Source organism: Passer montanus, unplaced genomic scaffold (assembly GCF_014805655.1).
Source record: "Passer montanus isolate IOZ18808 unplaced genomic scaffold, ASM1480565v1 scaffold5, whole genome shotgun sequence".
Taxonomy (NCBI): domain Eukaryota; kingdom Metazoa; phylum Chordata; class Aves; order Passeriformes; family Passeridae; genus Passer; species Passer montanus.
In genome coordinates this window covers 10,694,673-10,764,058 of record NW_024369929.1, presented here as the reverse complement: position 1 = coordinate 10,764,058, position 69,386 = coordinate 10,694,673, and the positions used below count along the sequence as shown (strand labels likewise).

General features: G+C 51.4%; 3 protein-coding genes across 6 annotated transcripts; 1 reads left to right on the top strand and 2 right to left on the bottom strand.

The window, feature by feature from the left end:
• Positions 1–31,962: 31,962 nt before the first annotated feature.
• Positions 31,963–34,546, bottom strand: MRPL46 (mitochondrial ribosomal protein L46). Its single transcript, XM_039722949.1, has 4 exons — positions 34,314–34,546; positions 33,801–33,993; positions 32,929–33,105; positions 31,963–32,400 (listed from the first exon to the last, which is right to left on the bottom strand). The coding sequence occupies exons 1-4, from the start codon at positions 34,524–34,526 to the stop codon at positions 32,153–32,155; spliced, it is 831 nt and encodes a 276-aa protein (XP_039578883.1). The 5' UTR covers positions 34,527–34,546; the 3' UTR covers positions 31,963–32,152.
• Positions 34,480–38,333, top strand: MRPS11 (mitochondrial ribosomal protein S11). The gene is made up of 6 exons (XM_039722950.1): positions 34,480–34,638; positions 34,802–34,912; positions 35,150–35,239; positions 35,923–36,052; positions 37,474–37,539; positions 37,972–38,333. Exons 1-6 carry the CDS (start codon positions 34,592–34,594, stop codon positions 38,077–38,079), a joined length of 552 nt encoding a protein of 183 aa, XP_039578884.1. The 5' UTR covers positions 34,480–34,591; the 3' UTR covers positions 38,080–38,333.
• A 7,690-nt stretch (positions 38,334–46,023) lies between these two features.
• On the bottom strand, positions 46,024–59,552 carry DET1 (DET1 partner of COP1 E3 ubiquitin ligase). 4 transcript variants are annotated; one of them, XM_039722947.1, is made up of 5 exons: positions 59,478–59,552; positions 57,693–58,801; positions 54,465–54,655; positions 52,538–52,729; positions 46,024–48,758 (listed from the first exon to the last, which is right to left on the bottom strand). In XM_039722947.1, the coding sequence occupies exons 2-5, from the start codon at positions 58,773–58,775 to the stop codon at positions 48,569–48,571; spliced, it is 1,656 nt and encodes a 551-aa protein (XP_039578881.1). In that variant the 5' UTR covers positions 58,776–58,801; positions 59,478–59,552; the 3' UTR covers positions 46,024–48,568. The 4 variants fall into 4 exon arrangements, with proteins under 4 accessions (XP_039578881.1, XP_039578880.1, XP_039578879.1 ...); XM_039722946.1 differs by having other exon boundaries at positions 57,693–58,823; positions 59,478–59,503; XM_039722945.1 differs by having other exon boundaries at positions 46,025–48,758; positions 57,693–58,823; positions 59,263–59,551.
• Between the last annotated feature and the right edge of the window lie 9,834 nt (positions 59,553–69,386).

Genomic DNA, 69,386 nt, shown 5'->3' with positions numbered 1-69,386 from the left:
CAGAGCCTACAGGGCGCTCTGAAGCCCATTTCATTCATGAATTAAGTCCCTGACAGGCCATATCTCTATGATCAATATGTTTGTTTATTAGCAGCAGCTGCTGTGTTTTAGCAAAACTGGAGGACTCCAGCAGGAGCAGCGCGCTCTAACCGCAGAGCAGGGCTTGGGATGGGGAGGAGAAGGACCTCCTGCTGGCAAATGGGAGCTGGGCTGGATAAGATTTCACACTAATGACCCTTTAATTGAAATCAGTACTCAGGACAGATTGCTCGGCTCAGGGATAGCTGCACTGATGGCTCCTGGTTTGGCCACTCCCAAGATGAGTCCATTAACTCGGCAGTGGTGAACAAAAGCAAGAGAAAGGGACAGCGAGGGGTCATCCATCCCCAGCAGAGCTGATCTGCACATCCAAGGAAGCCCAAATCAGCAGCTGGTGCAAATGGAGACCTGCACAAAGGGAGGAGAGGGTGTGCACTCATTAGACCCTGTGCTTCTGCTGCTCTGTGTCTGCTGACCCCAGGTGGATAGGGCCCCATGTCCTCCACTGGACAGGATTGTCCCTATATGTTGGTCTGGTGCCTAGCAAGGGAAATCAGAACATTAAGGTGCCATCTTCAGCTCATGGTGTGACCTCAGCCCTCACTTGGCATCCACTCCACCTTCTCTCTCAGTCTCACTGCGTGGATGTTGCAAGGCAATAATATCTGCTTGCCTGCCCCAACACACAGTAGGCAGGAAGACAGACACAGCAGAGCAGAACAGGAGCTGGAGAAAAAGGAAAATCCTGATCTCCTGTCTCCCTGTGCAAGCAGCAAAGTACCCTGAGATTCCTTTTCATTTTGCCTTCCCCTGTCATAGCCTCAAGGCCAGCACTGCCCAGGAGCACAGGCACAGGTGGGGCTGGCAGCACAATCCAGCAGCTCAGGACAAGGTGAGCTGTCCCCATGTTCACCCCACCCATCTGAGCATAGATCTGTGAAGCTGGAGACCCTTCCCCACATCCAGGAAAGGGCAGAGCACTGCTTTCCTCCCCACGGATCCTGGGGAGCCGTGATATAAAACTCAGGATTGGCAGAAAGTCCTGGAGAGACACAGAGATGCTGCACAGGCACAGCTCCTGCTCTCTACATCAGCCTCCTCACTCAGGAGGGAACATCCCTGTCCATGGGGAACCTCTGTATCACAAGGTTTATCACGGGACAGAGAGTGCTAATGAAGCCCAGGCTCGTTAGACGTAGGCAGATCTTTTGGGCCTGTTTTGTAAGTGGAAATGTTGATGTGTGTCTCTTGCAATGTGAAGAGATGTCTGAGTGCACAGAAAGGAGGGTTATGAACCTGCTTTGAATGCATTTATTATTCCCATTAATTACTATGCCTGCTAAAGAGGACCAGCTGTTCTAGGAGGCTGTGGTACCAATTTATCAGGAGAAGATTCCAACAGAAGTCGTAGAGAGTTTTCCTCTGAACTTGGGAGGATGGAAGATGGAGGGTTTTTAATTAGAACTTGTTATTAATGGGAACGTAGCAAATTAAAAATAGTCTCCCTCCCCCCATTCCTATTATACGAAGCTCTGATCTCAATTAGAAAGATCAGGGACTAACCATTGAATGGGAATTACTGAGATGAAAACTGATTGAAAGACAAAAAGTCACAGACAGACACATCACAGGGAGAGAATGGAGATGGGGAGAGGAGCAGGGAACAATGAGCAGAGGCTGGCGGAGGCTGCCTGCAGCTGCCGGGCACCAGGACAAGAGCTGCGGGCTGTCTGCCTTCCCCTGCAGCGAGGACACCCTGCCAGGGCTGCTGCCAGCAGGGCTGTCCCTGCTAGAGCCATGGCAGCTCATCTCTGCTCGAGCTGAGCCTTGCATGCTGGGCATCAATGGTACCTGGTTTTGAGGGCTTGGCAGAGTGGGACCACAGGGTCTCTCCTATATGGCAGCTCTATAGGGAGGGCACCTGGGGCCATCTGGGCTGTTTCTGGTGGCTGCAGGCTCCTGCCTGCTTGTCACTTCACCTGCAAAAGTTTCCCATCTCATCTTGCCTCGTTTCCTTACCCCTCATCCTCTCTCACCCCACCATCCCCACACATCCCCAGCACACGGTTCTTGGCCACAGGCTCTGCCCTCATGCAGGCTGTGAACAAGGCTGCATCCCAGCCGCAGCTCTCTGGTCTTCTCCTGCTGGTCCCCAAATCCAGCAGCGCTGAGGATGCCCTGAAGCTACTGAGTTCTCAGCAAGGAATGATTGAATTGGCCCGAGGGCTCCCCATGCCAGGAGCTGTAGCCCCACTATGGAGTGCAGGCTCAGCCCCTGCCACCTCTGGGTGGGCAAAACCAGGTGGGTTAGGATGAGGCTTTGTGCTCCATTTTGGCTTTACCAATCAGGTTGGGGAACAGGAGATCAGGACTAAAACCTGGGGTGATGCAAAGGGACGTCTGGGTCTGACCAAACCCATCTCCTGCACCCCAGTGTTGATAAAACTTGGTTCATGACTACTTAATGAGATTCTCATCTGCTCCTTTCTCTGGTCACCTGTGGATCAGAGCCCTTGTCTTCCTTCCAGTAGATAATCCATGCCATATTCCAGGGTAGACAGGGACCTTAGGCTGAAATTACAGCCTTGCTTACTAATTGCTGCATGTTCTCTCTCCGTAGGTATATCATTGCCAGCAATTAGCACAAAATCCTTTCCCACTCTTGTTAAGTTCCTGTGCTGCAGTTAAATACTCCCAGATCCCATTTAAATGATTTCAAATGCAATTCATTCTGGCTCGTTAAATAATTCCACAGCAGTGTTTGTCGTTTTCTCTCTCTGTTTTCCAACAGACACTTTCTCCCAAGAAGAATACAACGACTGAAGAAGGGAGAAGGAGGGAGAAGGGGAAGTGATATGAAAGCTGAGAAATTTGGGGTCCATCATCTATGCCCATATTTTCTCTTCTTTTTTTGCCTTCTTCTTAGGCTGAGACTCCTCCTGGTAGCTGGATTTTGAGATCCAATGGCCCAGGGAGAGCAGGGCTCTGCCCTTGGCATGCTGCACCATGTAACAAACCACAGGGAGCTGCCTTGTTTTTCCTGCTGCACTTCCCTGAGTCCAGGACAGCAGATCAGCAGGAATGAGGGCCAGTGAGACAACAAGCAGGTGCTCCGGCCCAACTCAGGCTGTCTTGGGGACAACCTGCCTGTTCCACGTACGTTTCTCCCACTTCCAAGCCTTATCCCTTCTTCCCTCATCTTCTTTTCCTTCCTGCACCATCCACCTTCTGTCCTACATCTCCTTGCTGCTGGTCCAGCACCCTGCAGCACTGCCCATCTCTCCTATGAGATGTGATCTGTACCTTCACTCCTGTGGTACGAGCAGGGGTAGTGGAGGGGAGAGGCCAGCATGGGCTGAACCTACACCCCAAACACAATCCCCATGTTGTCCTTCCCACCGTGGCTGGATGACATCATCTTGGGCTTTTGTCTCCTGGTGGCATTGCTAAGTTTCCCTGCACACTTCCCAGTACTGGATACTTCCCTTCAAGCCCCAGTTCATGGAGACAAGTGATTCAGCAAGACTCTCAGCTTTTGGCTTACACTGAGAAAAAAAAAACATTTAAAAGGAAAAGTCCTAGTTCTTGTGGTTGGGGAAAAATAAATAAAAGCTGTGAGTGCTATTTGAGTGCAACCTAATGGTTACAGAGCCAGAAGGCAAGTGAAAAGAAAACAGCACTTAATATCTTTGTTTGAATTCGGAGACTGGACTGGCAAACTCTGAGTGTCTGGGGTCAGCAGTGCAGCATCTCTTGTGCCTCTGTGCTGGAGAGCAGGTGAAGGCTCAGGCTCATCTCCTCAGGCAGATCTTCATGTCTCCCAGCCAGGACTCTGCTCACTAGGAGGATGGACACTGTAGCATCACAGAGTCCATCAGGAATATCCAAAGTCCCACTGCCATTTTAGTAGCTTTCTTATTCCCTCCTGTATCTGCATGAAATGCTGCTGCCTGCTGAATTTGATGGCTAGCCCATTCCCACCTGGAGACATTACCTGATGTGAACTCCATGTGCTGCCTGGTAAGTCAGAGGCTTTCAATCCATGATCCTTGAGACCCAGAGGTCCAGTGACTGCAGGGATTTGTGAAAAGGTTGCAAAGAAAAGTAATTTCCTCTCTGACATTCAACAGTCCACGTCTGTGTTGCTGCCAGAAAACTTGTAGTGGCCCTTAAGCTAACGAAGCTGAAAGCCACGGTGCTAAATGCATTAGGGATCCTGTGGGATGGAAGGTGGAAGAACAAGAGAGAGCCCTGTCAACAGGCTGGGAGCTGCCAGACTGCCTGTCAGGGAAGGAGGAGAGGGATACGTGAAGCACGGATCCACAGGGTTCAAAACTTGACTTTGTGTTTATTCCTGTGGGCTTTTGTTTGTTTATGCCAGAATGAGTTTCAAGCGAGGTGCGTGGATGATCTCAAGCCTTTCCAGGGTGGGAGCAGGAAACAAGGAGTGCTCACAGTTAACAGTCCTCCTGAAAGGCTTGGATGGAAAATGTGAGCTTGGTCAGAAGGGAATTACACTGAAAGGGGTGAAAGCAAACCAAAAATGTCACAGCAGTGTTCATGCAGTAAAGTTTCCTCCTGAAAATCAATTTGGCTAGCCACAAGCCTCGGACTGGGATGCCAGCTTATTCCCAGGCAGGCATGGCAATGCAAGGATGGTACTGAAAAAACACCCTCTGAAATAAATGGGGCAATGTAAGGGAAATCTCTGCTTGAAAAATGTGTGTCCCCATCTGTTAAACAATATTCAGGTGCTCCTGCATTTACGCTTCCTCCAGATTTATGCAGCGATGGCTTTAAAGGCAGATTGTCAATGAGAAGAACAGATGGAGGGAACAATCCTCCCATCCAAGCTTTGCACCAGAACTGAAGAAGTTTGTAATCTGGTTCTTGTTTACAGAGCCAAAGCTTCAAACTAAGCCCCCTCTGGTCTGACTGAGTAGCTCAGGGAGCCGTGGAGCTGAGATACTCCTGGTTTTACTTACTTTTTTCTGCTGGTTTCCCATTTAGGGATATTTTATAAAAGCAGCAATGGTGGCAGGGATTTTTTCTTCATAGGTATGCACTGAACATGGGCCAAAGATTATAGGGCAGCAGACCCAAAATTTCCTTCTTTCCCATAGATATGGCAGGAAATTTACCAGATGTCTGAGCCAGCTTCCCCAGCTTCAAGGCCAACTGGTGAGCAAAGTCTCTCCACTACCCTGAATCTTTCATCAGCACAAAATTTGCTGTAAAATGAGAAAAGCTATTTCATGGAAGCAAAATAATACTCAGTCATATCGGCACCTCAGCTCCAAATCTCTGCTTTCTGTATCTCCATCGATATTCAAAGGAAAACAATGTGATTGTTAATTACAAACTGTTTTGAATGCATGAAAGAAACTGTTTCAGAGCCAGAGCCTGCCGGAGGCAGGAAAGCTGAGAATATGATGTGTGCTGAGCTGTTTTAAAGGGCAGAAAGTCCCTTTGTAATTAAAGCTGATGCAATCATTGTAACAGACACAAGGTGGAAACATTACCTTGCTCAGCTTTCCACTTGTCTCCTCTCTGCCTGTTGGGTTTTGCTTTGGACTAGGTGGAAAATGCTGAAATATCAAGGGAGTGCTTTGCATTTCAAAGAAGTTAATGCATACGTGATGTTGTGATTCTTTAGTCATCTATGAATGTATTGGTGTTCCAGGGTCCTCAGCCCTTATTGAAAGCCAGTGTTGCCCTCTGTTCATCTGTCCTGGCAAGCTGGAGGTGCTCAGGAAGAAAAAGGCCAGCTGGAACCTGGCAACTAAATCCTGGTGGGAAATAAAACAGAGCTGGAGTCTGGTGCAACAGCTAATCCTCAAAACAAAAGTTTCTTTCCCCCACTCTAGATGATCTTTTTAATCCTACCATGATCCAGCCCACCACGGGGAAAGTAATCCCAACAACCTGATGATGTATAGGATGAAAGCAAAGCTCACAGCTGTAAGCAGAGAAGTCCAGATGACTAAGGTAAAATATAAATAGGCACAGAGCAAGGTGTGCAGAGTGTCCCAGTGAACAGTGGGCAAGGCAGGAACAGGCTCTGATGCAGACACAGACACACAGGATTCTCAGACCCCTACAACTGCCTTGCTTTGCCCCTGCCCTGCTTTCTCACCCACATCACTAAGCCAAACCCTGCTGGGATGCTCTGCTTTTCCCTTTCCCGTGCATCTTCTCCGGTTTTATCCATCTATCCTCATGATCACTCAAACCTAGCTCCCCCTCCCCAAAAAGGAATGCCCAGAAATGTGTTGGTGCCATTGCAGGCAAACACTTGTGTCAATCTACCCCTCTCTGGACCTAATTCCAGACACACATCAGCAACTCCATGCACGACCTAGCCCTTCCCTCCTGGCCAGCTGCAGTGCTCCCAGGGTGCTTTTTCTACTCCACAGGAGCCGTGTCAGCATCGGTGCCCACTCAGAGTCCCCAGCCAGGCAGCTCCCGTCCCCTCGGCTCCGACACGAGGACAGCCAGCAGGGGCAGGTGCCGAGCCAGCGGCTGTCGCAAGGACCGCGGTGCCGCTGCTCACTGTGGGTCCCTGCTCCTCCTGCCGTGCCCGCAGCCTCCTCCCACGGGCGGTGAGTATCGCCGGCAGCGCCGCGGCCGTGGGAGGGCCGGGGGGCAGAGCGCTCCGGGAGGGGGAGCCGCGCTGAGACACGGGCTGCAGGAGCTGCCTGTGGCACTGGGAGGCAGGGACAGCCCGGGCACCTTCCGGGCAGCCGGGTGGCCTCTCCCGGCGCAGTAGGAGCTGGGGATGCGAAGGGATGTGCGGGCGGGACGTTGCTCATCCAGAGCCAGTGAGGGCGCAGACCGGGAGGAGCTGGAAGCACCAGGCACACTGGGAAGATGGGGAGTCTCTTACACGAGGAAACAGCAGCAGGCCGGGCAGAACAGCTGAGACACTTCTGGGATCTGCTCTCCCCTCGGGCTGGTACCTGGTATCATTTCTGGCAGCCATGAACTGGTCCCGGGGATCCGTGCCACATCTGCCCGCTTTTGCCCACCCTGCCGTGCTCCTGCCACCCGCACGTGGCCAGGACAGTCCTTGTCCCCTCCTGTCACTCCCATGCACCTCCTTGTCTCCGGGAGGCTGTCCCGAGGGGGCAGGCAGTCCCTTAACCAGCCCGGTGAAGCATTCCTCTGTTTTCCAGGCAGATTTTTACAAACCCACTAAAGAGCGGAGGAAGGGGCGAGCTGCCGGCCGCCGTGCCGGTCCCGGGGGCTCCGGCTCCCCGCGCTGCCAGCCGCATCCCGGGCATCCCTCGGGAATGGGCTGGGAGCGGCGGGGAGAGCCGGGGCAGCCCGGCAAGGCGAGCCGAGCAGGCTGCAGTGCCTCGCCAGAGCCAAACCCACACCGGGAGCCCGGAGAGTCTGGTTTTGTCTCTTCCCCAAGGAACCACACTCCCTGAGAGCCCGATGGGGACGGAGGATCAGGATCAGGCCAGGGAAAGCCCATCCCACCCTGGATGCCGCCGGTGGTTGCTCCAGCAGAGCTGTTCCCTTCCCTGCGCTTGCCCTGCTGGCTGCACCCAGTCACGCTCAGGGACACAATGTCCCGCAGCAGTGAGGAGAGCAGCAGGATCAGGCCTCCTCAGCCAGCCTGTAGGCTGGGAGCCACTTAATTGGCTGAGGATTTTAATTACCTGTGCACTGGATAGAGCCCATGGGTGATAGGGTGATAGGCAGGTGGCTGGACCGGCGGTACAGAACAGGGAAGGTCATTGCTGACAGTTTTGGGAGCAATATTACAGAGCAAGTGTCACTGAAAGGCATCTAACACGGGCCATGCTGCACACTGTGCATCCACAGGCAGGTATGAGCCATCCAGTGGGACCCTCTCGCCCCTTTCCTTCTGCAAACCTCACCAGGCAGACCCTACAAGGGGCTGGAAGCACCACCTCATCCTGGCATGCTTCCTGAGCCTGTAAAGACTGAATGGGGATGCTGGAAGGCACAGTTCACTGACAGGTAACCTGGGCTGGAGAGGAGGAACCACTTCTGGTTGTTTGGAAGAGAATGAGAGTGGCAGCTGCTGGCAGCTGAGGGCAGGAAGAGGTGTAGGTGTAGTGTTTAGGGACATGCTTTACTGGTGGGCTTGGCAGTTGGACTTGAAGGTCTTGGAGGCCTTTTTCAACCTAATCAGTTCTATAATTCAAGTTTATGATACCAGGAAGGTCGCTTCAGTGGTAGCAGTCCTCCCATTTATTAGAGAAGCCTTGTCTCCATAGGGAATGTGGATGGGGAGGGATCCAGAGCACAGAGGGTAGAGACAAAGATCCCTCAGCCAAATCCTGCCCAGATCTCACCAGAAACGTGTTATGGGACAACAGGGACAAATTTAAGGATGCTGAAGGTGTTCAAGCCTTTGTTTGCAAAGATTCAAGGTGTGACAGTCAGCAAATGTCAAGGCTGCAGAGCAGCACCCGTGTTGACTAAGAGGATTTCTTGAGGCCTAAGGAATCACCCCAAAAGCCCCCAGACCTCAAACCCCATCACTGACACCATGACCAGCAGTGGCAGGTGTCACTACCTAGCAGCAGTGGTGATTTGTCACATAAACCTTGTCCATTAGCAGCAGGATGGAGACCCAAACAGGAGTTTTTACAGAGGGATCTAAGCAGATTTTGGCACTTACTTTCTGTATCAGAAACATATTCCTCACAGGCAGCTCCAACCATAAAAATGGATGGGAGAAGCAATCAGTGTTGCTCAGTCTTTGCCATAAAAGCACAGATAGAGGCAGAATCCAGAGGAAGAATCCCCCAGCCCAGCTGGCAAGGACAGAGCATCCCCTGAACCCTCCAGCACAGGTCCCTGGCTCAACCCGTGCCCTGAGCCTCATCCCCCACCCCACACACCCACCCATCTCAGCAGGGACACATTCCCCAGGCAGCCCTCATCTGCAGGGACCTCCAGCTGCTTTTTGGCAGCTGCTGCACCACGGAGCATTCTCGTTCCCTGTGAAGTCTCCATTCCAGGAGAGCCCACAAAGAGCAGCAGTGGTTTCGGCAGCGGGGCAGACACGCGCTGGAAGGCGCTGCCTGCCAGTGCAGCAGTGTGAGAGCCTCAGAGGGGGCTGCTGCAGGCACAGGGCTGGCCAAGTCCTGCTTCTCTGATGGGATCTACCAACACCCCTGCTCGCAGCAGTACGACTTCAGGTTTTTTTGTCAGCTGACGATATGAGGCTGAAATGAAGATAAATGAGAGTAAAAGAAGAAGAGAAATCCCTCCTCGAGAAACATTTGAATGCAAGATAAAAAGCAATCCAGTGACAAGGACTTCTTTTTTTCTTTTCCCCAAACTTTGGGAACTCGGATGTGGGTGTGAATATCACTTTAAGGATTTATAAAATGACACATGGCCTCACCTGTCAGCATGCCAAAATCTGAATGTCGGTTTTAATTACACCGAATATTTTACTTTCTTATGCAGAGGCATAATCAATTATCTTATTTAAAGGCATTACGATAATGTGTGTGTAAAATGGAGCCATTCCCTGTATTGCATTAGATTCTCTAATTATAGGAGAATGTTTGGAGCTAAAATGTCAGCCTGTCATCTGGCGGGTGTGTAATTCATGATCTGCATTTGCCGGCACGGATGGAGCTGACAAAAAATTGTATTCATTCTCTTCCACTGCTTTGGCCTCAAATTTGCCTGGCCTGGAGGTGACAAATCCCACCCTGTCTCCCTTCTGGAGCACAGCAAGTCCGTCCCACCCTGTGCCGGGGGGATGATGCTGTGAGGAGCTGAGTTTGACAAAGTGTTTTCTGTCGGTGGGTGTTCCTTAGTTAGACCTTGCTGAGCCTGGAGAGCCAGTGTGGGGTTACATACCGAGCTCTTGGGCAGTGGGGAGCTGTTTGGATGTGATCATGAGCTCAGCAAATGCTTCCTCATGTCCCACATGGCAGGAGGAGAGCGAGGCGTGAGCAGAGCTGGAGGCAGAAGACAGAACCCACCAGGGACTTTTCAAAACAGCCTCATCTGAATTACGAATAATGAAAGCCCTCCAACTCTCAGTTATTAAAGCAGAGGGATTAGATAAAAATAGTGTGCTTGTTTCTTGGGATCTTAGTCCTTTCTCTAAGCATTACCCAAGTGAAAGCAGCCTGGATGATTTCAGTGCCTCTTTTGCAGGACAGTTCCTGATCACATCCATGATGTCACTTCTAGGTGGGCAACCACACAGAGGGAAGAGAGAAACCTCTTTGTCTCGGGGCAGGGGCAAGGAGGAGATTGTGGTTTGGGAAATTATGAAACTTTACCAGTAAATGAGAAACACTGCAGTGAGATTGCTGTAAGAGCACTGAAACAGAGACCACGATCCCCAGAGGTGAGAGGCAGCAAGAAACACCACCTGGAGGTGACAGCCTAGCAGCGGCATCCCAAAAGGAAGGGCCTGATGAAGGAAATGCAGCTGGTGGCTGTGGCATCAGCCAAAGGGACAAATCACAGAGGCAGTGCCATTGCTGTGTCCAGCTCCAGGCAATGCTGCTTGACCTCCCAGTCACCCAAAAGCAGATGCTGTAGGACCAGACACTCCACCCTGTGCTGTGCCAGGGGCTGTGGGCACTGCAATCCCCTGGCCTGTCCCTGTGCCCCAGATTTCAGACCAGATCCACCCTCTGGATTTCCTGAAGTGGCCTGGATTGATGCAGCAGAGCAGGACGTGGGTCACCCCAGTGCTGCCCACGTCACTCACTCCTCCCCAGCCCTCAGCTCCCAGCACTGCCTTCCCTGCATGCAGGTGTTTTAACACAGCCTCATCCCCAGGCTGCCAAGGATGTGCACGATGCCATTAAGAGGCTTATTAAAAAGTGATGCTCCAATTTAACACCTATTAGCCAGCACGGTGCCCTTTAACGGCACGGGGGAACCTGCAAATGGAAGCCCCAGCTCCCAGCAGAACCCTAAGAGGCTGAGTTTAACTTTATGGCTCCAATTAGAGCAACACTAAAGCAGCACCGACGCTGTGGATTTATTAACACGGAGCCCATCCCAGAGGGCTGCTGGCCAATGCCACCAGCAGGCACGAGTGCTGCTTTGCCAGCTGTGTCCAGGCCACCACAATGCCCCATCCCCGCAAAAGGGGAGATTTTGGGGAGCTTCTAGGGAAGGGATGGTGTCAAACAAAGGCAGATGAGGGAGAGAACAGGCTAACCCATCCCTGGTCATTGCTGCAATTTGAGTTTCCTATTTCAGGGGATGTCACCAGCTGGTAGGATGCTAAGGCAAAGCAGGGGAATGTCTCTGGGTGTCAAATCTGCCTTTGGTCTGGCTGAGCAGGGCCAGAGTGGGAGGGAGAGCAGCTGCCTGCACACACGGGCTGAAGATGTTTGAAGCACTTGGTTGTTCCGGGAGGTTTACAGGCTGCCTTTGCCTAATAAAGTCATTTTTTAGCATCTTGCATCACCCTAATTACTTGTCACAATAACGAGACACAGCCCTCGTGTGGTGTGCTCCCTGGGCCAGGCAGGGGCAGCAGAGCAGGCGGGACAGACAGCGGGACAGACAGCGGGACACACGATCCTGCAGGGAGGATGGAGACTCGTCACACATCCCCACCCCTCAGCCCTTGAGGTCATTTCCCCACGCACCTGCTGGTTCCCATTTCCTCATCCTGCTCCCCAAAACACCTCGGGAGGGCCCCTCTTGCCAGGGTTGTGTTGCTGGTGGGAGCCTTTGGAAGCTGCAGGATGGGAGCAGTGTTTCAGCAGTGCTTCAGGGTCATAAATATCCCCTCCCTGGGACAGAGAGATGTCCCCAGCCCTGAGCCACTGGTGCTTATTAAGGACAGCTGGGGAAGGCAGGACAGCAGGAGCAGGTCCTATTTTTGATCCTCCAGCAGGATTTTTCTCTATACAAGCCACCCATGGAGCTGCAGTCATGCCACAGCAGCTAGCACATGTCCCAGGGAGCAGCCACTGCCCACATCCCTGCCTGCACTGGCAGAGGAGGCAGCACAGCTCTCTGAAACTTTCTCCCACCCTACTCAGGCTGCTGTGACAGCCCAGGAAGGATCTCATTGCTGCAGTTTTCTCCCCGTGCCCATCACTGTCTCAGCACCCAGCATGCCCCCACCAGCACAGGCTGTCATTTCCTCACCATGAACCTCTAACAGCTCTTTTTTACTCCTCATTCAGACAAACAAACAAACAAACAAATCATCCCAGGCCTTTGTAATGAGAGGAAAATTAGTAGCAGGTGAAAGCAGATTTTAATGAGACAAAACAGTTCCCAGCATAGCCTAGGAACAGAAATTCCTTCCACGCCCTTTTGCTCTTCTCTGGTTTGAGTGGGTAAAAAGCAAATTAGCACGGGGAAGGCACAAGGTTTTCCTGTCTAAAGTACAGGTCTAACAGAGAGCTTGCCCCAGGTATCTGTGACCCCACTTGCTCCCTGCATGGATTCCCCCATCATCCATCCTCTGTCTGTTCTCCAGGGACTGAATCCAGCCCTTATTCATGTAAAATGCTCACAAAGTGGGAACTTTTCAATAAACAAACTCATTCTCGTTCAACATGAAATGTTTGATTTTATTCTCACATTACTTAACTTGGTAAAATGCTCACAAAGTGGGAACTTTTCAGGCTCAACATGAAATGTTTGATTTCATTCTCACATTACTTAACTTGTTTTTTATGCTAAAGAAAAAAAAATAAAGAAATAAAGAGAAAAGGAAGAACAATGGCAAGTACCAAAACCCCAGAATTTGGGAACAAAGAGTCTCAAGTTTGGGTTCCAGAGAGGCTAATGAACTGCCTGGATGTGGTCACAGGCTGCCCAAGAAATGCCTCAACTTTGAGCCAAAGCAGGGTGTTTGACTTGAATTCATTAGTTTCCTTTTGTTCCTCTTGCCACTATTTTCTCTGCATTTGTTTACATGAAGAAAATCCCCCCTTCCCATTCCCCAGCTCTCCTCACATATTAGAGGAACATTATATGGTATTTATAGCTCAGCTGAGCTTGCTAAATGCCTTCTTCTAGGAAAATAGTTAATCAAACTGTCTATTTTGACTCTCTGTTTATTCTCCCTTTCCCATCTGCTCCTACTTGCGTTGCTGAAGCTGGGCAACACCTGAGAGAGAACGGGCAGGGCTTGGTTTGGGGAGCTCACCTGGCTTAGCAAGGAGCAGCAAGTGTGAGCACCAGCTCTGCCACTGCCTTTGTGGACATCCTTCAGTGCCACAGCAAAATGTTCTCGGTGCCACCACACACCTGGGTACAGCAGGGAGCTAAGCCAGGCTCCAGCCAAGCCGGGACTAGCTGAGCTGAGCCCCACACACAGGGCAGCTCAGATGGGAATAAAGGCACTTGTGAAGAGGTTTGCCTCACTCCAAGGGAAATCCCAGCCACGAGGAGCAGGCCTGCTGGAGGACAGACAATGCACTCTCCCTGCAAGAGGGACAGCAGTGTTTCATCTGACTGCACCCATTCATCACACACTGGGCAGGGCACAGAGGGGAGCCCCTGGGCACACAGGGGCTGCTGCAACCCTGCCTGGGAAGGAGCATCCCCCGGCACAGAGCACTCCACTGCATGGCTCTGCTTTCATGGGAAGGCTGGCAAACTTGACAAACTTTGAAGAAAAATCCTCATGCCCTCAGGCTGCAGAGACAGCTGCAGTGTTTGCAAAGCAGGAAGGAGGATGCCTCTGAGAATCCCATGGAGACACAGTAGGAAAAACACTATGTGGGAAGACTCCACTTTTTACCTCCAGAGATTGTTCAGACAATTTCAGAAAGGTAACAGGAGTGCCAGCCTGCTCCCAGCTCCTTGCTGTCCCCAGGGTAGCTCTGGAGCCACATCTGCACCAGCACATCTGGCAGGTGTCCCTCAGAGCAAAAGCTGTGCTCATCACCTGAGCACAGACTGAGGCATCCCACCAGTCCCTCTGCTCCCTCACCTGTGGCCACATGGCCAAAATCCCCTCTGCTCCCCTTTCTCTTAATATATGGAAGGAAAACATCTGAGATCACTGCAGTTTTATTGTCAGATTTGGCAGCCTTTTCATATTTGCTTGGATTGAGATATAAATTGAATTTGGTTTTCTCCCGCTGACTCAGTTATTTGTTATAGGAATAAGCATGTGGTAATGGATTAGACAGGGGAAAGAGATTTCTCTTTCAGGCGTGTGCACAAGGTGGGATTTGCCATGCCCTGTCCCACGTTTTCCTGGTGTGGCTTTGCATCATCAATAACTTTGCAAGCACCTTCCTCTCATTGCCTGGCCACAGCTGGACATGGGACTCTTTTCATGGCAGACTTGTGCTTCTTTCCCCAAATCCTGCAATGTTTTAGTGTGGAAGAAATTTAACCAACAGTGAAGTCATTTGCTAAGCCTGCTCCCCACCCATATCCTTCCCTCTTCCCTAGTCCCCATCAGTCACTTTGCTGGAAACAGTGCAAAGCATTTCTGCAGCTCCTCAGCTGTGCCTGCAGCAACCTCCCAGCCTGAGGAGCTGTCAAGCTCCCTTTGCCCTTCCATCTTCCATTTGTGCAGGCCAGGAATGGCACAGGATGCTCTCTGAATCCCAGCCACATCCTTCCCACCTCCCTGCTCGCAGCAGGGCCAAGCTGCATCCCCAGCAGCCCTCAGGGACAGTGGCAGGGAGAAGGGCAGCATGTGTGGCATTAACCCCTGGATTCGCCCACCAGCTTTGGCATTTCTACATTTCCCATCCCAGTATTGCTGCTTCATCCATGGTGTGGCACCCCTGGTCTTCCTCCAGTGCCACCTGGGGGCAAACAGAGCCCTCCAAATCCCAAGCAGGTTGCAGGCAGCAGGGCCCAGCTCTGGCTCCTCAGCATCCCTCCTTCATGGCACCTGTGGGAAGCTGTCATGGAAAGCACACAGGAACTGCTGTCCCTGGCACTTGGCAGGGATGCAGGTCATTGCAGCATCCCTGAAGCCACAGCACACTCTGCAGGCACTCACACCACAGCACCGACCCCAAACCCTCCACCTGTGGGTCCCTCCCCACAAGCGCCACAGCCTCGAGCCCCCGACACTCCAGGTGTCCCCAGGGATGGTGGCACTGGGCTGCAGAGGAGTCTGTGCCCACAGCCCAGCAGGTGCTGGGAATATGGAGAGCCCATATCCAGAGACACCAGCAGAAAAAGGCATCAAACAGAGCCCATTGCATCATCCTCCCAAAGCCCTGCTGCCCGCTGCACCCCCTCTCTACAAACCACCAGGGATGCACAGCCTGCAGCCCAGCCCCACCCCCAGTGGGATTTGGCAGCTGAGGGCAGCTGCTGCAGGGCTCTGCCCCTTCTGCTGCTCATTCCAGCTGCAGGGCTCCAGCACAGCACGGCCACGGCTCCGCTAATTCTATCAGCATAAACATGGTTTATAGGGCTGCCACTGCTGCCTGGCAGCTTTTCTAAATCACCCCGTGCAATGGTCTCCATCCCTCACCAGAGCACCAGCCCCTCTCCTCAGGTCAGAGACACTCAGAGATCCCCCTCAGCAGCAAACAGCACCAAAGGAAAGTTGGCATCTGGCAGGGATGTGACAGGCTGGAGGCATCAGGAGCAGCTTCCAGCAAGGAAACCTCCACACCAGGCAGAGAGCAGGTCAGCCTCTGCACACCCCTGGAGCACACCCTGCAGGGAGGCATTAAGGGGAAAATAAAATCAAACAAGCAAGCAAACAAAGCCCTCAGAGGAAAAAAAAACCAAGCTACACAGCTCTATGAAGAAGAAAAGCAGAATGGCCACAGAGCAAGGTCCCCACCAACCCAACTGCTGCCAGTACCTCCCACCCCTGAGCATTTTGCTGGTGGTGGTTTTGATTTTTTTGTTGTTGTTGTTTATACTCTGCCCAGCTCACCTAGGGCATGCCCAGTACTTGGATTGAGATATAAATTAGGGCAAACACCATTTTTTGAGCTTGACTCCACATCAAGTTGGATATGAAGCACCAGTGGTTCCTGACCCCCACACCAGGCCCAAAAAGCTTTCCATCAGTGGTTTCATCTGCAGTGGTTTTCATCTGGCCCCAGATCTCAGGCATCTCCCTGTCCCAGTGCCACACATCCTGGGGCAGGGAAGGAGGCCAGGGCTTGCCAGCAAGCAGCAGCATTTCTGAGCAGAGCTCTTGCAACATTCCCGTCCTTTCCCACATGCTGGGCAGCAGAAGCAGCCACGGCGTCCCCACCTCGCAGGAAAGGAGCCACGAGGCAGACAGAGTCTCTGGGAAGTGAAGCTCTGCAGTGCAGGCTGCCAGGAGCCAGCCAGGATGCTCCTGAAGAGCATCCAGCAAGCCTCAATAACGTGAAGCCTGGTGTGGCACCAAAGCCCTGGCTGGGATGCCCACTGGGAATCTTCTGGTGGCCAGGAGAGACACTGGAATGTCCCAGGGCTGGACCAGTCCCATCAATGGCTGCTCTGGGGTGACTCTTGATCTCCAAGGAAGCCCTCCCAAAATAAACGTGAGTGTCCCAGGAGAGAGTGAGGATGATGGGGGCTCTGGGGAGCTGGGCGTTGGGGAAATGTGGCTGGAACGAATCCACATGGGGAAGCGTGGGATGGCAGCTCTCTGCCTGAGGCTCTGAGCCTCCAGAGACTGTGTGTGGGGGTTAAAACCCACTGCTCAGCTGGCACTTGCTGGAGTGAAGTCCTCAGTGAAGTCCCCTGGGCTCCTGCATCCTCCCTGCTGGAGTCACACACTGATGGAGCTCAGCATCCTCCTGGGGTGCTGCTCCCATCACAGCCTGCACTGCCCAGAGCCTGCCACCTTCACTCCCAAAACCTGTCCCAGACGTGGCAAACAGCAAAGCCAGCAAAGGGGACACAGCCTGCACTGCCCAGAGCCTGCCACCTTCACTCCCAAAACCTGTCCCAGACCTGGCAAACTAAACAGCAAAGCCAGCAAAGGGGCTTTGTTGCTGCAGCAGGGCCTCTCAGCTGGCCTTGTCCACCCCTCGTGTCTTACCTGAGCTGAGCCTCTGCTCAAGCACGTGTGCCTCTCACAGATATTTAAAAATAGAAATAATAACGACCTCTTCTCTTTCCTGCCTGGCTGGAGAAATAGCTTAATTAGTTAATAAGGGGTGTAATTTGTTGTGTAGCTGTGTGAAGAACTTGCAGAGGGCAAGCTAAGTCACAAAGTCCAAGCAAGGAGCCTCAGAGGTAGGCTGGAGAGGGGAAAGTGTGACCAACCAGCTGTGACCAACCATGTCCTGGGGAGACCCAGCTCTGCCTCCAGCACCACTGGAATTTCCAGGCCAGGCTTGAGGATCTTCTCTTGGTGGCGAAATAGCTGTGTCCAGGGGGAAAAGTTGTGGCAAATCAATGTTTTTTGTGTTTTAGAACAATTTCTGCCCATGTTAGCAGTGCAGCTGGATCTTAAGCAAGAGGCTGCTGCCCCCATACGGGGTGGCCTCCCTTCTCTGCACTGAGGTGTGGGGTTCAGCATCCTCCTGGAATTTCCCCTCTCCTCTTTCCTGGGGAAAGGCAGGACAGTGACCAGAGGATGTATCTTTATTCCCACACACTCAAACTCAAGAGCAATGAAGATGCTGGCTCCTGAACATGGATTCCAAAGCCTCTGTCTCCAAATGCCCTGGGCTGGTACACTTGGGGACACTGCTCATCTCCTGTCCCAGCTGCAGGGGCAGGACCTGGCCACCCAGCACCCAGAGCAGAGGGGTGATCCTGCCTGATCCAAAACAACCTGGCAATTGTTTGTCCACAGCCACATTTGCACAGGCACAAAATGGATCTGTCCATGGAGTCACAGCCATGCTGCAGAAGAGGATTCAGTGCTCCTCATCCCCAAACCTGGGGACAAGGGCCCTGTGGCGGCAGCCAGGATGCTGCAGCAGTTACAGCTCTCAGGAATGTCCTTACAGCCCTGGTTTCTGCTGGATCTTGTTGAGGCTGAGCTCTTACACTCTCTCAACCCCACTGAGCACCAGCTGATATGCTACCAAGGGCAAGGGCCAGTGCTGAGCTGCTGATGGAGTCAGAGACAGGGCAGGCTCCACCAAGAGCCACACTGGGAGATACTGGAGGAGCCAAAGGATTTTCTCCAGCTATCAAAGGCAAAGACACAGCAAATTTGTCTTTCTTCCCCCATGGCAGCTCTCTGCACCACGTTTGGGTATCATTATAGGTAATTCCCTGCTTGATGTCTCGTCAGAGGTGGGGGAGGGAGGCACCATTTCAAGAAAAGACAAAAGGGCTCTTTCTTCATCAGCATTAACCTCAGGCAGCTCTTGAGAAAAATTCTGGGCAATTAGTGGAGCATAAGAAGATTTATAATTGAAATCTAGTTTGTAGCACTACAGGCAGCTCCCTCGAAAGACATTTCTCAGAGACCAAAAAAAAAAAGGGGGGGAAGAAAATAATAGAGAGAGACAGAGGGGGAGAGGGAACTAGTTAAAGAGTTTTAAAACCTAGCTGAAAACTCCATTTAGTTTAACATTGCATGATAGCTTTCATAATTCAGAACAAAGTGCAAAGCTCTTTAATGAGGCCATTAATGACCCTTTAATTTACTCCACCAGGGCTGAATTCATAAAACATTTATGTTCCATTTACACAGGATTTTCCTGAGACTGTTCGGGGCAAGTCACCATCACAGAGCAGGTGGGATGAAACAGAGGGATTCTTCTTTTCTGTTCCCACTCTTCTTCACCCCAGCACTGCAGCTCCACATGTGCCTTTTAATTCTGCCAGAGAAGCTGCAGGAACCCAGGAGGGAGGAGAGCCATTTTTGACTCTTCTGCATGGTAAACAGATGCAGAGTGCTCTCTTGGATTCTGCTCTAGGAACAGTGAAATCCTTTTAAAGATTGAGCTGTGGCATCGACAGCCAGCCTTAGAAAATGTTTTTAGAAATCATTACAGCCCAGCTCCAATTCATTACTGACTTGTGATATCAGATTTGCTCTTGGGGTAGCACTGTTGAGAGCATCTAGGGAGACACGACCCCCCAGCTTTCCAGGCTGCTTTCCAGGCTGCTTTCCATGCTTTGGGTGTGATGCAGGAAGCCTCAAAGAATGCAGGTACAGAGATGAGGGCTGAGGATGGTGCTGCTGCTGACTGCTCTGCTTGCTGCTGAGGGTGGATGGACTGGGAGCTGCTGCCAGACTGCTGGTAGGGATTGCCACTGAGATTGTCTCCTGCCATCTCAGTGTCTCCTGTCCTGCAGCTGTGGGAGGCTCAGAGAGCTGTCAAGGACCCACAGGGTGAGGATGGGCTGGTTCATCACCCCCATTCAGCACTTGCTGAAAGCCATGTGAGCTGCAGGTCATGCTCCAGTCTGGTTGTCCCATGATCCAAACTAAGCTATTTGTCTTTCCATGTTTTTTCTTCTGTTACAGGCTGCAAGCAGGGAGAAGCACCTAGGAATGCTTAATTACTTGTATTGGCTGAAACATCTCTTTTTATTAAAAAAACCTAAACAACTCTGCCTAGTTAATTCCAAAGACCTCACTCTCATTTCTTCAGTAAATGTCAGTTTCTGAACATCTTCATATAAAAAGAGCCATTAATCATTGCAACGAGGTTCACAGCATCTTAATTTTGCTTTGACCAGCCTTCTCATCTGCTTGCTCAGCTTCAGGACTGTTAAACAATTCTCATCTGCTTCCCTCTGCAGTTTTAACCTAAGGAGGGTTTGTTGCACCAGCAAACAAAATATTCATGGCAAAACCAGGAGATCAGAGGGGCCAACCCAGAAGAATCAACCCCTCAAAAGCCTCTGCAGAGAGAGGTGAGGAAGATGCTCCAAGGCTCTCAGCATGGTAAGAAACTTGGAGAACATGCCCAGAGTCAATGTTTCCAGCATCTAAACATAAGAGCAGCACTTCACACCTCACAGTCTGGAGCTGGGCCCACCTGCAGCTTGTGCCTGGTAAGGTGTGGGGACTGTGGGGACACGGGCTCAGAGGGAGAGGCACTTTCCATCTCACTCGCTCCCTGCCCCTCAGATTCAGGTTCGGTTGTCATTCCCATTTCCTTTCTTCACCCCTTATTTTGCTGACGCAGGTTGGGAACCTGCTGGCCCTGGCACTGCTTGTGTCAGTGCAGTCCATGAGTCCCCCTCCTCACCTCACAGCCACCAGGGCTGCTGACGCTGGTGCCCCCAGAAAGGACACACCAGCAGCAGCATCACCTCTGAATCCGTATCAGCACATCAACAGCAGGCTGTGTGCACTCTGGTTTGTTATTGTAGGGTCTCTGGGTGCACTGGGTTCTACACACTGGGTTTGTGGTTGTAGGGTCATTTTTTACTTCAGGGGAAAGAAGCAGAGAGGAAGATTGCTTGACCTACTTGGATCATTCATGCAGAACTGCTTTGCAGCATAGGGTCAAGTTTGTCAGAACACTTACATCACAAGAAGAAATTATGGCCAAAAGAAACTTTAAACATGTTCAAGGAAAAAACAACAAAACCCCCACAGACATACACTCCGATGGAGAGGGGAAAAAAAATGCACACTGTTTTTCAAGTATTTCAAAGTATTTTGGAATACTTTGAAAAGTGAACTGAGCTCTAAAGGCACCAGGACCGTGACAGGGCAAAGAAGAAACTGGTCCCAGTTCAAGCCTAAAGTGTCAGCAAAGTGACACTTGCACAAGATCAGTGAATGAGAGGGGAGGGAACCTGCAGCAAGAAAAGGAGGCAAAATGGAAGTGGCTGCCCCAGGGACCAGCAATCTGGCAGCAGCAGGTCACTCATCCTGCAGGGATGCTCTCACTCACTCTCAAAGGATGCTCTCCACCCTAGCTCAGAGGTAGGATGCCTCTAGGTGGATGCATTTTGTGGACCACAGAGGTAGGAAAAGTCAAATTTTCTTGCTGAAATCACCCTCAAAGGGACAAGCAGGAGTGCTAAGGGGAATCCATGGATGGAGCTGGCTGCCTCCAGCACTGGGATCATTCCTGGGATGCTGTGACAGCTGACTGACAGCAGGGAAAGGATGACATCAGAGCAGAACAGAGACATCCTGCTGCCCCACAGAGCTTCCTGCAGACCTGGGTGCTCCAGGGGCTCCTCACTCCCTTTGGCCCAAAAAAACAAACAGCTCTGGGCAGCTCCAGGAACAAGCTGCCTTATTCAACTGTTATTTGATTTCCAGAAACATCAATGCAGGGATCCCATCCAAACTGGACCCTGGGTTGTTTGCTAAGCACAGGCTGCCATTTAGTTAGAAACACATGAGGTCTTATTACATTTCCCTGGGAAAAAAACACAATGGTTTAAACTAAAGGGGAAAATATTTAGTAAAAATCAAAACTTGTACTCATACACATAGAGGCTCTGAAATTCATAACCACTCAATTCCTGCTCCTCCATCAAGTTTCTTGCTCAGCACAACTCTACTTACAAAGACCACTTCTAGGGAAGCTCACAGCCAAGGGCTTGGGTTTGCTAAGGTTACCCACACACTGACACTCATGGGGGTCAGGACTTGCAGGCTATGAAGTACAGGCAGGCTCTTGAACTTTCCACATTTGCATCAGATTCTTTACACCTGCAGGTAGCTCACACACCTCTGGGCTCCCAGAGCTAAGACCTGGCAGCTACTGTCCTCGAGGACATGCAGTGCTCCAAGCCAGCAGACACAGCACCTTTATGAGGATCCTTTTGTATTTCAGCTAAAACCAGAAATGCAGTTTCTGAAAGAAACTGAGAGAGCCCTGCACATATATCCATGAGTGATCCAGCCTCTTCTGAGCAATCCAAGATCTCTCTCCACCATTATAGCTGAGTGCAGACACTTGAGGATCCTCATACATCCACTTTCCTGCTGCTACTTTAAAACCCACAGGACAGGGCAGCTGAAACACTAAAAGCCTCAATGTGGTCACTTTTGCAGGCCCAGGAGGTGGGCCACTGCTCTCAGGGTGTCTGTCCTACTGGTGGTGTTGATGCTGTCTGAAAAGCAATGTGTTTTTGAGGCAAACCAAGAGGTACAAACAGGAGAGGATCAGCAGGCTTGTAGGAATGCCCTGTTTTCCTTTGTACAGCTGCTGGGTCTTCTAATCAAGACTATCTGATACACTGATGTCATGCTGGTAATGGTATAACTCTATATCAGCCTAATGGCACAATGGGTTTACAAAAGGAGCAGGATATGCAGAAATATGCATTCATGCTTGCTAATCCTTCATAAGCCTGTAATCCTGATTTTCTTTTCCAAATAATAAGTGCAGATCTATTAAGATCTATCCCCTATCACTAGCTGCATGCTAAATTCCCCTTTTCCTGCCTGGGATCTGCAGTGTCCCCTGCCCATGGTGGGGCAGGGGGTGACATGCCATCCCCACCAGCTCACAGCCCCCTGGGGTTTTTCCTTCACCTGTACCAGGGGGAGCAGAAGCAGCCACAGCTTCACTGCTATTCACCTTTCTGGAGGGTCTGAGGATGCCTTCTAGAGGGCATTTCTGCATCAAAATGAAATATATTTATTCACAAACATGCAAATAAGCAAGGAGATAACCAGCAGTGCTTGACAGCTTCCTCCATCCAGCCCTAGCATCCTCCTCTTGCCATTTGTGCCCCAGCACTGGCAAATCCTCCACCAGCACCCCCAGTCACAGACAGGTATTTCTCAGGAGTCTTGGTATCAAACAACACTTCACAACCATTCTCCAGCCCCTTCATACAAACAACCTGGAAATAACCCTTTCAGGAGTGATAAAGTAAAAGTCACTAATTACACAATTAATTTATTCTGTGGCACTAATAAAAAAAAAGACTTTGTGTTACAAAGGAGGAGAAAAAAGAAGAATCTAAGGATTTATTTAATTAAAGCTACAATGTATTGAAAAACCAAGTAATTGTAATGATACAGACAATGCTGAGATTGTATAATTAGTAATTCATTACCTACAGAAATGACATTTTCTTTTCTTTAAAGCTATCAATTTTTCTTTTTCTTGTTTTCCTTTTTTTTTTTTTTTTATTATTTGCATGCAGCTGTCTTCAGGGCACACAAACCATGGGAGCAAATTGCTGCATGGCACAGCAGCTGCCAGCCTGGTTCTGTGTGCATTTTTACCTGTGGGCAGAGGTGCTGTATTCTCACCTTGCTCATCCTGATCCCCACCGAGCAGCAGTCACAGAACTGCCTGTAACAACTGCTCACCACACCAAAAGCCCTGCAAAAAATGGGCAGCAGGGCAAATTTTGGCTCCAGTCATGAAGAGTCACTGGGCCAGAGCTGACAGGCAGAACAGCTACAGCCTTCAGTGGAGGGAGTCAAGGCACAGACTGATAGCCCAGTGCTATATATATATATTATGCTTATAAGTCCTGATGTTAACCAATGTTATATATATATTTTAAGTATTCATGTATTCACAGCCATAAAGGCCTTTTCTCTACTTGAGCTAAATTGTATAACCGTGACCTATTGTCCCAGAAGGCTTTTTATTCATGTTGAATGGGTACTGAGATTAGAGCGCTCCTTGGTAGTAGGTACAGAAGTGTTCTGGGAGAGACAGGAGAAGATGGATGGTTGTATTGAGGCTCAGCACAGAAACCAAAAACAGGAGAACCAAGCAGCTCTGCAGCCCAGCTGGCTTGGCACCTGAAAAATCAGATGTGGAGTTGGAGTGGAGATGACAGTGCCCAGCACACACCCCTCACTCACTCACATATCCCAGCTCTGGTAGCTCAAACTTCCCATAGGGATCCCTCACCACCCTCCAGTCCCTCTGTTCCATGACCTGTGAGCCAGGGAGAGGGAGCCAGGCTGGGCTCTGTGGTGCTGTGCCTGGCAATGCCTCACAAGTGCTCCATGCTGCACCTCTGATGGGCTGTCCCACCCTGTCCTGCCTTTCAGGGACAGCATTCCTGCTTGTACTGCCCCTGTTTATCAAACAGCACAGGTGCTCCCTGCCTCTCTGGTACCCATGGAGCCTCCAGCCCCACCACTGAGCACAGATGCACCCTAGCAGCTCCCAGTTAATATTCACAGGGAAACACAAACTCCCTGGGAAAAACTCTGTGTCAGCATCCTGCACCCTCATCCCTCCCTGCCCAGCCAGGAGATCACTGCAAATCACATCAGTGAGGCTGGCAGTTCCCCTGCTCTAATCTTAACCTTTATCCAAGGCCAGGGAACCCCTCTGGCTGTGAGTCTCATGGTCACACAGGCACAAGCAGTGAAAGGTTCCCCGTCCGTCTGTTCATTCCCAGTGCGTGCCAAGGCCTCCCTCCAGTTCCTCAGAGACACGTTAGACACGTTACCTCCACGCTGTCTTGGGAAGAAACCAGGGCAAGGCAGGCCTGGGTGCTGGTGCCAGGATGCAGGGTGACAGCCAGGGATGCTGGTGTCCCCTCACTGGCTGTGACACTTTCAGTCACTCCGACACAGTCAGGGTGGAAGCGGCAGCGAGCTGGCTGCTGGCTGTTACCCTGGTGCCAGATGGTGGATGAGATTAAAAGAATTTGATTTTCAAATAATCCATAAACCTGGCTGAGCTAATGTCGTTTCATATGCATTATCTTGTAATCCCAAGGAAGAGAACGTTTCAGAGCAAAGAGCCTTATTCTCCCTCCCTGCAAGGACTCTAACAAGCTAAGGATAATCCCCTTTTTGTTGGAAGGTGCTTACAGAGGACCTACAACACCCAGAGTGTGGCACAGGGGCTGTGGCTCTGGGAACAGGACAGCCAGGCTCATGGCACCATGGGTGCTGTCTTGTCCTGAGCTTCACAGAGGTGGGAGCAGCACACAGCAGGGTCCAGGGACATGCTGAATACAGACCCCTGGCCACTAAGAAGGGATTTTGCCACTCCTGCCTCCTAACAGTGCATGGGAGCACATGCTGCTGCATCACTGGGGTAGAGTAGGGTGTATATATATTCTTCCAGGTGAGTCCACTTCTATGTGTACTTTTGGGGATAAACCCCCCAGCCCAAGCCAAGTAAATCACAGGCATGCTGTGCCAGTCTGGAGAGAGGATCGGGCCCTCCCTAGTGACTAAGCCCACAGCCAGAGTCTGGTGACCACCCTCCCCCTCTCAAGGTGAGGGACAGCATGTGGCTGAAACCTCCACACTGCCCTCTCCAAAGCAACTGCTGCACAGCTAGGCTTATAAGAAATTCATCCTTAGGGATTTCTTGACTTCCCCTTGTTTGCATCAAGCACACACAATCAATTTTTGCCTCTATCCCTATTCCATATGGATGCACCCCCATTCCTCCCTAGCCCCTGGACAGTGCCCTGGGCAGACCTGCCCTCCATCCACCCTCTCTCCTCAGATGCTGCCTGCCTGCTCCCTGCCTCTTTCCCTGCACTGGAAGCTCCTTGGACTCTCCTGCTTCTTGTCAAGCCTTAGTGGAGCAAAACAACCATCTGCCAATCACTTGGGATCCTTCAACGTGAGAGGTACAAGCTTGAACGCAGCAGTTAAAAAACGTTGATCCTTATTCCATGCTCCAGGTTCCCACGCTGGAGCGAGCGAGAGCTAGAGCAGGAGGTTAAGGGGAAAGGGAAATAAAATTCCACGGGAAGGATTTCCCAGTCACTGCCTGCCATCTAGTGCCTAGCAATGAGCTGTTTCACAGGCAGCAAGCAGCATCCACCTCCATCCTCAGGGGAATTTAGCTCTGAGATTAGAGCCAGCGACATTTGAGCATCAAGCTCCCAGCACTGATAGTTCCCCACCATGCTCCTCCCTCTGAGCCAGAGCCAGGGAATGGGTTTGGAGTCAAATAGCCCAAGTCCTGGTGGGAACTATCAGGGAAAACAGCATGGGAGTGAGGAGAGGTGATGCTGTGTGCCTGCCTGGGTTGTGACACCATGCCCAGCTACAAGAAGCTAACTAAATACAACACAGCTTGACTTGCTGCAAGCTGCTGCCTTCAAGGTCATGTCATCATCGTCAGCAGCTCCGATCAAAGCCCTGCACACAGGCATTGTGTGAAGAGTGGCACAGACAGGCTAAAAATAGGGAGACAAATGGAAGCATGAGGGAAAAGGGTGAAGGGTGAGGTTTATCAGCTGTGCAGGAGAATGAAAACTTAGAGAAAATCAGTAAACAAACAAAAGAAATCAAGAAACACTGATTTAGTGACTTGGAATATTCTGGCACTTGGATAAACCTCTGAAGTTTCCCACCCAGTTCAATCCATGGGCAACCACTGCAGCAGGAACACAGTCCCGGCCAAGCCCCCGTAGCTGGTGATTTTAACGTTGTCTTCAGGCAATCTTGGGAGCTGATGCTCTCCCTTCCTTCCTTCAGCAGGGATGTACCTGGAATCACCTTAGGGGGTGTCTGGCAGCTTCTTGTTCCTCTGAAAGGGTTCAGATAACTACATTCCCACCAGGGCAGGAGAAAACAGGCAAGACAGGTACAGCTCACCATAATCCTATTTGCAGGCAGAGAAAATTAAGGGATATGAAATCCAGAAAGGTCTGGGACAGGTAATGCCCATCTTCTCACTGCCTCCTGCCCCTGCTAGCCCTGGAGCCTGCAGCATTCTGGTGGAAGGCACTGTCTGCTGCACCACATTCCCTAAGGAGGGACAGGACTGGGTGTTGAGCTGTGAGTGCTGATGGAGCAGAGGCTGAAAAGTGGGTCCCCACGGGTCCTACCCCCTAAAATGTGGGACTCGCTGCCCCTCCACACAGGGCACTGGTGGGATCAGACACCCCGAATGCCCAATTTCCCTCCTCTCCAAACCCCACCAGATCCCTCTTTCCTCAAGCTCATCCAACATTCGCAGCCTGTGCCACTTGGTAGCAGCCCAGCTTGGGAAGCAGCTGCTGTTCTGCAGAGGGGAGCTTTGAGTCTGGCACAAAGGGGCTGCACTGGGCATTTGGAAAGGGCAGGTGGGGCAGGACAGCGGCTTCCGAACCCGCAGAACCAGATTTACCGATTAGCACATGGCTCCGACTTCCTCCAGTGCTTCCAGAAAAGCAATAGGCAACATTAACAAAGGGATTACTCAGAATTCAAAAGCAAATGGGATCTGTGACCCATTATATTAACTGGGGGCTGGGGAAAGCTCTACAGAGAGAGAATACTGCCAGCAGGTCACCAAACCAATTATTAAGAGCTCACAGATCACGAAACTAGATATATACACACATCAAGATAAATTTCTATTTGCCTGCAGAAGCAGGACGCTGGCTGAGCCACCCTCCAAACCCAGTGTGTTTTTTCTATGTGCCCATTAAACCTGGATTATACCTAGTTTTTTCCCCAATAATTCATTCACCCCACAGGTTTACTGCCGAGGAATAACATTTGGGAGGGTAAAACCTGAAAGGAGAAATGTAATGGGTATAATTACTTTGATAGATGAGAGAGAGCAGAAAGCAGGCAGGCAGCAGCAGTGCTGGCCCATGCCTCATGTCATGGTGTCCCCAATCTCCGTCTGCCCAGATGCCTGAGAGGCACAGCAGCCCCTCAGAAGACAATCTGCCTTCAATATCAACTATCATCTTAAGCTCCAACAGAGTTCAGCTTAAAATTCAAACTGTTAACTGAAAAATCTTTTCCCTTCAATATCAACTATCATCTTAAGCTCCAACAGAGTTCAGCTTAAAATTCAAACTGAAAAATCTTTTTCTCAACTTTTGCACCAGTTAATTACAAAATTGGATGTTCAGCAGCCAGGTAAAGAGCCAGTTGCTGGCAGCGCACAGTCCTGCTCCTGGAGTGGGCTGTGGTGGTGAGTCCTAAAGCCCCACATTCTCTCCCTGAAGGCTTCATTGCTGTGCCTCAGTTTTGAAGCTTCATTTTAATATTGCTGAAAGACCCTTCATAATTCAATTGATAAATACCCCTGGGTCTTCAAACATTGCTTATGAAGTCCTGACAAAGGGTTTTATACTCCACAAGATCTGTTAGGGAAAAGTAGCCTTGACAGCAAAGCTGTAGCTGGAACTACCTGAAGGGGGTTCCTGCTGTCAGCATTTCACACTCACCCCAAAAATTCCTGGCTTTCCTTTTTGAGGGATTGATGTCAAGGATTGGGTAGTATCAACAAAGCTTCTGGGGAAATTTGACCCTGAGTACAAGTTTCTCAGCAGCACCCCTTATTTTATATCCATTCTTATTTTTGCAGAGATTCACTCAAGCCTTGCCTCCTGACTGCCCAACTCTGTCTTTCCAACATGCTGGTTATACCAACCCACAGGAGTTTCACAAGAAAAGGGAAGAAAAAGGTGTCCCCCAAAACAAAAGTATGGGATCTAGTCCACTCATGCCACTGGGGACCTCAAGCAGATTTCCCACCCAACTTTCTGCTGGGTCTCTGGGCTGCCAAGAGCAGAGCAGCCCATGCTGCATCCCCTGCAGGCAGCAGAGCACAGCAGGAAAGGGCAGCATCTGCACAAAAATTCCTTCCCCAGAGACAGATCCCTTCCAACACAAGAATGGGAGCTTGAACACAAAGGCAAAGGAACTGATGCTGCTGGAGATAATTCATCCTCCAGGACAGGGAGTGAGCCCAAAGGCTGCAGCAGCTGGGACAGCACAATTCCCACTGTCCCTGAGTCAGCTCACCCTGGCCTGGCAGTCAGGGATGCCTCAGGATGATGCCTACACCCCCAGCATTCATCCCTGCTCATGGTTGTATTTGGGAGAACAGCATCTCTCCTCCTACAGGTTTTCAGAGAGCAGGAAGAGGTGCAGCCTGTGGCTCCAAAGACCTCTCCTGGCTCCACATGTATTTATCTTCCCAGTTTTGAAGCCTTTCATTGCTTGGGGCAATGAAGGAGCCAGAAAGAGCAACAGACAGCAGCTTCCCATTATGTGTGAAAGTGTGAGGTTCTGGACAGTTCAAACTATCACAAAACATAAGAGCAAGGCTCTGCTTAGAGAGCACCAACCCCCAAAATTTACACAGACAAGGAGGGATATCAGCTAGGGAACAATTTTGTAAAAGTAAAGGAAGACTGTATCTGTGAAGCTGAGAAGTGTTTTTATTAGGACTTGTTACTTCTCTGCTGGAGGGGAGTGCTAGTGTCAACTTGCAACAAAGAAAACCTTCAGCTCTCTCTTCTAACATGGTGGCTTTAGCAATAGCTTAGATGCCAGTGCTTTAGAACGCAACTGCTCCTTCCATTTTTGTCTGCTACTGGAGAATTTTAGCAACAGCTGCTGGACTGCACCACACCAGGGTCAGGACATCTTGAGATGCTTCCTTCCCCCTTGGAGACAGAAATGATGAGGCTTTCCGTGTGACCCTCAAGAATGGAAGCATCCTATGCCAAAAATGGCTTTGAGGAGCAGAGTCTCTGCAGCCTGAGCAGTCAGGAGTCTCTTCTCTGGTGTGCACAGTCAGGAGTGGGTAACAGCAGCACAGATCTTACCTGGGACTGCTTAGATAACCTCCCATTGCTGCTCTCAAAACAAGGAGTTACAGGTCATTTCCAAAACTCCTTTCTGCAGTACACACTTCACAGGAGAGCTCTTCAACTGATCTCACCCTGCCTGGCACTGAAGAGCCACAACAAACTCAGTTTCTTTCCCAGGCACGTGATGCAGCCTCAGGTTCTGGCAGATATCTCATGGGAGGGGGAGAAAAACCCTCTGGGGTTTGGGTGCAAACAAGCTCCAGCCTCCCTCAACACCCAGACAAACACTCTGGTGGCTCTCCATCACATTTGCAAAGGGAGTTTTGTGTTTCAACAAAAGTAAAATGCTCCCCCTGCTCTTTGTGCTGGACTGCAGCAGCTCTCACACAGCCACAACTCCACAGGTTTCTTCTGCTCTCTCAAGCTTTGTGCTGCCCTTTCAGCATTTAACAGCAGAATATATCCCACCAGCCTGCTCAGACTTCTGCACCTCTGAGTATGGGAATAGGTTCACACTGAGTGGGAAGAGAGCCTGCAGCCACCAATTTCCCAAAGGAAAAGAACAGCCTCAGTGACCTACTGCAGGAGTTTGGGAGTAGAGGAAATGAGAAGATTCAAACCATCCTCTAGGATCCTCCAGCTTCCCTCTCTCCAAGGCTGGGGAACAAAAGAGAGCACACAGGAGAACTGAGCAAAAGCCTCTGAGTGCAGGATCTGTGATTGTTTGCAGCAACTGGCTGAGTGGCTATTAAATAAAATCAACTATAAGGAAAATAAAAATAATTTAAATAAATAAATAGATGGTGCTGCTCCTACAGAGACTGCAAGCAGGAATTTTTGCTTCAGGTGATGAGAAAACTTTCAGCTTTTTTGAAAGACCAAACTTCTCACAGGCACGCTACATGTAAGAAGGTCTGAGGACAAGGAAAAAACATTAAAAAATGAAGGATGCTGTTGATTCTGACCTTTCCACTGCTGAAGGAGCTACACATCTCTCAGCACAGACAATGCCAAAAGACTTGCAGCTTGAGTAATCCAGAAATAGGAACTGCCTGGGTCTGAAGATCAGCAAGGTATCAGTACAGCCTTTTCTTTCATTTGTGCTCTGTCTTTTGGGAGCAAGCACAGATTAAACAGCATTTTCTATGCTTTGAAAGTTTTGTCCCAGCAATACAAAACCTGCCTTGGTGTGGGAAACAGGGCAGACTCTTTAGCTAAGGGCATGTGTTAAGCCTGTGGCCACAAGGTCTCTGCTGCATCTTCTGGAGCCAGTGACAGCCTGAAACAAGAGTGGCAGAGAAAACCTGTACTGACTGCACCCATGATCCCCCTCAGGAGGGGCACAGCCTGAGGGGAAGGACTCACCTTCCCAGTCCTGGAGAAGGCAACAGGCCTCCCTTCAGCACTGCTGACCTCAAAAACCAGCCAAAAATCTGCAGCCTTTCAGGCACATGTTCTGCTCCACATTTATTTCCTCTTTGCCACTGCTCTCTGCTGCAGACTCAGCCTCCTTGCCAGGCCTGTGAGGATGCTTCCAGGAGCCAAGTTTTTTTGGTAATTTATTGCAAACCTGCAGCTCCCAAACTGTCCAGCATTGGAAAATAGAAGGTTACTGTGCTACCCTCCACCCCAATGGCTTGCAGAGTGATTAAGGATAACTTTAATTTGAAGCCTGGGGCTCAACAGCTCCCAAAGGATTGTTAAAGCACATACAGCAATCTCCAGTTCCACCTCTGGAGTCCAAACTCTCTCTGGATGATTTATGACAGTTATTTCCTCCCTCTCTCCCTGCTGCTGGAGGAAGCTCATTCCCTGCGAGGTCCAGCAGCACTCTGACTACTGAACAGCAACATTTACAACCAGAAAAAACCTCCAACAGAACCAGCCCCAGAGGGCCAAGACAGCACGACATAAGCCCAGGATAGATCTTCTAATAAAGAAACTGGGGTAATAGGGTCAGACTACCTGAGGCAGACCCAGCTGTGCTGGTTAGCAGTGCTGGCCTGATGCAGTGGGAATGGGAGCCAAGAACTCCCTAGAGACACCTTGGAGGCTGCTCCCATGAGACAGCAATGCTAAAGCACCTTCCCCTCCCAGGAAAAATGAGCCTCCCAGCCCAGACAGAGAGCAGCTGCTGTTGCTGTTAGCCTCCCTCAGTGTCTGCTGCTGCAGTGAGGCTCACAGGGAGGCAGTGTGAGTGGGAAGGCAGCTGGCTATTCCTCATGGATCTGTGTCCTCCATGGCCACTGTGCATCCCAGACTCCAGGCAGAGGCAGCTAACACTAGAAGTTAATAAGCTGTGAATATCCCAGCTCACATCTCCCCAGAAACCCATCCTGTCATGGCTGGTGTTCAGGAGAGTCTGTTCCCACCTGGACACACAGATAACCCCCCAGTGCTGCTCTTATCAGAGAGCAGGTACCAGTGATAAGCATTAGCTACAGCAAGGAGAAGCCCTTTGAGGCTGAGCCTGTGGCAGGAGCCTGGAGAGGAAAGCAAACCTTCTGGGTACCACAGCCCCAGGGAACCACACTCTTGGGAGGGGAAAGGATCACAACACGCATTTCCAGAAGAGGTGGAGGAGGAGAATTCAACAAGAGCAAAGAACTCCCTCAGGAAAGCTTCACTTCCAAGTATAGATTTTAATATTTATTCAGTACAGGGCCAGTGAAGAGAACTGGGAAATAATGCAAATTATCCTCCAGAGCCCAAGTGAACATCTCATACACCCAGACCGTGCAAAGCAGCAGCCGTGCTCCTCCCTGGAGCCACATCCCACACCTTCCCCATCTGCTGGAGCACAGGCCATTGCTCACAAGTCCAGGAGGAATCTATTGACTTTTTTCAGGTATTCCGACTTCAGGTAATCTCCCAGCTCCTTCTTTGTGACCCACAGGTAATCTGCCTTCGGCTCTGCCTGGGACAAATCGCTGCTTTGGAGGAAGGCTTTGTAGAAGAAGACTTTGGCTCCCACGTTATTCTCAGTTCTGATGGCCCTGGGGAATTTATACTTGTAAATCCCATACGGTGCATTCCCCAGGACTTTGGCTTGAATGTGATACCTCGCAAGAAGCCAGCAATGCAAGAGAAAGAGAGTAAGACATAAGAACACAGAGCAACAATAACTGCTCCCCTGCATAACAACAACACAGCATAGGCTATTCCTTGTGTGGTTCAGACTGACTGTTCCCTCTTTGGCAGAAATACTGACAACTGTGAAAAAACTGTTTTTTTCTCATGAGAAAAACAGCTCATTTGGAGACCAAAGAGTCCTCTCAGTTGGAGAGGGAGGAAGGGAAGGAGAGGGTATCCAGCTTTGCCAATCTTGAGTGAAAAGCAAGGACACGTGTTTGCCATCATCACCCATATGCCACAAAAGCTACTACAGGGCAACAGAGGGAAAGAGAAGCCCAAAGCAATCCCAGACATGCAGGGGTGTCTGGTGATACCCCAAAAGGGCCCATGATGGGCAGATGTGGCACTGCTGCTGCTGGCAGCCAGAGATCCCAACCCCCAGTGGCAAATATCACTCAGACAGAACACTGGAATAAAACCACTGGGACAAACAAGAGGGAGGGTCAAGCTACACACCCAAGAACGTAGCCATGGCTCGCTCAGCTGTGCTCCGCAGCGTCTCTCCAGGCTGCCACTCCACTTGAGGCAGGAGCCACAGCTCCTGGTTACCAATTTTCTGTTTCACCAGAAGCATCAGGTTGCTGTCCAGCTTCCTGTTCAATGAGGTTCGATCGTTGCGTTTGTCAGCATCTGCCAAAAATCAACATGTGCTGGAAACAAAGTCTCCTGGCAGCATGCTCTGACCCCCTTGGTTATCAGCCCTCTGTGCTTCACAATACACAAATGTGGATACATGGAATAAGACAAAGATCTAGACAGGAATGCTCACAGTCAGTCTAGAAGTCATTGCAGGATTCAGCTGCTGTTTTCCTATCCAGAAGGACTGTATAATAAGCAGCCTGGATCTCCACCTTCACAAAACTCAACAAGAGCACTAAGCAGAGCTTGGGAATCAAATGACCAAGCATTTCACTTGTCTATTTTCATCTATTTTCATCACTTGGCCCTGGTGTACACACACATTTTTGCAGCACAGGAACACTGATTTCCCTGTCAGATGGTTAATTGCACATGGCTGTATAATAAGCAGCCTGGATCTCCACCTTCACAAAACTCAACAAGAGCACTAATCAGAGCTTGGGAACCAAATGACCAGGCATTTCACTTGTCTATTTTCATCACTTTGCCCTGGTGTACGCACACATTTTTGCAGCACAGGAGCACTGATTTCCCTGTCAGACTGTTAATTTCACATGTGCTGCCACAGAGTCAAGACTCTATTTAAAACAAATAAAAAAAGAGAGCAAAAAATGCCTTCCTTCTACTGAATTGCATTCTAGCAAGCAATCTGTGTGTCCTCACCCACCACGAACTCCAGGCTGTACCTGTTATCCGCGGGGCAGCTTTGAACTGCAGGAACCTCTGCTCCCACTTCTCCTCCAGGTCTTGAGCCATGATGACCGTCTTGCCACGAGCCTCATCCTCATCATACGAGCTTTCCATCTTCCTCTTGAGCTGCTCCTCCTCCTCCAGCTTACGCATTTCATGATCTGAATACAGGCTCTTCTCCAGCTCTATCTAGAAAAGCAACATGAAGAATTCTTAAGCCACAAGCACTGTAGGTATTAGCAAGCAGAATTAAATTATTTCCAACCCAGCAAAAGCAAGGGAATAGGAATTTCCTGAGGTCGAGCAGGGTGCATGCGACAGGGACACCACCACCACGGAGGTGACCATGGGGACACCACCACCACCCCCAGATGTGCCGCAAATCGCACGCAGAGCACTCGGGGAGCACCAGCACAGACGGTGCGTGCAAGGCCACCAGCCCTGGCGCTCCTCTCCCCTCATGCCTGAGGGCGCCATTTCCCCACCAACACCCCCACACCCCCCTCTACCTGCTCCATGAGCGCCGCCACTTCTTCCTCCTCCTTTTCCAGAGGCTGCGTGATTCGGGGAAGCCTCAACAGGCACATGGCCCCGAAAAGCTTCCAGGGGCGCCGCGGGGCAGCGCTGCAAGCCCAGCGAGCGCTGCAAGCCCAGCGAGCGCTGCCCGCCGCCCGCGGCCGCAGCGGCGCCGCCATGGCGCGCGCCCCACAATGCCCCGCCATGTCCCCTCCTCGCTCCCGGCGTGCTCCGCGGCCGCCGCTCCGCGCCGCGGCTCGGAGCCGCCGCCATGAGCGCGGCCATGGAGCTGGCCGGGCTCCGCGCGCTGGGCTGGGGGTGAGCGGACGGGGCGGGACGGGCTGTGGGGAGCGGGGGGACAGCGAGGGGACAGCGGGGAGGCCGCGAGGCCATGCTGCCGCAGCGAGGCCGGGCTGTCGTAGCGAGGCGGCCGCCGGGGGCTTCCCGCTGCCCCCAGCGCTCACCGGCGTTGTCTCCTCAGGGGCCGCGCCGCCGCCCTGTGCCGCGGGCTCCGCACCGGCCCCCCGAGGCTGCAGGACGGGGCGGGGGCGGCTGCCAAGGAGACGGAGAAGCAGAGCGCGACCGAGCCGAGGTGAGAGCCGAGGCCAGGCCGCGCCGGGAGGGCGCTGCCATCTGCCTCTTGCTGCGAGGTTTTATCGCCTTCGGTGGGTTTGCAGCCCAGGGAGGGGAGGGAGCCGCTTGACTCAATCAGAAACGCAGCTTGTGTTTTTTCGGAGGTTTGATCGCTTCTTTCTTTATTTCCCGATATGAAATGAAACTTTGTAATATTTAAAGAGCGAGGCCTGATAACTCTTACTCTGCTCCTCAGCTCTTCAATCCTGCAGAGGAACTCCATGAGATGGGATGGCAAGGTTTATGAAGAGGTCCCGATAGCTCACATCAAAGCAACGTACAACAAGTAAGCAAATGAGCTGCTCCGTTCCTGCTCTCGTGTGAAATCAAACCTTAGAACCCGGGGTTTGGCCTGTTATCATTTAGATCTAAAGGCTCAAAGGAAAACAGCCAAGGCAGTGTGTTCATGGCTGGGAAGATGATACTGATTTAAACCTCAGTGGTGTTCAAGGAGCATACCTGTTCTTGGAGTGTCTTAAAAGCAGTGAGATTGTTTTTATATATTTTGATTACATCCTGATATGAATAATGAGACACTGATAGTTTAACAGCAGGTTACTTCCAGCCCACTGCTCTAGCACTGTTTCTGTGCAGGTGTTGAAAAAATTACCATATTCTCCATGAGACAGTTGTGTTTCATCAGTGATTGCTCCTGTGATATGTTACTGCTTAAGGCTCTTTCAAGTTCCAGAAGTGTCTTGTGCATTTGCTTTTAATAGAAGAGATAAAGTGGAGTGAGAGGTAGATCTGAAAGGGATGAGCGAGATAAAGCACACCTTCTCCAGAAGGGTTCTGCCAGGGTCTGTAAGATGACCAGGTCACTGCTGGGTGGTCTCTGCAGTGGGTTTGAGCGGGATACTTTGAAAGAGAAACAGAAGTCCTGCAGTTGCGCCAGTAAGGTGAGTGAGAAACGGGAGAATAAAGCTTTGTTCCAGCTTGCTTCTTCCCCTTGCCCCCGTCCCTCCGCAGCACACACATCCAGGTGGTGAGCTTTGACAACCAGCCGTTCTCCCGCACGTCCTGCGGCACTGAGGGCTTCCAGAACGCCAAGAAGGGCACGGCCATCGCAGCACAGACCGCGGCCATGGCAGCGGCAGTGGTGAGTGCCCACCCTCATCCCCCCTCCAGACTCTGACTGCCCCTGCACCTGGGCACAGCCCAGCTGTGGTGCTGGAAAAACATCCCACAAAGTGTGTTTGAAAGCACAAAGTGTGTTTGAAATAGCTGTTAGAAATGCCCCAAGTGGGAGCTGAGCTGTGCAGGTTGTGATTGGAAGTGTGTGATTGTAACTTGGAGCCTGTCCTTTCCTAGCACTGCTCTGTATAGCCTCCTGTTTTCCTAAGTGAACATTTCTCAGCCATTTGGGGAATGTAGGCCCTGAATCAGCAGCAGTTCAAGTTTTGCACCGTAGGGGACTTAAGAAGTAGCTGCAGTTATTGTCTCAGTCATTTGGGGAATGTAGACCCTGAATCAGCAGCAGTTCAAGTTTTGCACTGTAGGGGACTGAGAAGTAGCTGCAGTTATTGGCTGGATATTTTATATCTGCTCTCTGCCACAGAACTGAGCTCCAGCTAGCAGTTCCAGTCAGAGAAAGTGATGTTCTTGCACCTGTTCATTCCAGCTGCATGTCGTTTATTATAACTCTTTCTGAAAAAAACCATGTGGGTGTCCAGGTGGAGGAAACAAGGCTGGCTGTGTCACGATCCTCATTACAGCAGAATGAGGCAAGGTTAAACTGAAAATCCTTACCCTAAATTAGGTGGAACTCACTTCAGCCTTTCATGCTGGAGGAGGTTGGTGCCACTGCTGGCCAACAGCTTATTGTGGTTGACTCAGAGGGATATAAGAACATCTTCACTATTACTCTGTGCTCGTTGGAGCCTCATAATAGCTGCGTAGCTGTGCTTGGACAGATTTATTCTGTCACTGTTGAAGTAGTTAGCACGTTAATTGCATCAGAGCACAATGAGAAAGAGAGCCAGAGGATCTCCCTCCACGTGGTGGCAGCAGGGCTGTGCTCTACAGCAGTTCTTCATTTCCAATTTGAAAGCCCCTAGAATTTTTGCCCTGGAGGTGTGGACTCCTGCACAGCAAATCTAAAGCTTGCCTGCTCTTCTCATTTACCCTCCAGAAAGAATCCACTGCTCACAGGGGAGAAGTCGCCACATTAGAGAAGGGCAAACAACTTAGAATTAGTCATTGTTAGTCCCTTGCCACTTCAGTCACGTATCCATGGATATGTCCTTTTTTGCTCTGGCTTTAGGTCACAGATAGTTTGATTTGAGAGCTTTCTCTGTGTGCAGAGCTTACGGTCTAGCACAGAAGTTCTCTTGAACTGCCATGGCCATACCCCATACCTCCTTTGCTCTTAGCATCTCAGCAGTAATCCCCATATATGTCTCCTGTATCCATTACTACCAAATCTTTATTTTTACTTAAATACTACTAGGAAAATGAAAGACACCAGGGGAGCCAGAGTTTTATGTCAGAGAGAACACTAACCAGTTGTTCTTTCCACAGAAAGCACGTGGGAAGGGCGTGCTGCACGTGCGAGTCATGGTGAAAGGACTGGGGCCAGGACGCAAAGTAGGTGTTGGAGATTCTTTTCCATACTTTATTTTCTCAGCTATCATGGATGTTTTCTAAACTCAGGCTCGTTTCAATTAACTTAGTTTTTCTGAAGCTGATATAAAGGATTCCTCACCCAAGTGCCCAGTAATAAATTTTTAGAGTCATTATAATTTTAGAGCAATTCCACATTGGAGGTAGAATAAAAGCTGTATTTGGGGCTTCTTATGGCTAAAGTAGGAAAATAAATGGGAATGCTCAAGAAAGGATTAGAGCAGGTAAATTTAAACTGGGTTCTCTGATATCAGTTACTTATTTTTAAGAATTAAGAAATGAGAAGCATTGGAGCAAGTTGATTTTCAGATGGGGGACAAAACTGTTTTGCCCTAAGCTTTTTCCCTTCTCTGCTGTCCTGTGTGCTGATAGCTGTCATCTGCTGTCTCGTTGCAGGCTGCCATCAAGGGGCTGACGATGGGAGGTTTGGAGATCATCTCCATCACTGACAACAGCCCAGTCCCCCACAACGGCTGCCGGCCCCGGAAACCCAGGAGAATGTGAGGGGCACTGCAAGGGACACACAGCTTTCAACGTCAGTTCATCAGGGACTGGGTTGAATGTTGCTTCTGTGACTGATTCTGGAAGGCCACCCTCCCTGGAAATACTTGTTGAGGGAAGCTTGGAGAGACCATGCTGAGCCTTGAAAATGCAGGAGGCAGAAGCTGCTGGTGAAAGCAAGAATCTCTGTATTCCCTTAGTGGGAAGCCTCTTCTCTACAAAGTTTGTTGATTAAAATGTTGGTCTTTTGACAGCCATTCCTGCTGTGTTCCCAGAAGTATTTTGGCTTATTACTGCCTTTTGACTGCTCTCTTCCTCTTACCACCATATGTGGCTCTTGTCTAGCCCTCCATGCCTTTAGTGCTCTTGTCAGGGAGAAGGAGAGATCTCAATCTCCTTGTAGTCATTTGTAGTAAACAACTGCACGGGGTCAGGTCATCTTCCTTCCCTCTTTGTCTCACTGCTCACATTGGGAAACAAGGCCTGGGCTAACTCTTTCCTTCCCCCTGGCTCACAGAGCTACATGTGAGTGGCAGCTCTCCCTGTTGACAGAGCACCAGCCTGGATCCATTCCTGGCACAGATCTGTTGCAGTGCTTTGTTTCACCCGAGCTGTACTGACCTGCCGCTGCTCTTGGCAAAGGAAAGCACCTCACTTTCTAAAGGGGCTGCTGGGATCTTGCCAGGTTTGATGCTTGCAGTCTCTTTGACCCTGCTGTGTGCACCACAAACTGGATTTTCCAGGGTCCTGGGGAAAGCAAGCAGGGGTTAGTAGTCCCAAGGAATAGTGAAATGCTGCCAAGGAGATACAAAGCACATAAGTCTTGAACTGTACCTCTGTGTATCCACAAGCAGCAGGAGCTTGTTGTGGGTCTGTGATGTATTATTGCTGTCCCAGCTCCATCCAGAATTTCTGCCAAGGAAATATGTCAGGAGCATTAAGCAGGGAAGGTAAAAGCAGTAACTGACTACAGGATTGATTTGCTGGATGGCAGAGGCGCAGTGCCTAGCAAAGGGCATCTCGCTGAAATCCCTGCTGCCAGAGAAGCCCTGGCACTATACAAGGTGCTCTGGGCAAGTGTTTCACCTGTAAACATGGTGTATTTCAACAGCAACCAGCAGTTCTATTGCAAATGCAGAATCTTCCTTTCTATTATTTCTCATTCTGTCATTCCTCTGTAGTTTCTTAAATTGCATAGTTAACTATTTTCTTCCTCTTTAGAGAAAGGGTACCATAGCAACAAGGCAGTGAACCTCCTTCATGGGGCTGAATGGCATACAGCAGGTTTTGAAAGAAATCAGTCTGCTTAGAAAAGCCTGTTGAGTTGCATTTGACAGGAGAAAACAAGATTCAGACAAATATACTTTAGTCCAACTCTGAATTTGAAGGGAGGGTAGGTGATCTTAAAGGGAACTTCCTTGAGCTGTCACAGTTTTGACAGTGAGGAAGAGAGACTCTTCCATAGATGTTTGCCACACTAGTAGACTTTCCCCCTCACTCCAGAAATACGGCTGCACTAGGGACTTAATATTCTGGTTTTTAAGAAGATAGCAGGTCAGCCATAAACTGGCAAGTGAACTTGGTATGCAGTCAGCTGGCTGGGGAAGGGGTGTATGATGTGGTTACAGCAAGGCTGGGCTGCTGTCTGCCCAGCACAGCAACCAGCCTGACAAAGGAGGGGCACCAGGCTGTACCAGCAGGTTTGTCTACCACATAGAAGACCAAACAGTGCTGTTCTCTACCACAGCCTGTTCATTGCACCAATGCAGAGGTGCCCAAGTCACATGAAGATGGTGGAATAAATTGAAAAGTAAAATTGTGAAGAGATCTGTGCTCCTCCTGGAATTCAGGAAAGAGTATGTGTAAAAAGTGAATCAAGAGTCAGAAAACAACAAGAATAAATCTTCATCTTACCCACACTTCAAATCAAGGCTGTGTCATCTGTAAAGGCCACTCTTAGACACTCTTGGTTTCTGGGTGTTTGTGAAGGTTTTAGGAGGTCTGCCAGTGCATCACCACTGCCTATACAGTGGGAAGCTTTATGCCCCTCCCTGCCCTGCCTATTTCTCATAGCTACCCCCACTTCTTCCTTTGACTGGCAGTCCTGTAGCACCCTCTGAGCTGAACAGAAGAGGCTGATGCTGTTCTCCATGGCTCAGTGGCTGGGATCTGTACAGTATGATGCAGATCTTCCAGACCCCCAGCTCCCTGTACTCTGAACTCCCCAGCACAGTACTTCAGTTGTACAGCTCTATACTAAAATCACGTTTTCCATCCACCTTCTCTCCTGCCCTGATGGAGCACTCCCAAAACCATGTCCTAACTTAGTGCACAGTCTGAGCTGTTTATCCTGCAGCACATCCTGGGACTCTGGGGCAGTCAGTGAGGTGAGGGAGCACAGCTGCACAAAGCAAGGGCTGGGGTTCTCCTTTCTGAACACACTGTACAGTAGAAGGCTTAAAATTCTATTGTGGTTTGTGTTGCAGGGAATTAATAGACACCAATAGTGCTTAACGATTTCCTTACCCTTCAAATGAAACTATTAATTAAGGGCCTGGTTTTAGTCAGCCACTGGTGTTTACGAGTTCTAATTGCTTTTCTTGGCATCTGGGTGGAAAGCTGTTTTCTACTGGCTCACATTCCTCCTGAGCAGCAATTACTTTATTTGTCAGTAGCATGGCCACAGCATTAGCACTCTCATTAGGGTCATATCCTCTCCCTCTGGGCTTCCCTGTTGCTTTTGGACATTTTGCTCTCCATTCCCTCCTAACTTTTGATTCCCTACACTCAAAGATGACTTTTTTCTGAGAAACAATCTCAGAAATTGCTGCTGGCTGCAAAGCTTCATCCTGGTTCATCCCTGGCCTTTCCTAGGATTCTGCCTTCCGTTCTAAATAAATGGTCACATGGACCTCTCTCCATTGTATCCCTGTAAATCCCTGTGGAAAACACAGAACAGTCTCCTGACTTACAGATAAAATGCTGCCTCAGGTCTGTTTACCCCTTACTGAGTGCTACACTACCTTGGGGAGTTAGTCTAACTCGGTTACCCTTCCTTTGGACCTGGGATGGCACCTGGTGGCCTGGAAAAACAGCCCTCAGCCATCTCCCTAATAGTGTATTATTCTGCAAAGAGGAATTACTTCCCTATCCCCAGCAACAAGGACCTTCTGCCCAGAGCTGCAGCTTTATCTGCTGAATTGGTGATTTACTATTTCTTCCATGAGCATCTCAGTGACAAGAGTCAGGCAGCCAATTTGGATCCCTTTGTGAGATTCAATTAAACCACAAAGTGATGTCAGTGTCCTTTAACAGCTGACTGTACACACAAGCAGGCAAGGAGGAGGGGAAGAAGGGGACAGACCCTGCAGTGCTAATAAACTGTAGCAGCAGGGGTGGCTTACGGCAGCCCGGCTGCAGCTGTTAAAGACATCTGTGCAGGTTTTGCTGGCTTTCCCTCTGGTGTGGGAATACCTGGCTCGAGATGTGCACAAAGAAGGTCACTGAGTAGGTGTTTATAACCCTAAAGCACCCCCGGGAGTTTTGAAGAAGTAGCAGTTCAAATCAGGTTATGTTTTTGCACTCAGACTTCGGCAGATAATCACGGTGCTGCTTTCATGCCTGGCATCCCCACCTGGCCCCTCTTCCCCTCCAACCTCAGCCCATGACCTCTCAGACCAAAAAGAGATAGAGGGCCCTCGGATTGGTTTTGTGCTTTCCCAATGTTCTCCTCTCCCTGAAGAGGCATTAATGGGTACTCGATGGCAGCAGGAGCTGCTCAGAGGTTTTACTAATGAACAGCCTAAGAGCATCCAAGTCCCCACACTGATGGCAAAACAGGACTGCAGGGTCCTCATGGGGAGATGTAGAGGGGAGCCAAGCCTCGATGTTATTTGGTTTTTTTTAAAACCACTCACACCTCCTCTGCTGAGTTCTCCAAGCTTCCCCTGCACTAGTGCCACTTGGCAGGGTCCTCTAATTTCTCCATAGCCTATAACCCTCATCCTGTGCCCACATCTACTGAGAGTGGAGGCTGTGCACCTGGATCCAAACATCTCGGCAGCTCTGGAGCCCTAACAGCCATTGCCTGGGAAAGCTGCTTCCAGCAGCAACCTCACTGCTTGTTTTTTCTAAAAAAAAAGTAAGCAGAAGGGAGAAAGGATTGGGCACAAGGGGCTCCTCTGCACAGCAGCAGGCCAGGCTTCCCACCCACACAGGGCTCCAGGTAACAAGTAAAACTTGGGGCCCCAGGCAGAAGAATGACATATTTCACCCACCAGTCTCCCATCCTCTGCCCCCTCTGCAGGGAGGGGAAATAGGACTCATCTCTTCATGCACCAGCCTGCAGGCACAGACCTTGCTCTCCTAATTGCCAGCCAGGCTCTCACACAGCCCCTTGGCAAGATCTGGGCACTGCCTTTCATTCTGCTCCTGCCAAATCCACAGGAATAGCAATTTCCTGACCTGCCAGGGTCAACCTGACCAAGAAATGCAAATTACTGTAGACTGGTAAGCCCTGTGGACTTCTTAGTAAGGCTGATGGCTGGAAAGCAGCTTTCTCCAGCACAGGAAGATGCTGTGGGACAATCTGTCCCTGGACATGTTTGTAAAACCAGCCCTGTTTGCCAAAATCTGTCCAAAGAAGTGATGCTGCCTGGGGAGATCCCCTTCCAAGTGATCCTGCAGCCAAGAGACACAGTCACCAAAGGGCCAGGGTAAATCTGGAACAAGCCCTGCTTGGCCACAAGCAGCTGCACAGCAGAGCTGCTCTCCCCAGCCCTTATCAGAGCCAGCAGATCAGCACCAACATCACCTTCAAACCTGAGCCCTCTCTGGGGAAGCAGCGACGGGGGGATTTAAGGGGTAGGAGGCAGGATGAGCAGAGATTAACTCAGACTTTGCTGCCCAAAGCCAGACAGGCTGCACTGCACAATCATGCTGTCGAGATGACATTTGCCTGTCCTATGTTACAGGAGACCCTGTTTAGCTGCCAGTTGCTCCTTTTTCCTTACAAAGAGGGATTTTACAAGCATTAAGTACTAACCAGCCAGGGGTGAACCAGTGACCTACCTACGCTGCTGCAGGTATCAGCGCAGATAATCTGGACCTTACCCTGACTTCAGGACCCGCCCCAAAAAAATAGGGCAGCAGCAATGAAAATTATCCATCACGGTCAGAGACAAGGGAGCACGTGCTGGCTCTGCACTGGGGGCAGTGCCAGCGCCTTGGGAAGGGAGTCCCACACGCAGGGACAGTGCCAGCACTGCAGTAACCCACAGGGCGTGTGTGCAGCCCCGCAGCTCGGGCCAAGGCTGCCTGCTGGTCGGCACAGAGGTGCTGGTGCCCCTCACCTTTCGGGGCTGGCCATTTGAACAGCTCTCCGCAGGCGGCTGGCGGGCACAGCAAGGCCGTTTCCATGCGGATGGGCTGCTGCTCCCCGTTGCTGTGGCGACGGCACTGGGCGCCAGCAGGTCGGAGGCGGGAGGGCGAGGATCGAGGATCGTATCTCCGCGGAGCTCACCAAGGGCACCGGGTACATCTAATCCGGCACTGCTCCATTTTAGGCCTCCGAGGAGCTATCAAATGACCAGCTCAGCGGCAGCGAGCAGGCACTCACAGGGATGCAGCGCTGCCCACCGCTCTTAACAACACCCTAAAATCACATCCAACAGCAGCCAGATGGCCCTGGCAGGGCTTCCCGGCTACCTGCCTGGTTCTCACCCCTCCAAGCCCCTTAAGCAACTGGTCCCATACATCCCAGCTCCAGCAGCCCCAGGGCTCCAGCCCAGGGCTGATGTCAGCGCCGCCAGGGCACCCCCACCTGCCCCGTCCAAGGTGACCAGAAACTGCTGCCCAGTCAGGCACTGGGACAGTTCCCAAGGGGAGCACAGAACTGCCACAACATGGATTCCTCCACAGCTTTCTCCTTTCAACCAGGCTTAGCCCAAGGCTGCTTTTACTGTCTAGGGTAGGGCTGGGGTTAGGGTCCTGCCTAGGGTTAGGGTTCCGAAAACCACAAAGCCCAGAGCTCCAGGCACACTGCAGCCTTGGGCTAAGGCTGGGTCAAAGGAGAAAGCCGTGGAGGAAGCAATGTTTTGGCAGTTCTGTGTTCCCCTTGGCATGCCTTTTGTAGCTGCAGTGTGCTTGGAGCTCTGGGCTTTGTGGTTTTCAGAACCCTAACCATGGGTGAGGGAGTAAAAGGTGCATGGGGGTGAGGCTGGTGCCAAGCAGAAAGGTGGGGAGCAAGGAAAACAATTAAAAATAATAAGCCATTTCATCATTCCCTCCTCCACAGGATTATTTTATCAGAAAAGCTTTAATAACCATGTAATAAGACAAGGAAGCACAAGATTCAGGCACATCAAGGACACAGACTCTGAAGCTTGCATAGCAAGGATGAAGTAAACCCACAAAATCCTGTTCCATTGTCCATAGGATATCCATTTGCTCTGCAGCATGTACCTATCTGATCAAGGCTCCCAGTAGGACAACAGCTGTGAGAGGGTCACATGTCTCATTGCTGTGCCTTTACCATCTCTCTGCCCGCTGCCCTAAGAGATCCTTGCAGGAAAAGCCGGCAGAAAAACAGCAAGGCCAATCATAAAGAAGAAAAACAAAGGGATTTCTTAAAGCATCAGAAATCTGATTCTGCTAGCTGGGTCAAAATGACCAAGGGAAGAGCTTAATAGATGCAGCACCTGAGCAAAAGGAAGGTCCTTTCAGTACACACAGGCAGCTAAATCAGGGCCAGCCATGAGCACTGGAAGGTTAATTGATAGGAGTCTTTAGTAGGGACACATCTTAAACCTATCCATACCTTTGACTCTAATGGGATTTCTGTGCCTTGCAGTCTAATGCCATTTATACAAGAAATAATGCAGCTGTCCTGCTTTCACTACTTTTATTTTCTTAAAGCAAAGGCAGCACAAGAAATAACAAAAGATGGGATTTCGCTGCCAGTCAAACACGGTTTCCAGCTCAAGCATCTCCTCCTCACTTAGTGCCTATCTGAAAAGCCACGGGCTCAAGAGCTTTCTGGTGTGCTCAAGGTTTGCACAGGAAAGCATCTGAGAAATGGAGGAAAGGTTCAAAGGAAAATCACTTTCATGCTCAAGATGCAGACGGTTAGAGGAATTAGCACAAACAGGGATGCTGCAGAGTTCTCAGCCAGATTGCTCTGCAAAGAGGCAGGGAGCAGCACATGGAAAATCTGAGTGTCTCAGCACAACCTAAGAGCAGTGGACAGGCTGCTCTGCCAAGCAAGGTGTGTTCAGCTTTGTGCTGGTTTTGGCTGGGGCAGCTACAGAGGATGGGGCCCTGCTTTCCTGGAGATAGCTAAACACCTGCCAGACCATGTGAAGTGGGAATTAATTCCTTGTTTTGCTTTGCTTGCATGTGGCTTTTGCTTTACCCATTAATCAGTGTTTTATCTCAACCCACCAGTCTTCTCACTTTTACTCTCCTGATTCCCTCCACAATCCCACTGATGAGGAGTGAGCTGCCAGCTGGGGTTAAACCACAACAAGCTTTCATCCCTTGATCGTGCAGAAAATGACCAAAAGATTAGATAAATGCTGAAAATGGAATAAAGGAAGAGTCCATGAGTACAAGCTGGGCTAGTAATAATAAGCAAAGGGGAGAATGTAATCAAGAATTCCTCTCCCAGCATTAGTTCATGTAGACAAGAATTTCAGAAATCTGCAGGAACTACAGAAATGCCTCAGGTGGGAACATTCTTAAGGACACTTGTACTCCAAGTGCCAGGAAGAGGCAGCATCTTCCTGCCATCTCTTCTTAGTGAAGGAATTCCCATCTCTACCATTCAGCTTTTTAGAAGACAAAGACAATAAATCAGACTTTTAAAGCAAATTCTGTTTATTATGTTTTTGTCTGGTGTTGCTTACAAATCTTTACCCTAACCTAGGAAAAATATCAGGTAGAAAATATCTCCCCTTTTCTCCCACCCTCCCCACCACATACACTTTTTGTTTCTTAAATAAGAGCATCAAAATTTCAAGCATGAGAGACTTTTCTTTCCATACATTTCTGTAACAAAATTAACTCTGTTGTTGATATAAAATGCAGCAGCCAAGACCAGAGGATCTGCTATGCTACTCCAAGGCAATTAGTACCCAGTATGATCAGTTTGTCTGCAAACATAATAAGAAAATACTTAGCACTTATCCAGCACTTTTTATCCATGAATCTCAAAGTGTTTTACAAAAGCTGAAAATATGTTTTTGGCCTCATTTACAGAGAAGAAAACACCAGCTGGAGAAGGAAGAGCTTTGCCCCCAGCCTCAGAATTTAATAGCAGAGCTAAGAACAGATCTCTTTCTCAGCCCCAAGTCCAGCAATCCATGCCACACTCTCTGCTTCACAGAGGGAAGCCTGAATTTGGCAAAAGCCCCTACTACAGAAATGCTGACGTTTATATTTTTGCCACTGAAAAAAGAGTCTCAATGGAGATCTGACAGCTAATTTAGTAAGCACTGACTTCCTGAGGCTGTGACACCAAGGAGTAAACAGAGCCTCAGATGGAGCAGCTGGAAGCTTGGGGGGGAAAAAAAAGTCTCATACTGAAGTGCGAACAGCTGTGAGAGTGGTGCAGAGGGAGGTAAATCCATGATCTACAGTGTGCAAACGATTCTCCACTTGGAGCTTTAATTGAATGTTTGAGGAACAGATCACAGGATAAAACCCTAAAACCTTGACAAATAGTGTTATTAGATGAGAGGAACCTGCAGCTAAAGCACTGACACCTCCTCTGTTAGCAGTCTCCTGACCCGCCGGCACTCCTGACAGACCTGAGACACCAACAGTGCAAACACCAGGAAAAGAGCAGTAAAATGCAATGTCTTGCCTAGAAATAATGTATAGCAAGGCCAGGAGAGAAGTACAGTGAGGCAGAGAGCAAAGGCTGATTCAAGGACCCCAGGACACCTTTAACTTTGAGGTCCACCACTCATACCATGAGCAGGCACCCCCACCCACGCAGCTCTTCTCCAATGCACCACCAGCAAAATGAATGCATGACTCCAACACTCCTCTTCACAGGCAGGTGGCCACAGCACATCACCCACAGCTCATTTTGGTCCAATTAAGACACCCACAGGGTCCTTTAACGGAGAGGGTCTCCTGTGTATTAGCACCAATTTTCTATTGCCCCCACTGTACTTCCTGAAGGAATGGGACAAGAACAGGCTCCAGCTTCTGATGGAGCACATGGTGATGCTGGGATGGTTGTGCTGCCTGGCAGCAGTCATAAACCAGCTCTCATATAAAAACTCCCAAATGCTGGCCTACAACCAAAACCTCAATTTTTAAGAGAGAAGGGCAGGCCAGCATTCTCAACAGCCTACAGTGGGAGGTAATTACACCCAGGAGCTTAATTTATCAGCAGCATGGTCCAGCCAACACTGCCACACTGGCCAGCTGTGCTCTGAAGCCTGGAAACAGCATCTGGGTTCTCACAGAGAACAGTGTATCAAACAGAGATAAGCAACCTAAGTCAACAAGCTCATCTCTAGACTGCCCACCCACAGCAGTGAACATGAATTCAGCTCTCCACCCTTCTTCCTGGGCAAATCCTACGCATTTTCTACGCTGGTACTCCAACACACAGGAAGGTGCCAGCAGCTGGGTGTCCATGTTCTCAGCAGCAGAACCTGCAGATGGCCATGAGGATTAACCTCCATGCTGCTGAAGAGTCCTTCTGACACGACAAAGGAGCTGCTGTTGCTCCCCACACCCATCTTCCTCCTGCACCCACCTCCTCGTGTGTTACAGACACAACCAGCTGCCCTGGCCTGCTGGTGTAGCACCACCTCTCACTTAGGAGCTTTTACTAAGGCACAAAGATTAAGTGACTTGCATAAGGATCAGGAGCACACCTCATGTCTCTCAACTGTAGTGATTTCTCACACCTTTTTTTTCCCTGACCTCTTGCATATTAAAATGACATGAGTAGATTGTGTGGATGAGAGCAGGATCTCATCTCCCTAGCAATTCTGAAGAAACAAATGGGTAGCTGTATCCAAGCCCCCCCCATGGCTCCCATCCCTTCCCTCTGTGACAGGTCATTTGTCCAACACGGTAGGAGAGAACCAGTGCAGAAGGGAGTGCTCCACAAGTGTGATGCAATGCTCCACCTCTGCCATCCTAAGACCCAAGCAGGACAGGAAACAGCCATGCCGGAGAAACCAGGAAATTAACCTCAGCTATGCATTGCTCATCAACAGGAGCAGGGAAGGACAGCAGGGGGATCTCCACAGTACAAACAGGGTCAGAAGAAGCCCCCCCCGCCCCCATAACTGGAGTGGATCAGCTTTCCACAGCTGAGCTTGAACGCCTTGCAAGATGGTGCTGGTAGGAGCTCCCAGGTGAGGCTTCTTTCCACGAGCAACGGTTTGGTCTCCCAGAGGGGTGAGGGCCTGGCTTTGGTGCACCCGTGGCAGAGGCCCAGCACCAAGGAGAGCAGCCCCGAGTGCCTCTAGGTGCAGCTGTGCCTCATGTGGAAGTTGACGACGTACTCGGCGTTGGTGCGCTGCACCGAGATGGCGAAGGGCTCGAAGGGGTGGAAGGTGAAGGCCACCAGGCGCCGCACCGTGTGATTGATGGGGCGCCCCAGGAGGCCCGCCTGGATCTCAAACTTCAGCAGGCCAGAGTCACGAGCGTAAAATCTGAAAGGAAGAGAAAGGCAATTACGGCTGTTCCCGACTATTGACTTTGCCATCTGCGCTCTTTGCACGCAGAGACAAGCGCCTTGTTCGAGCTCTGGTGCTCCCTGAAGAGCAGAAGGTCCTTAGCTGGGTGCCTGGCTCTTGGCGTCGCAGGGAAGTCCCTCTCAGGGCAGTTGTTTTCCACTGTCTAGAAAAACATCACTTTTATTTTATTATTAGCAATGAGAAAACTCTGCCTGTCACTTTGAGGGACAAAGCTGACTTCACAAGAGGGGGTCAGTTCGGTTCAGTGCTGGCTCTCCATCCTCTCTCTCTGACTTCACAAGAGGGAGTCAGTTCGGTTCAGTGCTGGCTCTCCATCCTCTCTTAATGCAAGCTGCTCCCCTTGATCCCTAAGGCAGATATACTGCACAGAACTGAGCTCCCCTCCCTTAGCAATGGCCTTCACTGAGAGTGTCAGGCCACCCTTTCCTCCTCATGGTACTGCCAGTGAAGGCTTTACACTGCTGTCCTTGTGCCTGTTCAGTCAAGGAAGTCGCCACAACCCTGCTCAAGGGTGCCATGCTGTAGTGTACAGCTGAAGCAAGGCTTTGCAATTCATTTTTGACTGCCACCAATAAAGCATTAATGAGACAGGCTGTGCAGGAGGTACCTGATGAATTGGATTCAACAACTACAGCAAGGACACAGGTCAAGGAAAACCTTATGACTTTCTGCTGTCACGCACACACCTGCCTGTGGGTCAAGCTCATACGCATCTCCAAACAGGTGAGCTCTGGAACACATCTCCAGCACAGAGGGAACATTTTCAGGGGGATGAGACAAACAGCACTGAAGAGACAGGTGAGTCCAGGGAAGCTCTTTGCTTTCTGAACCTCCCCTGCACACTCTGTGTAACTGACATAAATCCAGGTAACACCACTGTCCTCTGCTGCTGTCAGAACACAGGACTCTGTGTGAGGATCCCACCCTCCCTGAGACTTTGGAAAAGGCTTCTGGGTTGTAGTGCTGGAGGTTTCTGGATGTGATACCTTCACCAAGTAGCTGGGCTCTAACTCAAGTCGTCCCCCTGAAGTTGTCTCTGTTTGTTAGACCATTTTCATTAGACCTTTTCCAACTTCAGGCACAGAATTGCCATTATGCCTCCCAGCTGTTTTCTTTTCCACCAACACTTAGTGCATGTGGGTATTTTGCATTTTCCTCTGATTTTAACTCCAAGAATGCTTTTAATGTCTGAGCACATCTCCCCCCTGCCAGCAATACGATGCACTCAGCTCTCAGCCTGGAAGAACGGATGATGACAGATACCAGCGATGCTGTTTCAGGAGCAGACATACTCCACATTTTAACAACACAGCCTATTGAGAACCTCATGTTCTTCCTGGAGGGCCACTCTCCTCTCCCTTCCTCTGAATCAAAGTGCCAGCCAGCCCTGCCTGAAAATTGCACACAAGAACCCAGCAAGAGAGTCACAATCTTGGTATTTGGCTTTTCAAAAAGCCCTTTCCCTCCTACACAAGGCTGGGTATGCAGAGGGTCATTCTTTAAATAAAGCACAGTCCCCCATCTGTTCCTCTCTCCCCCAATTCACAACAATTTACTACTCAAGATGAAGCTCCCTGTAATCTTAAAGATGTGCTCAGTTTGGTATTTTTAAATGTATTTTTAAAAGTGCTCTGCAATCAGAGGCCATTTCCATGGGCTCTCATTCTGGGGATAAATTAGGCACTGCAATATAAAATTGTATGTCAACAGAAACAGCAAGACCAGCCTTTTCAAACCGTAGGGAAATGGAAGATTTATCTGCAGACCAATTCTTTGGTTAAATGGCTCCTTATTAGCCATCTAGATGGATTTTAGAGACCCCCTGCTATAGGCAGAGCTGTGTTAGAGCCTCTTCCCTCAAGTGCCATCATTTCACCCATTGAATATCTCTTCAGACCTCCTGAAAAGAGACTGGAAGGCGGTGGTGATGGGGAACCTAAAGTCCTTCCCACCTAACAGCAAACAACCACTGGTCTCTTAAGTAGGCAGAATTGAACCTTCTGGGATGCAGAAAAGTACTAAGGGTTAAAAGAACACAGTGCACAGAAATATTGAATTGATGAGGAAAAGGTCTGGAAGCCTTCCTAGCGTACACATCGTGCCAGGAAACTGCACACAGATTATAACAACCTTAGCTACTGAAGGGTTTTCCATTCCAGACAATTACAGGACTTACATTACAGATCCTATGGTTCCTCATTTCCAAGCCCTCTAACCCCAACAGGCAGCTGGCATTATTTTATTAATCCCTTTGTTTTGCATGTGAGAACCACAGCAGCACTATTTCAGCTACTGAATGGTTAAGGTTAGCGCCTCATCTTCTGCTTACTTTCCAAAAACCAGGAGCCCCACTGCTCCCAGGCTCTATTCAAGTCCTAATTGACTCTGCACAGCTTTGAGCTTTAAAAGCTCTGGCTCTGAAACGCTGGTTTGCTCAGGGGAGGGAGGGAAGGTGGCACTTGGCTTTGTTTACTACAAAGGCTCCACCGCAGCACATGACTGCGGTTCTGCTGCCTTTTGTCCGCGGGAGCCCAGCGCAGGTTGGCGCTGGCAGACAACTGCCACCCTGCAAGTTTTCCCAACGTCAAGCATGACAAGGGGGAAAAGGGCAGGCTTTCTTTGCAGATAACATGGAAGCTGGAGATCAAACCAAATCATACAGGCAGAAGAATCAATTAAATATACATAATTTGGGAATTGAGAGCGCAGGAATAATCAGAAGTTCCCCGCCACCTGAGTCAGGGCCAGGGGAGATATGAAACCACTTTTTGAGAATGCATTGATGAAAATAAAGTTGGGAAGCGATCCAGAATGATCTCCCTAGGCTACTGAGCCCCCATCATGTGTGCAGTCACTAAACAAAGCACTCAGGCACTGAAGGCTCTCTTTGTTTTCAGAGCATAGGTTTGCTTCTGCAGTACTAGGAGCAGAAAGACTATTCTGCCTGGGTAACTCGAGCTCTTTGAGCCTGTCAAGCTGCAGATGTTGGATTTTTAACCACTAACTCTTGCAGCCATGGTTGCAGCCAACAAAAAGAAATAAACAGTCCTGATATTTCTTTAAGAAGCATTGCAAACCTCCTTATTTTCAAGCTCAGACTTACTCCCTCTGGCAGCATTGGAGACTCAGATGGAAGAGGCACAGAATGGCCCTGACACCTGGCTAAAATTCCTACTACAGACAGGAATTTCCTGCAGATCAGAGAGAGAAGGGAGTATGACAAGGAGTACAGCTCCCAGGGTGAGAACAGTAAACAAGGGAAGTCTGAAAACAGCTCAGTCAATACCACAAGCTTTCTGAGTAACACCTAGCCCAGATACTATTTTATTCACAGGACAAACCAGACAATCCTTGCCAACTAAACCCACATGCTCAGAGAGGATCCTTCCAGCATAGGAAAGCAGACATCAGAGCTGTATCACTTTGCAACCCAAACACAACGGCAGCACAGCAAGAAGAGGAGGAGGAACAAGACCATTCATATGGAAAAGGCTGAGACTTCACCACCCAAACCTTCCCCAGAGCAGCTCAGCAAGGAAACATGAAGAGCCCTCCCACACATCCACATTACTGTAAAGGAGAGGGGCCAAGTTTTGTGAAATAAATCCCCCGGTGAAAGAATTTCCTAAGAAAAAGGCTTCCATCTACTCCCTTTTCTGCACACGTGATCCCCCGTGGCAGAGGTGATTCACAGCGACTCCTTGCACTCTCTCCTCACATACAGCTCCCCATACCTTATGGGGTGATCACCACAGGTCTTGGGCCGCTCCATGACTGACACCCACTTGTCATCGTAGCTGAAAAGGGACAGGTCGAGGTAGGGGCTGCCGCTGTAGGACTGGGCACTGATGGGGAGCTGCCCCAGCAGCCGCCGCACGGCCTCCGTGTGCCCTCCGTACTTGGCGTTCACAATCGTGTCTTTGAACCTGCAGCAAACCAAGAGACACCTTTTGTTCACAAAGGCCACGGCTGAACAGCACATCTTAAACAAACTAAGCAGGTAAACTGGAAGGGAAAGAAAACAGCTGCAGTGTAAAAACTGAAAGAGCTCATTTCCAAAGATGTATCACAGTGATTCAAACATCAACCAGTTCTGCTAACCTTTTCATCCTCCCTTATCATTACTGTCTCACTCAGAATGTCCAGAGTGACAGAAGGATAAGAATGTGCCTACCCACAACATCTAGGCCCAGCTGCTCTGCAGTACAGGAAATTAACAGGATCAGAAACAGGGAGAGATGGATTAGCAGTTTATCAGTCAATCCAAGCTTTACCACAAAGCCTGGAAACAGCATGAGCAAAAGCCAGGGGGCTTTCACAGTAACAGCTGACCCTTAACGTTGACTTGACAATCCTTCTCTCTCCACCCATTGTTTTAAATGCATAAAGGGAGAAACCTTAGATGAAGAAGGACCTTGATGAGGAGCATAAAGCTCTCCAGAAACTACAGTGAGCTGAAAGTTCTTCCTGGTGTCCAGCCACCCATTGTTTTAAATGCATAAAGGGAGAAACCTTAGATGAAGAAGGACCTTGATGAGGAGCATAAAGCTCTCCAGAAACTACAGTGAGCTGAAAGTTCTTCCTGGTGGAGAGATTAACACAAACTGGATTTCTCCTTCCAAGTAAAATTTGAAGCTTACATGTGCAAGAACAGTCAGATCAACTGCAGGGACAATAAGGAAGGTAAACACTCATCCAGAAGCCAGCTCACTGTGGACTATGTTTTATGGTAGTTTGCTGTGGAAGTTACAACACTCCTGTTACAGGCCCTTGTAGCAAGGGGATGGAAAGACTCTCCTTTTTACTTTAACAAAAGGCAGAAGTTGTTCTTCATGAGTCTTCAATGAGTTCTCTCATTCTCTCTCCCATTAAGCACTACGGATTTCCTGACAGGTTGCTCTAGAAAGTTACAGACATAGTCAATTTCATCAGACTTATATGACATCAGCCTAAAGTCAACAGAAGCTTGATGCCCATAAGTGGATGGCAAGCACTTTGGAGGAGGAGAAACAAGTCACTGGAAGAACAAAACACCCTGAGTCACAACAAAATTTTCCTAGAGAAATAACACACTCTGCCTCATTAAAATCACATCTGACTGTTAAAGCATATTCTAGAAACCCATGTTATTTTGGTATTTTGTTCAGCTTTCACAACAGATGTAAGCAGATGAGTTTCCCTTCTCCAAGTACAGTGATGAGAACCACGAGCTGGTGACTGATGTTGAGGAAATGCTACAGAACACAGTTTGGTACACGCTAAATTCAGAGAATGTCACTTGGCAAAACACACTCATGCTAGCTCCTTGACAAATCATATCTTCAGGGACCAAAGCTACTGGGCAATAACACTTTAATAACCTCCAAAACAGTTACTGCTCAAGGAGAGACAGAAACATCTTTCTCTCAAAATTCCTTTCCTTTCTTCTAAGCAGCAGTTTGCAACTGCTTTGTTCCTTCCTCTAACAAGGTAAATGCTGTGGAATATAAAATCAGATGCATCAGGCTGCAAGATGAACTATGTATAGTCCTGACCCTTGCACCACCTGGCAAAGGGGGCCAAAGGAACTGGTTTTCTCAGGGTTGGTATTTGATACTGGCCTTCAGCAGTCGGGGCTGAGCGCGTGTCTATACGGAATAAAGCATGCTCCGAATGGCTCACCGGCGCTGGATCTGCCTCGCAAAGTTGTTGCTGGAAGCTGAGCAGGGGAACTGGACGGCCTCACTGTGCAGGGTGGCATTCCTGAAGAGGTCACAGAAGTTCTCAAACAGCTCCAGCAGCTCATCAGATGTGTTCTCAAACACAGCAATGACCTCTGTGGTCACCATGTTGTACACAACGAAGAACGAGGGCTGGGGAGAGAGGCAGAGGTTACCCAGGAGAGCAGAGGTGGGGAAGCTGTCCCTTCCTTCTCCCCACATCACACCACAGACCCTATCCAAATTTCTCCACAGCACAGGAGAATCCTACATCCTCACACTAATCCACTCTCCTGTTGGAATGCCTCAACATGTAGCCAATTATCCAACTTTCAGCTGTGATTATTTAAGAAAACTTAATGGGCTTCCAATTTTTCAACTCAAACTAGATGCAACCATACTATTTTCTCTTCTTCTCTGTCCTCCACCAAACCCAAAACACTTACTCAAGTGCCAAATTTAATTTTCATTCCTGCTGAACAAATTACTTCAGATCCAATGCTAGCTGGCCTTAAATTATTTTTACTTCTGCATAGATATATTATTTTCTTCCCCTTCTTAATATCTGTAACTCACAGAGATGAGCCTTTTTACCTACTGTGCACTACATCACTGGCCACAAAAAGCTGTGCCCTCCAAGTACCCTGCAAACACAGAAATTAAAATCTGAAAGGCACTGGTGACTTCTTAATGCTGACATTCTCATGCAAGATGGCCTTTGTACCATGCTGTGGACTAGCAATGGCAATGAATCCTGGCATGAATGAGCAAGAAATTGGGAAAAAAGGTGATATTGTGTCAGTGCAGCTACATCAAAGGGAGATGACATTCCCATCCCATTGGGAAAGGGCATATTTAATTACTGGTTATTAAAAGTAGCTTTCATTAGAGACAGGAGTGCTGGCACCCCAAAGTAAGAACCTGTCCCCTTCTTCAAAGGGAACTAATTCCCGTGGCATCTGGTTAAATCTTCTGTCAATAGAGGCAATTCCTAAATGCTTCACCTCCTGCTCCCAAACAATGCTCAGGGATGATGGCAGGCACTCTGCCCACCCCACCCACCTGCAAATATCACAAGGTTTGTTTGTTTTACAGCCCAAAATAAACTATGATAATAAAATCCAGCCGCCACATGTCCAAATGAAACACACAAGATGAGGTTACTCACTAGACTACTGCCTGAGGAAAAGGAAGCCCTTCTGAAATAAAGGGTTGGAGCAGAGAGAAGATAAGAGAAGACAGCAGAAGGAAAAACTATTTAAATCTCTGAAGACTGCAGGGAGTATCCTCCAATTTTAAATAAAAAAGGTCCCTTGCCAGGTTTACACAGAGACACATTTACAGGATGTCCCTGAGCAGGGAAACCCTCACTGTTTTTGCAGTGCCCGTAACACCACCCAAAGATCATCACAGCATGGGAGGCAGCAGCTGAGTGCCACAAAAACCACACAGCAATGCTGTCAAGCCTATCTACACAAGCCAAGAGCAGCAACAACCCCCCAAGCTACCTATGCAGAGCACACTCTTAAAGATCTCAAAGGATACAGTTACAAAAACCACACAACCCACAGCCATGAGCAGCAACTCCTCAACCTTCTTGGCAGAGAAGCCAGAGGGGAGAAAGGATCCTGAAACTGGATGAATCCTCATGTTCCTCGTCTGACAGACTGAAGAAAAATGGGAGCTGTAGTTATTTTGTGAGCCAAGTTTTATTCAGGAAGGCCTAATACAACATCTACCTTCAGACAGGTCTGTGGAGACTGCTCCACATCTGGAATTATCTCTGGAAGAACTGAGAAATGAGACACTTTTCCCCCAGCACAAAACTCAGCGCCTGAGGCACACTGCAAACAAACCACAAACTGCATCTTAAAGTAACCCTGGGCTGAAGAGTCGAGAGCTCCCTGCAGCAAACCAGGCACTAAACCCTACTAACCACAGCAGAGTGCAGAGCTGAGCCAGCCACAAACATTTACATCAGGGCCAGGAGCTCATTCCAGACACCAGCAACGAGCAGAACCCTGCAGATCACTTCCACAGAGCCTTCATATTTCTGAGACAGACATTCAGCTTTACACCAATCAACAGGGATTAGATAAAGCCTTACCTATTTCCTCCCAAAGCAACTCCCCCAGACAAACACCGCAGAAGAGGAAAATAAAACAAAACAAACCAGAGTCATCTCCCAGGAAGAACCAGACCAAGCCAACACAAGAACTGTTTATTTCTTCTAGGACCTAAGTCCTGGCAAAGATGTGGGGAAGAGAAGTGCATGAGAGAAAATAAACCTCTGGAATCAGACCTACATGCTGCACTGGATTTATCACAAATTCTTGCTAAATACTTTAAACAGAATAAAACCAAGCTGATTAAAGGAATAAAAATTAGCTTAAAAATTCTCTTAGGTTCACAGGGCTCAAAACGTGACCAACCACTCTAAAAGCAGTAAAAGGAGATGATCAACATGCAGGGTTGTGAAACATCTGGAGGGACCCAGCACTGACTGAGCTACATTTGCTCTAATTCTACTTCTTTAGTAATAAATTGAAAAGAGAAGCAATTGGCCCATTAGCCTGATCTAAAAGCTGCTACTCCAATTTGGAGAGATCATAAATACTACCTCTTACTGAAGCTTGAAAGACTAAGTACGTAGGCAGAGCAGAAATGGTAATTGTACCAGGGAAAATGAAGACTATTATATTTGAAAAACATGCTTGAAGATACATGAGAAAAGGGAGAGACTACCTCTGCAATTTAAATTGACTATATAAAATATCAGCTAAAATTAAATTCATTTGGGGATTTGGGGAGGGAAAGAGGATTGAGGAGGATCTGTGAGCATGAGGAACAATCCTTGGAGAAAGGAACTTGCTAACACATCATATCTTTCTCATTTTGCAGGTGAGAAGGAAGGAAGCAATGAAATTAAGAAAACAGAAGATACAGGAGTTATTCAATATCAGAAGCATCAAAAAAGACTCAGGTACTAGGGATCCTAAATAACCTCTACAGGCTCATTAAGGAGCAGCTCACAGCACTGTAATGCTTGAGCACTTGTCCCAAAGCAATGAGCAGCCTGAAGAGGGAGGCAGCATCTGAGCCACCTGGTCTAGTGGACCCCTAGCAGGGCAGCTAGAACTAGATGATGTTTAAGGCCCCTCCCAGCCCAAGCCATTCTGTGATTCTATACCTGGGAAGGATCTGTCACCCGCAGCGTGACCACGTCCTCACTTGTGTACTTGATAAACAGGTGGTTCTCATCCAAGAGCTGCATCTTCCACATGCGGAGCTGCCTCAGCTGGTCAAAGTACTGGAAGAACCTCCTTTTTGCTATAGCGCTGCCATCCTGCTCAGCCCTTCTCCACAGGTACACCAGCAGCCTGTGCTTCAGGGAGTTGATGAAGGGCTCCTTGTAAGGGTTGGCCATTCCCGTCTGCGTGTCCCGCTGCACCTCGGGGTACACGGCAGACAGGGTCAGCAGGTCATCCTCGTAGCAGAAGCGGCCGATGGTCCTCACGTCGATGAACGTCCCCTCGGGCGTTACCTGGAAGACGTGAATGGTCTGCTGCTGCACGGAGAGGATGGCCAGGATGTTCTTGTACAGGTACAGCCCCTGGTTGTGCGACAGGATGACCTTGTCGCACTTGAAGGCGCGCGTGTCGCAGAGCCTGCCCGTGTGCAGGTCGATGATGTGCAGCGAGTAGTCCTCCAGCGGGGAGCGCGGGTTGGGGGTCACGGACTCGCTGTTGCGGTACACCTCGAAGAAGGGCGGGTGCGGCTCCTCGGGCAGGTAGGCGGCCGAGCCCACGATCACGTAGCGGCAGTCATCCGTGAACAGGCTGCACTCGCGGTTCAGGTGCTCCCCGTTGGAGGCCACGTTGGTGATGTGCAGCAGCACGAAGAAGCGCTCGAAGAGCCGCCCGCGGATGTTGACGGAACGCTGGTCGTTGCCGTTGGCCAGGATCTCCCCCTCGTAGCCCTGCAGGAGGTCCTCGGCCGCCTGGCAGCCCTGGTACTCGTAGATCTCCAGCGAGGTCTGGTCGGAGGAGAAGGCGATGAAGTAGCGGCCGTCGGGGGAGAACTTGCGCAGGAAGCAGGGCGGCTTCTCCACGTTGACCACGGTGAAGTTGGGGAAGACGTTCTGGTGGAAGACGCGCACCTGGTGCCAGTGGGTGCCCGCCTTGCCCGAGCTGATGCGGCGGCGCTCCAGGCGGTGGATGACGTTCTGGTTCTGGATGCGCCGGGGCCTGATCGTGGGGGCCTCATGGTCCATGGTCAGGGCTCTACTGCATCCTCATCCTGCGGGGACAGCACACGTGCCCTGGGATGGGGGGAATTCAGGGCATGGGGAACCTGCTCACATGGAGACCCAGCACAGGGGGCTGGCTAAAAGGGACAGAGGGAGGGGGGGAATAACACGGGAGGACATGGGGAGTAATGGAAGGGACTGGGAGAAAAATCTCAGTGCAAGGCAGGAGGAAAACGCACCAGGAAAACGAGGGCAGTGCAGAGATGCCTCCAGGGCAGTCCTGCCTGCTGAACAGAGACACAGAACAAGGAGGTGAAGGACGGAGCCAGGAAAGGGCACAGGTACAGCTGGACACCAAGGGAATAAACGGTCCACTAGACCAGGAAGCCTGTGTCTGGAGGGATAAATGCAGACATGACAAGCAGCAGGCACAGGGCACAGCGTGGAAACAACGGAGGGAGCTGGGGCGAGGGGGCACAGGAGGGATCACCCGCGATGTGTCCGGGCCCACCTGCCGAGAGGGAAGCGAGGAGCTTCGGTCCCCCAGGCTGAGGAGGGACTGAGCTCCAGAGAAGCTCGGGGACAGCTGAGGGCCCGCCCGCCAAAGGTAGCTGGGATCCCAGATACTCTCCCGCTAGCCCCTGGGGTAAAGGGACACGGGGAACCGGAGTCCGCGGTGGTCTCCGCGCTGGTTTAGGACCGGGGAGAGGTCTCGGCCGCTCTCACCGCTGGGGCCGCACCGGGTCCCGTTCATGCCATGGCCGCCGCCATCTTTCGGCCACGGTACAGCGGCGGGAGGGCGCCACTGCACTTCCGCTTCCGGCCTCCGCACCAGAGAGATGGGGCCTGCCGGGCCAGAGTGCCTACAACGGCCTGGCGCGCCCCCTGGCGGCGGGAAGGAACCCCGCACCGGGCACCCCCCGCGCCCATCCTGCACCCCAGCACCCACCCTGAGCCCCCTGCACCCCAGCACCCACCCTGAGCCCCCTGCACCCCAGCACCCACCCTGCATCCATCCTGCACCCCAGCACCCACCCTGCATCCCTCCTACCCCCCAGCAGCCCCCTGCACCCCCCCACCCACCCCGCATCCATCCTGCTCCCCAGCACCCACCCTGCATCCATCCTGCACCCCAGCACCCACCCTGAGCCCCCTGGACCCACTCTGCGCCCATCCTGAACCCCAGCACCCATTCTACCTCCCCTGCAACCAAAAACCCATCCTGCACCCACACTGCACCCCCTGCACCTCCACTGCCTTCACCCACCCTGACCCCCCTGCACCCTCTGCTGCCATCCTGTACCCCTCTAGACCCATCCTGCACCCCTCCTCCACCCCGGCCGCCTCATGCCCAGCACACTCTGCAAACCCATCCAACCATCCCCAAGTCCCCTCCGTTAACCTTCACCCCCTCCCTGCCCCTGAACCCCTCCATGTCTGGAGCATCCCAGGCTCCTCCATCCCCAGGAAGGGTCTGGCACGGCCCCACCACTCCCTGCACCTCCTGTACCCCGAGTCCCAGCACGGGGACACCGCAGGGGACATCACACATGGGTACACCCCAACATCCACAGCAGAGATTGGGGTCACCCCCGGCCACCTCTTGGGCTTTTCCAAGGGTTTGAAAACGTTGTGCCAGCCTCGGCTTTTAGCAGCGCCCCTCCGCCCCGTGCATTAGCGTGGAGGGCAGCTCTGAGGGGCTCTTCTCCTTCAAAGGGAGGGAAGGAGGAATGTCAGGGGGCCCTTGAGATCCATTTGCCAGCCTCTCGCAGAGGCTGAGCCCACGCACGGGCTCTTGGAGCCACTCCAGCGGCAGGCGTGGGAGCCGGGAGCGGGCCGGCAGCGGGCCGCAGGGCAGGGCCCGGGGAGCCCGGGGGTGGGACAGCTCAAAACGAGATGCTGAGGGGACCGGGGGTGTTCCCTGTGCTGTGGGACAGCTTAACCCGGGGTGTGGGGAGCCCGGGGATGTTCCTTCTGCTGTGGGACAGCTCAAAATGGAGTGCTGGGGAGCCTGGGGGTGCTCCCTGTGCTGTGGGACAGCTGGACCCACATGGGTGTAACAGCTCAGCCCGGGGTGCTGAGGAGCCATGGGGTGTTCCCTGTGCTGTGGGACAGCTCAGCCCGGGGTGAGGGGAGCCCGGGGGTGCTCCCTGTGCTGTGGGGTGGGACAGCTCAAAACGAGATGCTGAGGGGACCAGGGGTGCTCCCTGTGCTGTGGGACAGCTGAAGCCCCAGAGCTGTGACAGCAGCACCCAGCCGGTGTCGCCTGGATGGAAGGGGGATGCTCTTTCTCACACTGCTGAGTCCCCGTGTGTTGTATGGGATGCTTTAGGGTCTCAGCAGACCCCGCTGTTCCAGGGGGAAAGAGCCGCGTGGCTCCAGCTGCCTTCCTGTGGGGATGGGGGGTGTCAGCCTGCCTGGCATCCCTGAGCAGCGGGGGACCCTCGGGGTGACCCCAGTGCCCCCCACCTGCCTGCCCCGCTCCATCCCGGGAGCAGCGGTTTGGTGCCCAGAGCCTCACCCTGTCCCTGCCCGCTGTCCCTCTGCCTGCCGGTGGCAGAGGGCGCGATGACAAGACTACAACGAATGGCCCCGGCGTCCCTCTTTGTCTCTCTGCCTCCTGCCTAATTAATTGAGATCCACCTTAATAGGATCAAGCTAAATACCGGAGAACATCCAACCGCACAGCAGCTGGCAGGAAAACAAGCGGCACAGGCACCACCGAAAGGCAGCTCCTCAGCTCCTCGCCGGACAAAAGAGCCGCTAATGCAGCAGCAATCGCTGCTCCCAGAGCTCAGAACTTCATCCACAGCCTGCTCACAGCTCAGCCCCCTCCCCGCCGCTGGGGAGGGGTCCGAAGACCCTCGCTGGGGCGGTTCCAGCCAGTGGCAGGGATTGGAATCTCGTGCAATAAATCTCAGTGCAGGCACAAAGCTGGGCACAAAGTTAGTCCCGGTTTATCTCGGCCTGGGCGTAGGCAGGAGATGTGGGGTCACAGTGCCAGACTCCCAGCCAGGGGGTTGCTGAGGGCTCAGGACAACTGGGACATTTCCCACCTCCCACCTTCCCCATTTTGTAGGACCCTTTGGGGTCCAGCAACGGGGGTCACACGGCTGTCCCCATCCTCCTGTGCTGGGACACAGAGGTGTCCCCAGCCAGAGGAACAGGGCAAGCCCCAGACTAACGCCCAGAGCTCTGATACTGGGGCTGGTGTGGATGGGGGGCTGAGGGTCGCTGGCTACTCATACTGCTGGGCGCTGGCCCAGGGGGCTGCAGGGCTCCTCCAGCCCTGCAGGGCCACTGTGGCTCCATGGCTTTGGATGTCACTCAGCTGCTGTTGGGGAAAGTCCCTTCAGCAGTGTGACAAGGAAAGAGATGCTCCATGCCTTCGTGGCATCACCAGCGCCCTGCCACTGCCACATCCACCTCCAGCTGATTTCTCTAGAGTCAACAGATGGGTTAAAAATTAAAAAAAAAAAAAATGCAGCTCATTTAGACTGTTGTGGATGTTTTTTTCCTTTTCCTGAAGCAAGGACCCTACTGCTGTTGTTGCTTTGGCTGTTTCTCAAGAGCTTCTCATCCCTGGATCCCGTGGCTGCTTTCCCAGGAGTGGAGAGGGCGTGTGAGGAGAACAGAGCTGGGGAGGTCGCAGGGATGGGCTGCTCCCATCCTGGCTGCCCCCAGCCAGATACAGACCCCAGCATGAAATCCCTGTGAGAAAATGTGGACCATCTCCTCACAGGGATGCTTGTGGAGGAAGAAAACCTTCCAGGTCCTGAGCCAAGCCCCTCTCATGGCCACTGGGCTTAGTGGCTGTCAACTTCATTAAGCTGAAGGCAGGGGAAAAGAAAATTACCCCTATTTTTTTATTTTTCTTAATATGTAAAATAAGATGGTGAAGTTTGCACAGGATCCTGGTGTGGGGAAGGAATGCTGCAGCCCTGAGGTGCTCCCCAAACCCCAGGGTATGCAGGGATAAGTGAGGCTGTTCTGTGGGAACTGGCTGCCTCCAGGGGGTCCTTTTTGGGGAAGCATCCTAAAGATCATTACGGAAACCAGCTGGGGGAAAACTCTTGTTGGTGTAAAAAAAGACCAAAGGAAACAAAGGGAGTCCTTGGGTGTATCTCATCTCTCCAAAAACACAAGGGTGTAATTAAATATTTGATTCTCCCCCATGCCTGAGGAGTGACTTTATTCACATTTGCAGAGTTTGGGGCTCCCATTGCAGAGGGATTCATGATCACATTTGCACATTTTCCTAAAGGGGTGAACGAGTGCTATCCAGCACAGCCAGGACTTGGGCTCCCCCTCTCCCCATGCTGGGTAGGTCTCACTGGGATGAGGCTCCATCAAAGCCAAGTTTGCAGGATGGAGCACCAGTGGACCTTCACAGCTCCAAAATCTTTCTTTGTCACCAAAATGTCCCTTGCTCTGGTTTTAACTGGTGTCAGAGGCTCATTTTGGAGTGGAACTGGACAAATTTTAGAGGCTGTTAATGGAATCACCACCATTGGGATGTGGTCGACATCCAGTCTAGGGCCTGTGGGTTCAGGGCTGAGCCCCCTTTTCTTGCTCCACAACACCAGTTGTCTCTGCTTGAAGGCAAAATCTGCTTTAAACGCCCTCCAAAATTCCCCTGGCTTTTGCAAAAGAGCCCCTTGTAGGGGCAGAGCACAGGCAGGACCAGAGGGGCTGCAGATGGGGCTCCCTGGGGTGCCTGCTCCTCCCGGGGTGCCCACGGGATGGCTGGGGGTGGCTGTCACTGCAGGGATCAGGATCACAGGGGACATGGGGACAAGCCGTGACAGCACCTCCTGGGCAGGAGCACACAGCACGATCCCTCCTGCAGTGTCCGGGCTGGGGAGACCCCCGAGGGCTCCACACCCCGTGGTGCGAGCTGGAGCTGCCCCCCTGCGTAACCCACAGCCAGGTCCCCGTGCGGGTGACAGCCCTGTCCCCACCCATACCAGCCACGGCAGAACCACCCTGTCCCCGCCGTGCCACCGCGGGGTGACAGCCCTGTCCCCTACAACACAGCCAGCGCAGGGTGACGGCTCTGCCCAGCCCCGTGCCATCCGTGGGGGTGGCAGCCCCGTGTCCCCCGTGCCACCCATGGCGTGACAGCCCCGTGTCCCCGCCGTGGGGGGCAGCCCGGCAGCCTCCTCCCGGCGATGCGCAGTGACATTTCCAATCTGTTGCCATGGGCGCTCGGGGACTTTTGCTGTGGAGGGGGATCGCGCTTCTCCCCCCTCCTCCTCCTCCTCCCCTTCCCTCCCTCCCGATGACGTCATGGATGACCACGGTGGTGACAGGGCCACCTGTGGGCTGATGAGGGGTTTAAAGAGACAGTCTGCAGCTGCAACAGGAGCCCTGGCTATTGTCTCCGCACCTGAGAGCGGGGAAACCTGCAGCCCCCAAACCATCCATCCGCCCATCCAGCCACTCAGCGCATCCCATCCCGTCCGTGTCACCTCATCCCTGCATCCCCTGCCTCCACCGCTGCAGCTCTCCCGGGACCGGGCGTCCCGAGCTGGGTCCCGTATCCCTTCCCTGTAGCGGCTCCTCCAAGGTAAGGCTGCGCTCCGTGCCCCCCGTCCCATGGGCACCCCGGTGGGCTGCAGCCCCAATGCCGCTGGCAGCATTCGGGGCTGCAGCCTGAAGGGACCCCTGGGAATCCAAAGCCTGGATGGGTGCCCCCAGCTTGGACGGAACAAGAGAACCACCCCTGGGACAACAAACCCCCCGAGGTGGCAGGTCCCTCCCTACGTGAAGGGGCTGGGATGCTCCTGCCTGGGAGGTGTGGGGGTCTGCAGCGCCTTCATCCCTTGCCAGCCGGCATTCCCAGACCTCCTCAGAAGATGCCCACCACTGGGCATCTGCCTTCCTTGTATGCCAGCTCCCTGGAATAAACCTTGTCCCTGCTGTGGTCCTCATCAAGGGGAGGCTGAGAGCTGGTGCCATGCCGTGCACCCCAAACCCGCCATGGCCAAGCCCTGAGGGGCCCTGGGTGATGCCAGGAGCCACGGTGCATGCTGAGGGAGCAGGCACGAGGAGGAGAGGAGCTGTCCTCCTCACCTGGTGGGGGAAGAAGGACCAACTCTGCCCTGTCCTAAGGGCTTTGTCCCACTGTCCTTCCAGTTCCAAGCAGCAGGTAAGTGCCTCTGTTTGGTGTCACTTGGATGTGCAGGTAGTGAACAAGATAGAAATAGGGTCTGGGACCTGTGAGAGGCTTGGAGAAAAGCAGGGTGGAGATGTGCATGCAGGGATTGGTGTGTGTATTCCCAGTGAGAGGAACCCTGTGTCCCTTCCCACCAGACATACTCCACTGGTGACCCTGCAAGTCACCAAACTCCTCAGCAGCTCCCACCAAGCAGTCCTGGAAGGTCTTTCCGAGCCCACAGCTGCCTGCAGATCCAGATCCACTGGAGCCTGCATGGACTCTGAGCAGCTACAGGGCCACTGGTCCCACAGGGGTGGCTGTCATGGGAGCAAAACAAGCAGGACAAAGCCCACAGCAAGCTGCTTCTGCAGCCTCCTGGGGACATGGGGCAGGTGGGGAAGTGGTCCATGCTCCAGGGACTCTGTGGTCCATCCTTGAGGACCTGAGCAAATCCAGTGATGCAGCTGCCCCTGGAATCCCGCTGGAGCCAGGCTGTCCATGTCCTGCTCCTGCTGGGAGCTGAAGGAATAAGCAGTGGCGTGTTTCTGCCATCCATCCCTCAAAAGATGCAGAGGGCTCGGGCTGGGCCTGGTTTTTGCGTGGAAGAAGCAAAATATGAATTGTCTGACAGGTGGAAATTTCTGCCTGGGAGGTCTTGGCATCTGCCCACCTGGCAGCAGCAGAAGGGCAGGGACACAGCCTGGACCTCTTGGCACATGGCCTGAGAGATTTGGGGGGAACACCCACAGCCCACTGTGATGCTCTGTCACTTCTGTCCCCCCTGCTGATGTGGGTGCAGCCAGTAAATAGGGGAGCTGTGGCTGTGCTCAGCACCCCAGTGTGGCACAGGGCAGCCCTGGGTACACTGCCTGCCTTTGGAGAGCTTTGGGGAAGCTGAGCCTGCTGCTGCTCTGTGGTCAGCTCCCTGGAAGATGCTCCGAGCAGGGTGCAGGGTCTGTAGCAGGGAACTGTTGGGGGGCTGGCTCCCAAGGTCAGGCTCACCCCCCTCCTGCAGGTTGTGTGGGCAGGGGCTGCTGGAGCAGCAGCCACGGAAAGCAGGAGATAATTTAATATTAGATGGGTATGGCGAGGGCTGCCTGTTGTTCCAGTGTCTCTAAAAGGTGCAAGCAGAACTGAAGAGGCGCGGGGTGGGGGGTCTGGTTCGTGCAGATGAACGCACGGAGCAGGCGGGGGTTGTACGGGGCACGGGAGGAGTTGTGGAGTAGCTGCCGGCTGTGCCCGATGATCCAGGGATGTGCCATGCAGCCAACGCTCTTTTACTGCTTCAAAATCCTGCGAGAGCAGCATGTAACCAGGAGGGAACTCTTGTCTGTGTGCGAGGGCACCCAAATATACACATACACACACGTGTCCTACCCCAATACGTCGCGGAACCGGGGAATGCCAGCACATGAGCTGGTTACGCTCCCAGCTCCCCCCGGCAAGCGCTTCCACCTCCCCCATTCCCTCAGGGAAAACTCTTCCAACGCTGCTGCTGATGGATATCGCTGCCGGAGCGCGGGCTTCTTTCTTGACCCTCCTTCTGGCATCATCCAAATTCCCTCTGCCAGCTTTGTAAACTTCAGCTGGAGATGGTGCAGGAGCTTGAAGCTAAATGTCTGTTTGCCAGGGTCTTAAACCAGGATGGGATCTCCAACAGGGATCTCTCTGGGTGGAGAATGAAGCTGGACCTTGCTCAGCCCAACCCTTTGGGCATGGAAGAAAGAGTTAGGATGAAGTGACCAATTCCACCTTTGAGGAATTTTCTTGGTCTGTGTTTCCCCATCAGGGTCTGAGCCCACCCCAGGCTCAGGATGTCGCTGTGTGCTGGAGTGACAAACACAGCATGTGTCCCTCTGGTCAAACACAGAGAGGGGATGAAGGTGCCAGCTTTGATCAAACCCTTGGCATGCTTTAGGCTGAACTCTGCCCAAGCCACAGGGAGGAAAGGTGAGGAGCTGTTGCCACCAGGCAGTAGCCAACATCCCTCACCTCCCAACCTGGCTCAGCTTGTGCAAGCAGCAGACACTGGCTCCTTGGCACCGAGGCTTTTCCAGCACAGCCTCTTAACCCTGCTAATTCCCTTGTGTTCTCCTGCCAGACCTGCTGTCCCTCTGCCAGGGGATGGCCCGGAGCCTGCTAATTGCACCAGCAAGTGGCCACGTGTCTCCATCACTGGGGCTGTTATTCTCTGGTGTTGTTTTGGGGACTGCTGGCCCTTGTCTGGCAGTGTGGGAGAGGGTGGTGACTGGCAGCATCCCTTGCCCCTTCCCCTTCACCATCACCTGCTAAATTATCTCAGCCATGGGTTGATCCCCCTGCTCCCAGTCTCACCAGGGATCAGGGCAATCCTCAGCACAGCACAGCACTTCTTCCCTCTTGGAAATGCAACAAAGGCACAGTGAGAGGAAGATCTGCCTGAGCTTGCCTAAGCCACTCTCAGCCCAAAAGTCCACAACTCCAAGGCTGGTTTGGAGGTCCCAGCGTTGATTTTGAGGTGCCACAGCTCATCCCCACAACAGTCCTCCCCTTCATCCAGGGGAGGCTCAGGGTTCCAGCAGCACCTCCCACCTCCCCATCCCTCCTCCTGTCCCCAGGCCATCTGGCCACACTCATCCATGTTAAACAAATGCTGGAGTCTATTATCAGGCCCTGCCTCCCCCTTCCCCCCCAGACAGATGGAGGCTGAGCGCACCCGGAGTCCCGGCCCGCAGCATTCATGTGTGTGAATGAGAAAATTGAATTATTTATGGCCATGTGAATAAGGCTGGCGGCTGCAGAGGCCGAGCGGAAAGGACTCCATTACGTGGAGAGTACCTGTTGCTATGGAGCTGGGGCTTCTTCCCCATGGCCCCCCATGCACAGCTGTATCCCTGCCTGGCCCCCATCCCACCCTGATCCTCATGGAGCTGGATGGAGAGCAGAGCCGAGTGCTGGACTGGCCACAGTGTGACCACTGTGGGGGCTTTCCTCCCTGCTGCTCCTGCAGGCTGGTTTGGAGGTCACCCCAAAGCCCCCCACACTTTGAAGCAGGACCCACAGTGCAATGTGGGGATGGTGTGGTGCTGGCGGCCAGTGGCTCCCTGACCCCTGGCCACCATGATCTGCAGCCAGAAAACAGTGGGAAATATTGGGGTGGAAAGTGTTGAGGTGGGCAGTGCCAGCATCTCATGGCTAGGGCATGGCAAAGCAAGTCTGACCCTGGCAGAGCACAGGCTAATGGGTGACTCTCAGCTCAGACTCCTCAACTCCCCTTAAAACTCCCATCCCTGGAGGCAGCAGGAGCTGTGACTTGAGGTCCCCCACTCTCCCCATGCCCAGGCAGAAAAGCAGCTTTGCAAGAGCAGGGACTCCTTCCAGAGCCACCTGCATTGCAGCCTCTCCTTCAGGGATGCCAAATCCTGCAGTGATGCTGAGGGAGGTGCTGGGGCTTCCCTCCCTCCCACTGTCTTCCCTACTCCTCTTTGGCTAAAAAGTAGGAGTTTGTCCCTGTTGGGACATCCCTTCCTGCCTCGATGCCACACTGGGCCAGGCCAGGCACCTGGGGACCACGAGGGGATGGGACGTGGCAGTCCCCAACCCTGCACGACAGCAGCGCAGGGACTCCTGCTCCCTTCCCTGCAGAGCTAAGAATAGACTCCAGCTCCTCTCCTGGTGCTGAGTGGGCTCTGCTGGGCTCAGAGGAATAAAAAGCAGGAAAATGCTTATTTTAGTTGCTGCAGTCGACAGCTGTGACTCGTATGTACCTAAGGAGCGGCTTTGCACTGTGTTTACCCTCCCGCTGCCAGGAGCAGAGGCACCACTGCAGACCTCTTGTTCAGCCTGTGGATGCCCCTGCCATGCTCCCAGCCCCAAAATCCCAGCTGGTTCCCAATCCTCTCCAGCACACCCGGCTGCCTCCCACCCTTCTTTTCCCCACGCTTTTAGAGAGAACCCAGGCGATGCAGATGCTCCCACCATTCCCATGCCTTGGGAGAAGCTTCCCACCATCTCCCTGCACCAGCTACTGCTGGAGGCCAGCACAGCCTTGCTGAGATTTTTAGGGCTTCTGTAGGGTCCCAGGGTGCATCCAGCTACAGGGGGATTGTCCCCAGCACCCGAGGTAAAGGCAGACTGCAGACACCCCTATGAGTGATGCACCTGCCTGGGATGCTGCAGCAATGAGCAGGCACTTGCCAGCCCTGGCTCTGGGTGCAAGGCCAGGGGAAGCACCTGCTCCAGGAGAGCAGCTCTGGGTCCTTCTCCCCAGCATCACCCCCGAGGTAAAACCAAGAGAAAGCTAATTGTTACCATAGTTACGTGAAGTGGCCTTTCTTAGGGAGCCGCGTCATCACTGCTGTCACAAGGTTAAGGCGGTGGGGAGTGGTGGTGGGGAAGGGGGGGAGAGATGTGTTTTCTTTGGGAAAACCATGGCAACAGCTATTTCTAAGGGAACAGCTGTGCACAGTGAGGCCATGGGGAAGGGGCTGGGGCAT

What these genes read in the sequence shown, in the direction of transcription:
- DET1 (XM_039722947.1), bottom strand. Translation starts at nt 58,775, where the DNA reads ATGGACCATGAGGCCCCCACGATCAGGCCCCGGCGCATCCAGAACCAG. An exon ending in GCGAGGCAGATCCAGCGCCG is followed by an intron (nt 52,730 to 54,464) that starts GTGAGCCATTCG and finishes GGTTTGCTGCAG; the next exon opens with GTTCAAAGACACGATTGTGA. An exon ending in TGTGGTGATCACCCCATAAG is followed by an intron (nt 48,759 to 52,537) that starts GTATGGGGAGCT and finishes TCTTCCTTTCAG; the next exon opens with ATTTTACGCTCGTGACTCTG.
- MRPL46 (XM_039722949.1), bottom strand. Translation starts at nt 34,526, where the DNA reads ATGGCGGGGCATTGTGGGGCGCGCGCCATGGCGGCGCCGCTGCGGCCG. An exon ending in AGCTGCCCCGCGGATAACAG is followed by an intron (nt 33,106 to 33,800) that starts GTACAGCCTGGA and finishes GATTTTTGGCAG; the next exon opens with ATGCTGACAAACGCAACGAT. An exon ending in CATGGCTACGTTCTTGGGTG is followed by an intron (nt 32,401 to 32,928) that starts TGTAGCTTGACC and finishes TTCTTGCGAGGT; the next exon opens with ATCACATTCAAGCCAAAGTC.
- MRPS11 (XM_039722950.1), top strand. Translation starts at nt 34,592, where the DNA reads ATGAGCGCGGCCATGGAGCTGGCCGGGCTCCGCGCGCTGGGCTGGGG. An exon ending in CGGCCATGGCAGCGGCAGTG is followed by an intron (nt 36,053 to 37,473) that starts GTGAGTGCCCAC and finishes TTCTTTCCACAG; the next exon opens with AAAGCACGTGGGAAGGGCGT. An exon ending in GACTGGGGCCAGGACGCAAA is followed by an intron (nt 37,540 to 37,971) that starts GTAGGTGTTGGA and finishes GTCTCGTTGCAG; the next exon opens with GCTGCCATCAAGGGGCTGAC.